General features: G+C 50.3%; 2 protein-coding genes across 9 annotated transcripts; one reads left to right on the top strand and one right to left on the bottom strand.

The window, feature by feature from the left end:
- The first annotated feature begins 9,477 nt into the window (after positions 1-9,477).
- Positions 9,478-17,905, top strand: CD74 (CD74 molecule). 2 transcript variants are annotated; one of them, XM_080673748.1, is made up of 9 exons: positions 9,513-9,808; positions 13,058-13,230; positions 13,433-13,512; positions 14,021-14,083; positions 14,803-14,898; positions 15,206-15,293; positions 16,269-16,460; positions 16,981-17,043; positions 17,321-17,905. In XM_080673748.1, exons 1-9 carry the CDS (start codon positions 9,732-9,734, stop codon positions 17,329-17,331), a joined length of 843 nt encoding a protein of 280 aa, XP_080529874.1. In that variant the 5' UTR covers positions 9,513-9,731; the 3' UTR covers positions 17,332-17,905. The 2 variants fall into 2 exon arrangements, with proteins under 2 accessions (XP_080529875.1, XP_080529874.1); XM_080673749.1 differs by lacking the exon at positions 16,269-16,460 and having other exon boundaries at positions 9,478-9,808.
- A 1,234-nt stretch (positions 17,906-19,139) lies between these two features.
- Positions 19,140-51,860, bottom strand: TCOF1 (treacle ribosome biogenesis factor 1). Of its 7 annotated transcripts, none has more exons than XM_080675091.1 (27): positions 51,634-51,860; positions 48,669-48,724; positions 45,466-45,605; positions 44,837-44,910; positions 44,265-44,337; positions 43,681-43,754; positions 42,905-43,114; positions 42,480-42,689; positions 41,802-42,011; positions 41,113-41,334; positions 40,737-40,940; positions 40,361-40,588; positions 40,096-40,272; positions 35,811-35,948; positions 35,443-35,616; positions 35,105-35,308; positions 33,826-33,936; positions 29,504-29,669; positions 28,125-28,246; positions 26,595-26,708; positions 26,047-26,290; positions 25,519-25,601; positions 24,793-24,973; positions 22,587-23,078; positions 21,117-21,205; positions 20,159-20,199; positions 19,140-19,466 (listed from the first exon to the last, which is right to left on the bottom strand). In XM_080675091.1, exons 1-26 carry the CDS (start codon positions 51,739-51,741, stop codon positions 20,176-20,178), a joined length of 4,128 nt encoding a protein of 1,375 aa, XP_080531217.1. In that variant the 5' UTR covers positions 51,742-51,860; the 3' UTR covers positions 19,140-19,466; positions 20,159-20,175. The 7 variants fall into 7 exon arrangements, 6 of the variants coding, with proteins under 6 accessions (XP_080531217.1, XP_080531219.1, XP_080531220.1 ...); XM_080675093.1 differs by having other exon boundaries at positions 33,826-33,933; positions 51,634-51,823; XM_080675094.1 differs by having other exon boundaries at positions 29,504-29,591; positions 51,634-51,823.
- Positions 51,861-69,851: the final 17,991 nt, after the last annotated feature.

The following is a 69,851-nucleotide window of genomic DNA, read 5'->3' on the forward strand; positions in this document are numbered from 1 at the left end:
TGGGGTCTGTTGTTATTTCATCTCTTTCATTTCTGATTTTGTTTATTTGGGTCCTCTCTCTTTGCTTCTTGGTGAGCCTGGCTAGAGGTTCATCAATCTTGTTTATCCATTCAAAGAACCAGCTCTTGGTTTTGTTGATCTTTTGTATTGTTTTTTTGGTCTCAATATCGTTTATCTCCACGCTGATCTTTATTATTTCCTTCCTTCTGCTTACACTGGGCTTTTCTTGTTTCTCTCGTTCTAACTCTTTGAGTTGTAGAGTTAGGTAATTTATTACCATTGTTTCTTGTTTTTTTGCAGTAGGCTTGTAGAGCTATGAACTTCCCTCTAAAGACTGCTTTCGCTGTGTCCCATAGATTTTGGATTGTTGTATTTTCATTGTAATTTGTTGCCATGATGTTTTTTTTATTTCTTCCTTGATTTCTCTGGTAACACAGTCATTGTTTAATAGCATGCTGTTTAGTCTCTATGTGTTTGATTTTTTTTGGATTGTTTTTATTGTAGTTGATTTCCAGTTTTATGCCACTGTGATCTGAGAAGATGCTTGATATGATTTCTATCTTCTTGAATTTAAAGAGACTTTGCCTATGACCCAACATATGGTCTATCTTTGAAGATGACCCATGTGCACTTGAGAAGAAAGTATATTCTGTGGCTTTGGGGTGAAATGGTCTGAATATGTCAATTAATTCCATCTGGTCTAGTGAGTCATTTGGGATTGATGTTTCTTTGCTTATTTTTTGTTTAGAGGATTTGTCCAATGGTGATAGTGGGGTATTAAAGTCTCCTACTATGATTGTATTGCTGTCAATCTCTCCTTTGATATCCTCTAGGAGTTTTTTTTTTTTTTTTAATGTATTTGGGTGCTCCTGTTTTGGGTGCATATATGTTTACCAGAGTTATTTCTTCTTGTTGGATTGCTCCCTTTAGTATTATGAAGTGGCCTTCCTTATCTCTTGTTATGTCCTTCACTTTGAGATCTAATTTGTCAGATATAAGTATTGCTACCCCAGCTTTTTTTTTTCATTTCCATTCTCCTGAAAAACCTTTTTCCATCCCTTCACCCTCAGTCTGTGTACGTCTTTTTTTCTGAGGTGGGTTTCTTGTAGACAGCAGATATATGGGTCGTGTTTTCTTATCCAATCCGTTACCCTATGTCTTTTGATTGGGGCATTTAATCCATTTACATTTAAAGTTATTATTGATAGGTACTTAATTGCCACCATTTTTATTCTTTACCCCTGTGTTCCCTCTTCGCTTCCTATTTGTTTTTTTTACAGCAGACCCTTTAGCATTTTTTGCATTGCTGGTTTGGTGGTAATAAATTCCCTTAGTCCTTTTTTGTCTGTGAAGCTCCTGATTTCACCTTCAATTTTGATTGATAGCCTTGCTGGGTACAGTATTTTTGGATTCAGACCCTTCCTTTGCATGACTTTATATATTTCATTCCATTCCCTTCTGGCCTGATGAGTTTCTATTGAGAAATCACTTGCTAGTCTGATGGGGGTTCCTTTGTAGGTAACTTTCTGTCTCTCTCTGGCCGCTTTTAAGATTTTTACTTTGTCGTTGGAGTTTGCCAGTTTAATGATAATGTGCCTTGGCATCGGTCTTTTGGAGTTCATTTTGCTTGGGACTCTGTTAGCTTCTTGGATTTGTGTGGGGTTTTTCTTCCCTATATCAGGGAAGTTTTCTGTCATTATTTCTTCAAACAGGTTTTCTATTCCTTGCTCAGTTTCCTCTCCTGGAACCCCTATTATGCGGATGTTGTTTTGTTTCGTGTTGTCCCAGAGTTTCCTTAGGCTCTCCTCCTGCTTTTAAAATTTTTTTTTTCTAGAAGCTGCTCTACTTGAGTATTTTTTCCTACCTTGTCTTCTAGCTCACTGATGCGGTCCTCTGCTTCTTCTAGTCTACTCTTGATGCTTTCTATTGAGTTCTTTACAGCAGCGATGTCATTTAACAGGGGGTAAAAAGAAAGAATGGGGAAAATCTAAAGCAGGAGAAGGGTAAGAGAAACAGGTTCTTCTTGGTTCTTCTTCATTTCCTCTTGGTTCTTACTCATATTGTCGAATTTGTCTTCCATTCTTTTCAGCCACCTTATGACCATTTCTCTGAATTCTTTCTCTGGCAGGTTTCTTGCCTCCATTTCGTTTACTTCCTTTTCTGGTGATTCCTGCTTTTCTTTCATATGCGGGCTGTTTCTTTGTCTCCCCATGGTCTCTCTTCTCCAGGTGTCTGGTTATGTAGTTCTCTCTCTCCTGCGTTGATTTAAAGGCACAAAATACAACACAACCAGGTACAACACACAAGGCACTGAACAGAAATGTATTCACGATATTAATAACCCCAAATAAAAGTGACCACCAGAGAAAGGCAAATTAGGGGATAGGAGAGAAAGAAGAAGAGAAAATAATAATAATAATAATAATAATAATAATAATAAAAAAAGAAAGGAGTGCTAAAATGAAATTGGGAAAAGGAAAAAAAGTAAGAGAGAAAAGAAAGAGAATAAGAAAGAAAAGGGGAACAAACTATATATGTGGGGAGAAAACTCCAATAGAACAGCCACTAATCCCAGCAAATGCCAGCAACAAGTACCTGGAGATGAATACAAACTACAGACAACAATTAATATCAAGCGAGGCGAGGGAAAACAGAAGCAAAAAACAAACAAAAACAAAGCAAACAAAAAAACAAAACAAAAAAAGAATAAGCAAAACAATCTCACAAACAAGCATAAAAAAATCGATATAATCAACATTCAAGCAAACAACAACAAAAGGACAGAGAGAAAAACAATTTTTTGGATAGTGAAGACAGAGAAGAGAGAGGTGTGTATGAACTCGGAGCAGGGGATTGGAAGTTAGATATATAAGTAGGGTGAAATTTTAACAGGGGGTAAAAGAAAGAATGGGGAAAATCTAAAGCAGGAGAAGGGTAAGAGAAACAGGACAACAAAAGGGCAAAAGTTAGGAAGAGAGTGATGGTATAAAGGTAGGGTTGAGATAGAGTAGAATGATGCTAAAGGAAAGATGAAAATAGAATGTAGAAAGAACACTAATCTCAAAGTCAAATAAAGAGAAAATAAAATGACACTTTTTTTTTAAAAAAAAAAAGGTAAAATAGTAGTAGTAATAATACTGATTGAAAATAGAAATGTAATAATTAAAAAGGTAAAATCAAGTGAGAAAAAAAGAAAAAAAATAATTTCTTAAGTAAAAGATTAAAAAAAATAAAAATAAATAAAAAAATAAAAATAAAATGTGCAATAGTGAAGGTCATTCACTTCCTCTATTGTTCTGTTTGGCACGCCTGTTTCCCAGTCAGGACAGTATTGCATTTCCCTGCATTCCACTGCTCCTCAGTGTTGTAAGCCAGTCCTGATTTTTAAGTAGGCAGTATGTCTTACTTTTTATATTCCTTTATTTGTGATTACATAAGAGTCAATTTGTGATTTAACCCCTGGGTGGCAGTGTTTCTGGATTGACCTCCAGGTCTATAGGTCCTCTCTAGCCTGTGCTTAGATCCTGCTTTCCCTGTGGCACTCAATACCGGTTGGTGGGAGTGGGCTGCCCCACAGCTGGTTCTCTGACGGTCACTCCCCGCTCTGATCCCCAGGTTCCAGAAAAACAACTTTCCCCTGCAGTCTCCTAGGGTGTCCCCAACTGGGTGATCCCATGCACTGGGCTCAGCAATCAGAAGCAAGGATTTAAAGAGGAGAAAGTACAAGTGTGCAAACTCCAGGGCTGCCTGCAAGTCTGCGCAGTCCTTCCTCACCCCCCACCCCCACCCCCCCTGTGTCCAAGCAGCTGGCACACTTTTAAAATTTTTAGGCTGTCCTTCTGCGTCAGATCAAAATGGGTTGCTTTTTAGAGATCCCCTCTGTTAGCAGCTCTGAGGACCCCCTTCCACATTCACGGATCACACCAGCCCCAACAGCCTTGGATTTTTCTAGGCGCAGACTTCCCCCAGTCCTCCAGCTCCCGCAGTGTGTGCGTGTTTCTCTGTCCTGCCAGGACCAGAGACCTCACCTTATTCCAGGCGAAATCTGACCTTTCCATGGTGGAGTGTAGAGCTCCTCTGAAACCCCGTGTTTGCACCAATTGGGGACCCGTGCTCTGGGGTTCGCAGCTATTCAGTTGGTGCCACAGTTGTAGATTTTCAGGCTTCCGATAACATCCACTTTCCCCTTCAAGATGGTGCAGTCTCCGCGTCCGTCCGAGCTGGTGGCTCCGGGAGGGAACCCAGCAGCAGTGGGGGCTGCCCGGTCAGGGGAGCCCTGTCCATCAGTCCCCCACCTTCTCCTGGAGTATAGCTGTCCTTTAACTCACCAACAGACATTCCCCGTGCGACCCTCAGCTGTTCTTTCTATCTGCTCCGGGACAAGGCTTGGGACACATCTGTCTATTCCGCCGCCATTTTTTTACTCAGTTGATAGCACTTTTACTCACAATTGCCAAAAATTCTATATCTATCTGTCTTTTTTATTAGAGCCATCACAGTGGGTGTGAGTGGTGCCTCATTTTGGTTTTGTTTTGCATTTCCTTGATGGTTAATGACTTCGAACATTGTTTCATATGCCTGTTGGATATCTGTATGTCTTCTTTGGAGAAATGTATCTTCATGACCTCTGTCCATATTTTGATCATGTTGTGTGTGTGTGTGTGTGTGTGTGTGTGTGTTTTTTTTTTTTTGAGTTGTATGAATTCCTTATATATTTTGGATATCAACCCCTTATCAGTTATATTATTTATGAATACATTATAACATTCAGTAGGTTGTCTTGTCATTTTGTTGATGATTTCCTTCATTGTGCAGAAGATTTTTAGCTTATTTTTGCCTGTTTCCCTTGCTTGAGGGGACATATCCAAAAAGATATTAAAAAACTAATGTCAAGTAGTTTGCTACCTATGTTTTCTTCTAAGAATTTTATGGTTTCGGGTCTTATATTTAAGTCTTTAATCCATTTTGAGTTTATTTTGTATATGGTGTAAGAGAGTGGTCCAATTTCCCCAAATTCACTTGTTGAAGAGAGACCATCATTTCTCCATTGTATATTCTTGTCTCCTTTGTTGTAGATTAATTGATCATATAAGCAAGGGTCTATTTCTGGACTCTCTATTCTGTTCCACTGATTTATATGTCTGTTTTTGCACCAGTACCATCCCATTTTTAAATTTTCATTCTCACCCTAAGAGTGAGGATATTTTTTCCATTGATTTTTAGAGAGAGTGGAAGGGAGGGGGAGAGGGAGTGAGGAAGGAAGGGAGGAAGGGAGGGAGGGAGGGAGTGAGGGAGAGAGAGAGAGAAAAGAAAGAGAGAGAGAGGAGAAACAGTAATATGAGAGAGACATATTGATTGGTGCCCGGACCCGGGCCAGGGATCAAATCTGCAACCCAGATATGTGTACCTGACTGGGAATCAAACCCATGACCCTCTGGGGCACAGGCCAGTGTTGGCCAGGGCCCATTATGTTTTTTTTTTTAAATAAATCTTTATTCAGATTATTACAATTGTTTCTCCTTTTTCAGCTGATTGATGATTCTCTCTCATCATTGATGTTTCTATCTCTCCCTCTTCCTTCCTCTCTGTGAAATAAATAAAAACATATATTTAAAAAAAAAGAATAAGCCAGACACAAAAGCTCATATATTATATGATTGCATCAGTGTGAAATGTCTAGAATAGGTAAATCCATAGAGACAGAATGCAGATTGGTAGTTGCTAAGGAAACTGGAAAGTTAGATACCGGGCGCAACTGCTTAATTGGTATGAGATTTCCTTTGGAGGCGATGAAAAGATTTAGAACTACATAGAGGTGGTGGTTGTACAACATTGACTTGAATTACTGATTTGCTTTTATTTTTATTTTTAAATTTTTTTATTTATTTTTATTTAATAAATCTTTATTGTTCAGATTATTACAATTGTTCCTCTTTTTTCCCCCCATAGCTCCCCTCCACCCGGTTCCCACTCCACCCTCTGCCCTTACATCCCCTGCACTGTCCTCATCCATATATGTATGATTTTTGTCCAGTCTCTTCCCGAACTCCCCACACCCTTTCCCCCCGAGAATTGTCAGTCCACTCTCTTTCTATGCCCCTGATTCTATTATATTCACCAGTTTATTCTGTTCATCAGATTTTTCATTCACTTGATTTTTAGATTCACTTGTTGATAGACATGTATTTGTTGTTCATAATTTTTATCTTTACCTTTTTCTTCTTCTTCCTCTTCTTAAAGAATATCTTTCAGCATTTCATATAATACTGGTTTGGCGGTGATGAACTCCTTTAGCTTTTTCTTATCTGTGAAGCTCTTTATCTGACCTTCAATTCTGAATGACAGCTTTGCTGGGTAGAGTAATCTTGGTTGTAGGTTCTTCCTATTCATCACTTTGAATATTTCTTGCCACTCCCGTCTGGACTGCATAGTTTCTGTTGAGAAATCAGCTGACAATCATATGGGTGCTCCCTTGTAGGTAATTAACTGTTTTTCTCTTGCTGCTTTTAATATTCTCTCTTTGTCTTTTGCTCTTGGCATTTTAATTATGATGTGTCTTGGTGTGGTCCTCTTTGGATTCCTTTTGTTTGGGGTTCTGTGTGCTTCCTGGACTTGTAAGTCTATTTCTTTCACCAGGTGGGGGAAGTTTTCGGTCATTATTTCTTCATATAGGTTTTCAGTATCTTGCTCTCTCTCTTCTTCTGGCACCCCCATAATTCGGATGTTGGTACGCTTGAAGTTGTCCCAGAGTCTTCTTACACTATCTTCAACTTTTTGGATTTTTTTTTTTTCTTTTTGCTTTTTCGGTTGAGTGTTTTTTGCTTCTTTGTATTTCAATTCTTTGACTTGATTCTTGTGTTCCTCTAGTCTGTTTTTGGGTCTCTGTATAATATTTTTTATTTCAGTCAGTGTATGTTTAATTTCTAGTTGGTCCTTTTTCATATCTTCGAGGGTCTCGTTATATTTATCGGCCTTTTCTAGGATATTCTTGAAAAGCCTTATAACCGTGGTTTTGAATTCTATATCCAGTCGTTTGTTTTCCTCCATTTCTTTCATTTGTGATCTGTTTCTTTGACGCCGCATTTTCACTGCTTCCCTGAGTTGGTAGGGTAAATTTGTGTGCTAGGTTTCCTATATGGCCCAGTGGGTCGGCCTCCCCAGTTAACCTGAGGTGGACACTCTTGGTGCACCCCTTTGTGGACTGTGTGTACAGCCTTGTTGTAGTTAAGTCTTGATTGTTGTTGGTATCACTGGGAGGAATTGACCTCCAGGCCAGTTGGCTGTAAGGATCAGCTGCGTCTACGCTGGGAGAAGTTCAGTGCTGGAGACAGCCTTATAGGATTAGACTTGCCAAATTGCAATAGCCTCTGTGCTCGGCTTGGATGGGGTGGAGTCTCAGGGCAGAACAGACAGTCTTGGCTTCCCGTCAGCCTTGCCCTTGCGTGCACTTGTAGACCTCTGCCTTCCCCAGCTCCCGAGTCTCCGCCCGAGAGTCCAGACTCCCCCCACAAGAGCGTGGGTCCCCAGGGGCTCGCCTGGAACCGGGGTTCAGTGCAGTCAGAACTGGGGCCCAGTGCAGTCAGGAGCCTCTGACTCCCTTCCACTAGGGAAGCCTGTGGCAACCTCCGCAGCCTTTGTGCGCACTGGCACGCGTGCTCCTTCAGACCTCTGCCTTCCCCGGCTCCCGAGTCTCCACCCGAGAGTCCAGACTCCCCCCGTAAGAGCGTGGGTCCCCAGAGGCTCGCCTGGAACTGGGGTTCAGTGCAGTCAGAACTGAGGTTCAGTGCGGTCGGGGGCTTCCTTCCCCCTTCCGCCAGAGAAAGTCAGCCAGGCTCTCAGCCGCCCTTCCTCTCTGCGCGCACAAAGACCCTTTGCCGTACCTCCAATTCTCTGTGAGCTTTTCTCTTTCCCTCTAGTTGTAGAATTTTCACTCAGCCAGCTTTCCTGTGGTTCTGAATGGTGTCCGTTCTGTCTTTTAGTTGTAGTTTTGAAATTGTTGTGCGAGGCAGCAGTTTAGGTGCTTACCTATGCCGCCATCTTGGTTTCTCCCCCATTATGTTTTGATAATTATAGATTCATAGTATAGTTTGAAATCAGGGCAGAAAATATCTTAGTAAATATTTGGATAATAACACTTCCGTTTCTTTTTTAAAAATATATATATTTTATTGATTTTTTTACAGAGAGGAAGGGAGAGGGATAGTTAGAAACATCGATGAGAGAGAAACATTGATCAGCTGCCTCCTCCATACCCCCCATTGGGGATGTGCCCGCAACAATGTACATGCCCTTGACTGGAATCGAACTCAGGACCCCTCAGTCCACAGGCCGACACTCTATCCTCTGAGCCAAACTGGTTAGGGCCACTTTCATTTCTTTAGCATTTCTTTTTGTACCAGGCTCTGGGCTAAATGCTTATTTAATCTGACAACTCTGGAAGTTTAGTATTATTGTTGTTACTTTACAAAGGAGAAACACAATACACAAAGACTGAGGAACTAGCTCAAGTCACACAGCTAGGATGTTTCTGATTTGGGATTAGAGCTCAGGTCTGGTTGCATCAAAGGCCATGCCTGTTCTCCCTCCCCCTCACCCCCTCCCAATCCAATACATATATACAGTCTCCCTTCACTCTTGAAATACAAGAGTCACCGAATCTTAGACCACAACGTTTTTAAATTTAAAAATTTTTATTAATGCTGTTAAAAACACACAAAAGATATAAGATTAATAAAACAAACATTGTATACAAGCCACAGATAAAAAATAAAACCTTGCCAACACAGTTAAATCTCCCTTGGGTACCTTTTACCAGTCCCTACTCCTTTCCCCTTCTCCTAAATTTGAACCACACAATTTGAGCCTTAGGAGGAGAAGGGAAGAGTGGTTAAAAACATGGGCTTCACCAATTCCTAGAGGCATGATCCTGGGCAAGCACATAGCCTTTCAAAGCCTCCATGTCTCTATTTGTAATGGAGATAATAAAATAAAACAGTCCTCAAAGGGTCACTATAAAGTTTAAATGGGAACAAAGCATGTAAACCAATTAGCACAGGGCCTGGCACAAAGGTGGGCTTAGTACAGGGTGGCAAGTATTAGTACCAGAGACTTAAACCATAGACTCAGGTTCATAAAATGCTTGAGTTAGAAGAGAGCAGAGGGAACACTAAATCCAACTTTCCTCCTCTATTTTGAGATAACATAACTGAGGCCAGAGATGGAGAGGGACTTGTCTAAGCTTACAGAGGATGAGCAGCTTCTTTCTGCATCCACATAGCTATGGGTGAGAAGGAGAGACAAACAAAGGTATTTTCTGCTTCAAAATGATTTCTTGTCTAGGGAGTGAGGTTTCTCAAAACATTCAAAGAGCCTTATGAATCTAAAGGTCTGCCCAGAAACAAGTGATGAGAGCACTGGACAACCAATAAAAGCATGCTGGCCTTTCTACCTGCCTTGGAAGCTCCCCCTCCCTATCCTGCTCCATCAAAGGCAGCTTTGCCCAAGTCAGGGTATTTCCAGCTTTGTGGCTTTCACTTCCACTTCTACCAGGTGGCCTCCTGTGGACGAATCAGATTTCTCCTCAGCCCCAACTTCAAGAGGTGAGCCAGGGGTTCAGGGTCTCAGACACACAGGCAGCAGCGGCAGCAGCAGCAGCAGCAGCAGCAGCAGCAGCAGCGGTGCCAGCAACAGCAGAGGCAGCAAGAGGCTTGGGTTAGACCAGAGGCACAACCATGGAAGACCAGCGCGACCTCATCTCCAACCATGAGCAGCTGCCCATGCTGGGCCAGCGTCCTGGAGCCCAGGAGAGGTATGTGTGAGCAGTAGGAGAGAGCACACAAGTCCTGGGCTGCACTGGGAAGGAGCACCAGACCGGAGTCCTAGGAGGCAGAGAGTTAGGCTCTAACTCAAACAATATATGGGTGGTTTTGAGCAAGTCTCTGGCCTGCCCTGGACTTCGGTTCTCCCTCTTGTAAAATGAGGGAGCTCCTGTAGTGCAGAGCTTTTAACTGAAAATCAGAAAAGAGCTCTGGACTTTCTCCCTAGAGTTTCACACATTATCAGGGGCTTGATGGAACACCCTGAAGCTGGGCCATGAACCCTAGGTTAGAAATCTTGGACCAGATTTTAAAAGTATTATAGATCATAGATGGAGGGACAAAGTTTCTAAAAGATTGTTAGAGCAGCTCACCATAGAGGAGTTCCCTCCTACTAACCATGCATGGGCATACGTGTTTGTATCAAGAGTAGACTGAGACATCGGCCATCACAGGAGGGATTGAGAGATGTTAGAAGGAGGTCAAAAAAGGGCAAGGGAAGCTCTGGCTAAATTTCTAGAAGGTGCTGAGGGTTGATGTGGATTGTGTTCTGCCTGTGCCCCTCTCCCTTGCATCAAGGGCACCCCCACGCCCCTCTGCCAGCCTCAAGATGGTCTCACCCATGTGTTTCCCTGAACAAAGGGGGGTGGCTAGAGTGCAATTACCGAATGTCCCCTGCTCTCCCCAATCTCCAAAAATTAATTTTTGAATTATTGGGGACTTACAGCTAGATCTGATGTCAGCTGTTGCCAGGCAGAAAGGGGTTTGAGAGAGACACTCAGAGAAGTCATGAGGATCTGCGTTCTGGGGCACAGGTAACCAGATACAGACCATTAGAGCAGTGGTCTGTGAAAAATCCTGGGGAATCCTATGGCTAGGAGGGCCAGCCAGCTGTCTCATGATGGCTGGATTCTGGTCTAGGTTCTGTACTGTCACATGTGACTTAGATAAATCACTGCTTCTTTCTGGGTCTCGGTAATAATAATGACAATAGTCATGATAATAGTTCCCATTCACTGTGTACTTGTTACCAGTTCTCAGTCACTGCTAGTAATTATGGACACATAACTAAATGCTAAACTCAATCCTAATTCTCACAGTAACCCTGAGTCATACTTTTATTCTCATTTTTACATGAGAAAATTAAAGCTCATTTTGGTAAGCAACTTACCTAAGTTATCTTAGCTAGTGAATATTGGAGTCAGAATTTGAACCCAGGACTAGTCTGGTTTCAGAGTTTGAGCTGACTACCATCTGCCCCCCTTCTATAAGTACAATTTGCAGAGCAGGGAGGTGGGACCTGTCTGGCTCAGGCCACCCAGTGAGTTGCAGACCTAGTGTGGGCTCCAGGGTGTCCCTCCTTCCCCCTTCTGAAATCCTTCTGTTTTTCCTTTTAGTTCAGTTACTGCTTCTAAAACTGGCTCAGCCCTGTGGGCTCAGGTCCAGACTTGAGCCAGTTTCAGACCCTTTTGTGAACACTTCTGCTTGGCAACATCTGAATCACCATTCCTGCTAGTTCTGGTTGGCTCCCGACTTTGACCAATTACTTTGTTATTGAAGGAGGCAGTGGAAAGGAGGAAATGAAGAGGGCTGATGAGTTGGCCCTGGTCCAGAACCCAGGGGACAGGCATTCAAGATGTATAAAGAGGAAGGAAGCCAGATGTTAAAGTTAACTATTAACTCCCTTGAGAATAGCAGTGTTACCAGTGGAGAGCTATGTGCTAGCAATGGAGGCGAGAGCTTTATCCTTAGGATCTTATTTAATACACCACCCTTTGAGTAGATGTTCGTACCTCAACTTACTTAGATTATGTGGTCTCATCCTCAATATATATAACTCTCTAGATTCTTAGGCCTTATAGGAAACTGAGGTTCAGAGAAGGGAAGGGGCTTTTCCTGAGTTCACATGGTCAGAGGCAGAGCTGGGACTGGACTGGGTGTGGGGTTGCGGGAGTGGGCATGTGGATAATGAGCTGGAGACCATGATCCCGGGCAAGCCTCAGGCTTGGGTGGGCTTTCCACCATCTTTAGAGGCTCGGAAAGGCCAAGAATGGGATTTGTTTCCCTCCTGTCTGGTCTCCTCCTTTCCCCACACAGGGTTTTTACTTTCTCCTTCTAAAATAACAATCCCTTGGGCTTGGCCTTGGCCCAGAAAGTGCAGAGGGCTGGCAAGCAGGAAGCCAGTGAGAATGAGCTGTGTCTGTGATGCCATGAGTTACTAGGTAAAAGGCTGTACTGGAGTCTCCTAAACTTCCTTGCTGGTTGCTGGAGTAAATAGGGTACAGTCTCATCCTGACAGAGTCCAATGGGGTCCTAGCAGTGCCACCCCTGGGGTGAGATTGGAAAAACAGGCCAGGGGCTCTCATGGTCCTGGGGCAGGATCCTTACACCCTCCACTCCCCCATACTGTAACTTATGCATGTGCATCCAAGGCAATAGCTGCTAGGGCTCCCTGAGGTCTGAGGTCTAGCCACCTCCCTGTACAGCTAGCCAGTCCCGAGAACATGAGAAATTCCTCAAGGTCACCCAGCTTAGGCACCATACTCCTGCAGAAATCCCTTCTGAGTGAATATTACCATTTGAAATACTTCTATGCCCTCACTCAGCTCTCCAAAAACTACCAAAGCCTAGAAATGCTGAAGTGAGAGGTACCCATGTGACAGGCCCAGAGAATAGCAGAGACTTGCTCAAAGACACACAGTCTGGACCAGTGGGGGTGGTGCCTGGCCCAGCTCCAGCCCGACACTGTCCAATGCCCCCAACCTACTCTTAAAATGGCAAGGCCTCACTTTTTCAGGTGGGCCTGCAAGCTCTGCTATCTACGTCCCACTTCCTTCCCTTTTCTGATTTTAATGCAGGGGCTGGGCGGGTAGGATGGTAACTCCTCTCCGCTCGAGGGCAGGCCTGATCCTCAGGAGACCCCCTGGCAGAGGGAACCTAGGGGACTGAGGCCGAGAGAGGACAAGGCACTTGTCCCTGGCTCTTTCCCACTCAGCCTACCCAAGGGCAGCTCCAGGATTTCAACTTGGAGGGCCAGCAATGGTTGGAAGTAGGGGCTGGGGAATGTCTTTAAGCTGCATGTCCATAGGCAATTGTTCATGTGTATGTATATGTGTGTTAGGGGTAGCTGGAGGTGGGTGGGCTGATGGAAATGGGGGGACACATTCCTCCATTCCCAGCCAGTCCTCAGGGCAGCCACCTGCATGGACTCTCCTGTGATGTATCCTCCCTCCCCCCAACAGCAAGTGCAGCCGCGGAGCCCTGTACACAGGCTTTTCTGTCCTGGTGGCTCTGCTCCTGGCCGGTCAGGCCACCACTGCCTACTTCCTGTACCAGCAACAGGGCCGGCTGGACAAGCTGACGGTCACCTCACAGAACCTGCAGCTGGAGAACCTGCGCATGAACCTTCCCAAGTGTGCGTGCCCCACCTCCATCCTGACACCCCACCCCCACCATTCCTCACCTCAGAGCCCCCATTCCTGCACTTGGCTGGGCCCACTGTCCTCTCTGAAGTCAAGCCCCTCCTCATCTGGGTCTGAGATCTTGGGCCCCGGATCTGAGTACCCTCTTCCCTGGGCACTGGGGCCACACTCATGCTGTACCTTCTGACCCCACAGCTGCCAAGCCTGTGGGCAAGATGCGGGTGGCCACCCCCATGATGATGCAGGCGCTGCCCATGGCAGACGTGTTCCAGGGGGTAAGGACAACTGCAGGGCAGTGCAAGGGGATAATGTTATCTAGCCTGGATGGAGGGCAGGGGCCAAGGGATGGGAGAAGAGCTGACCCAGGAAAAGCCCAGCTGAGGGAGGACAGGGCCACCTCAGGAAAAGGAGGAATCCCAGGGCTGGGGGCCATTCCTGACATGAGGGCCTGCTCTCTAGTTTACAAGGTGCTGCTCATGCTCCGTTGCATCTCACGGTCCCTTCCTATTCTCAAAGCCCTTATATATGGATAATGTTGCTATTCACAAAATGACCTGCTGTCCACAAAGCCCTGGGTGGGAAAGCGTATGCAGATTTGACCAACAAGGACACTGAGGCAGACAGGTAAAGTGACTTGCACAAGCTCTCGCATCTGGAGGTGGCAGAGATGGCCTGTGGAGCATCTGGGACTCTAGATTTTTACCCAGGCCCCAGCTGCTGTCTCCGTGCCAGGGCCTGTCCTCTGCGGGCCAGTGCTGATACCCCCCACTCCTCCTCCCTCAGCCCATGCGGAACGCCACCAAGTACGGCAACACCACACTGGACCATGTGATGCACCTGCTCCTGGTAAGTGGGACCCGGTTGGGTAGCCCTGCCTGCCCACACAAGCCCCTGGCAAGGCCACACTCCAAGACCTGCACCTTGCCTGGCTCATAGTAGACATTCAATATGGGCTCACCAAGTTAGGGAAGGAATGCAAGAGTGGCTCTTAAACTTTGTATGTATTCCAGTCCCGCCACTAACCCACCTTTTTTGAGTGTTTGAGATGGAGAAACCGAGGCACCCACTTTTTCTTTCTCAATTTTTACTGCATGTCTGTTCTGTGCCAAGCACTGTGCAAGGCTCTGGGCCCACAAGGGGGAGCAATCAGACCCAGGTCCCAGTCCCATGGGGATCCCAGGTTAGCATGGGAAACAGGCAAGTGACCAGGTGATGAGGGACATGCAGGGGGCTTTGTGAGGAAAGGTACAGAGGACCCAACCTAGTTGAGGGTGGGGTCCACAAAGTCTTCCTGGAGGAGGTAGACCTGAAAGGTGAGTAGGCATCTGCAGGAGTAGAAGGGTTACTGGTGTAACTGGTCCTGGAACCTGGGTCTCCCACCTTCCAGCCTTGGGGTCTTGTACCCGTGCAGCTAGACTGCCTTTACTGTCTCCCCTCCCCCCAGCTCCATCATGGCTGCGGTCCAGAGTCCAAGCTTGCTGCAGTTTGGGTCCACCCCTCAGAATGGAAGACCAGGGGAACATGGGTTGCACATTTAACCTTACTTCCTGCCTGCTACCTTGCAGAAGGCTGACCCCCTGAAGGTATACCCACAGATGAAAGGGAGTTTCCCAGAGAACCTGAAGCACCTTAAGAACACCATGGAGGGCCTGGACTGGAAGGTCAGCAGGCTTCCCTGCACTGGCGCCCTCTCTCCTAGGGCAGGGCTGGGAAGAGGTGAGGTGAAGGAGGGCTGGGAGGCCATTCTCAGGAAACTGGAGGGAGGCTTATCAGAACTTAGAAAGCCATCAACACGGAAAAGCACTTGGAGTTGAGTAATCAACTTGACCAAGTCCCCTGGCTCTCTAAGGGGGAACCAGGATGCAGCTGGACCATGGGGTGCAGGGGCCCTGCCTGGCCCTCCATGTCTCTGATGCAGGCAAGGTTGGAGGGCTACTGATCCTGACCTTCTACCTCTGTCCCCTTTAGATCTTTGAGAGCTGGATGCATCAGTGGCTCTTGTTTGAAATGAGCAAGAACTCGCTGGAGGAGAAGTTCACTGAAGGTTCACCAAAAGGTACAGGGAGTTGGGAGCCTTGGGGTGCTAGGGTTCAGACCTCTCTCAGGGCTCTCTCAGGGCTCTCCCAGAGCTACAGAAGTTAGAGCCTAGAGCACTCCCCGATGCGACTGGACTCTCCCAGCCTCTCAACTGTCACTCCTGTCTCTGCTGCCTGTTCCTCTGGGCTTGGCTGCCCCCCGCCCCCCTCCGGCCCCCATCCTGATCGGAGGGCCCACAGAGTACAGAGGTCTTGCTTGTGGAGGATGGCTCTGGGCAAGTGGGCCTGCAGCAGAAACCACCTGAAACATCCCAGGAGTCATTGCAATGACCTTCCCACCCCCCAGAGATCACAAGGACAGCGGATGCCAGACAAGAGAACCTTTTTTCCACCTATGGACAATGTACACCAGGATTTTCAGCTCTAAAGCCTTGAAAAATGTCATGTTTAATCCTGGTCATAATCTGTCATGCAGCATTGGGCATTTCTTCCCTCTGGGCTTCAGTTTAGGAAATAGAAAATCAGGGGTCCACCCCTGTGGGCCTCAGATTTTTTCATCACACTCATAGAAGGCACTAGGTGCTATCTCAGCCAACTCCCAGCTTATGTTTGAATCCTTTCTACAACATCCACAACAAACCCCCATCTCTACTTGGATACCCCCAGTAACAGAAACTCAGACTTACCAAGGTGTCCATTGCTTTTCCTTAGAAATCAGAATCATGGGTGAAATTCCAAGCTTTAATAGGCATGGAGTGTTGGAAGAAATCATCAAATTTTAAAACGGATTACCCACACAGCAATTCACTTCCTCTTTGATTTTGGACCTTGTTGGCCCAGTCCTCAGTTTTCCCATCTGTGCAATGGGTAGAGCGAGTACAGCCACTTGGGCAGAAGGCATTAGGTCCACAGCAGTGGTATGTGGATCTCTGTTCTACTGAGACCTGGGCTCAGAGTCTGCTCACTCACTGTCTTCACCATGCCTGTCGCTTCAGTGCTGACCAAATGCCTGGAAGAGGCCAGCCGCATCCCCGCCATCCACCCGGGCAGGTTCAAGCCCCAGTGCGACGAGAACGGCAACTATATGCCGCTCCAGTGCTTTGGGAGCATCGGCTACTGCTGGTGCGTCTTCCCCAACGGCACCGAGGTCCCCCACACCAGAAGCCGTGGGCGCCATAGCTGCAGTGGTAAGCAGTGGCCACTGTGCCAAGGAGTGTCAAAGGAGCAGGAAGGACTAGGAAGGCTGAGGGCCAAGAGGCCCCCCCTGGCACACATGTGGCCAGGACACTCAAGGTGTAAGCTCCCGGGGGGGCAGCCACTCAGCCATGCCTCCACCGCTTTGTCCATCTACATCCCTGTGCACTCCTCATCTGTTCGTCCATCTATCATTTCTCTCCTTACATACACACTCATCTACTTACTCATTCATCTGATCCTTTCACTGTGACTCTTACCTACCCGTGCACTATCCACTGTGCATCCAGAAGTCCTACAGACCCACCCATTTCATCTGATCACCCCCTTCCTGGTCTTTCTCTAAATTCCCCACTACACTTCACTGCAGCCATCCAGCACGCATCCTTCCAGGCAGCACCTGCTCTCCAGGATCGGCCTGTGCCCAGGTTGGGAAGAAATAACCCCAGATCCCTCACCAGTGGGTACAGTAGCTGGACTTACGTAACAAATGGCCTTGCTGCTCCTTTGCAGAACCACTGGACATGGAGGATCTGTCATCTGGGCTGGGCGTGACCAAGCAGGATCTGGTCCAAGGTAAGGGCCCCTCCAGAGGGGACCCAGTTGGGCCAACTCCCTCATGGGTGGATGCCCAGCACAGCATGATCCTGGCCCATTCTCCAGGACCCTCCCTGAGATGTCTACTTCAGAGATGAGGAACGGTGCTGTGGGTGTCTATATCATAGTCAGTACTTGTACCTGAGCAGGGGGCACTGAAGGGTGGAGAGTCCTTAATTGCTCTGAGGCCCCAGGATGCTGGGAAGGGGCAGGGACAACGGTGACTCCAAGCCTAACCTGCTGCTTATCTCTCTAGCCACCATGTGAGAACAGCAATCGAAGACACCAGCACCCAGTCAGCCTTGCATGGCCACAGCTTCCTTGCTCTCTTCTGTCCCCTAAACCTAGCCACATACTCCTCCCCTTACATGCCCTGCTCCCGCCGTCTCCCACCCTGCACCTCATTCTGTGAGACTCTGGCACCTGGTTCTCCATCATCCTTGGACAGAAATCACATCAGAACAGCACAGAGTAACGATACAGGAAGGCCCTGCTGCCCAAGCCCGCATCCACCAGCAGACACACAAGGCCCAAGAAGCTGGACCATGAGCTAGGCTGACTCCCATTTCTGACACCACAGCAGCCCCCAACATGGAGCTCCAAGACCTAGACCCATGGACAAGGAGAGAAGGTGCAGGAGAGGGGACAGCACGTCTCCCCTCTGGCTTTAGCCTTGGCTTTCCAGCCTATGTAATAGAGGCATAAGCTACCCTTTCCCTCTCCCCAGAGCCAGCCTCTCCACCACAGCCCCTCCTCACTGCCAAAGCCCAGTTCCCTCTGTGCAGCAAGCTTGCCATCAGCACTTAGCAACGTGGTTCCTAATAAAAGGTAGTAAGTAGAACACTTTCGGTTCCTGGCTGTTCTGTTGGGATCTGGTTCATTGGCTGAAGATCTTGAATCCAATGGTCTGGGTGGGAGGAAGCAACCTGGGGAGCCCAAACAGATGCCTGTGGGGCCAGGCAGGACACAGACACACTTGGTTTCCAAGTTTAACCAGAGGCATACTCTGCTTCAAAAGGAAGTAGGTTCTTGCCCAAAGTTCTTTAAGCACAGCTCCTCTTGGTCCAGCTTCCATCTCCTCACACCCCCTTATCATTGCTATACTGAGAAATCAAATGGCAACAACACAAGGACCCCAGCAGCCGCAGAAGCCCCTGTTGCCAGATTTCTTGACTTTCGAAAGGAGGCCAAAATCAAAACGTTCTGGGTAAAGTCTCCATTTCAACGAAGCCCACCAGGACTTCTAGACCAACACACTTATGGGGAGTGAGAAGCTTTGAGGGCCTGTCCAAGGGCCCCCCCAGATAAGGGTATAGCTGGATGCTAACCTCAGTCTCCAAGACCTCCCAGCTCAGTGCTGACTATTTCTGCCCGGCCCCTTGCTGTCTTTAGCAGGAGGCTAAAAACCTTGAAGGAAAATCTCCTGACTCCAGGTGCTCACTGCCCTGGGCCCCGGGAAGTGGGCCTTTGCACTGCTGGCCATCAAGTCCTGGAGACGTCACCCTGGCATGTCTTTCGAGTTCATCTACTCCTTGCCTTCCTTATTTCAGAACCTTTGTTACCTGGATACAAGGGCAACTCAGTCCTAACTGGTTTTCTGTTCCTACTGTGCCCGCCACAGCCATTCTCCACCAGGTACCTCCAAAGGGCCTACCCACAACTTCAGTCCTAACTGAACTTCAAAAGGTGGCTTAGAAAGCCCCCTTCCATTTCTTGCCTTCTGGGTATTTGTCTGGCCTACCCCAGCACCTGGCAACCAACCATGGCCATGCTTGCACTCCCTCTTAGCTATGCCACCTCCTCCAGGAAGCCTTCCCCACCAGTTTAGTACCAGGTACTTCACTGAGGCAAACTGCCCCACTCAGCACAGCATCCCAGAACCTCGACATGTAGTCAACAAATCCTGAGCAATGGTTTGTTCACCTCCAAGTGTCAGCCAGACTCCCAAGAATAAGTCAGTTGCAAAATGTTTGCCCCAGGTGCACTGGAACTTGCACCTTTCCTTCAAGTCTTTTATTTTCCGAGTTCTTACAAAAACACAAAACAGGAAAACACTGACAAAAGGAGGACAAACCCTCAGTATTAGCCAGGGACCAGGGCCGTGGAAGGAGCAGCAGGCTGGGCCTCGCTGGGTCTGCAGGGGAAAGGGGTGGAAGGTCCTGAGACCTCGGCATGTTGGGTCTGAGGAGGGAGGGGCATGTCACTTAAAAATATATATATATATACATATATATATATACTGTACACATTCATACGAAGTGTCCTGTGTCAGGATGGAAGTCAGGCGCGGGGTCAGCGAGTGGAGGTCTCGGAACTGGGCACACTCCCTCCTCCTCCTCGGACCAACTTCTGCAGGGCTTGTGGGCTGAGCCAGCACCGACACTGCGGCTGGCCATCTTCTTCTGGGGAGGAAGGGGAAATTAAAAATTCATTCCAACCCATGGGGAAGGAAATACATGAGACAAGATTTCCTGACTTTTTTCTGCATCAAGGAGAATCAAATCAAATCAAAACCTGGCATCTAGATGCAGGGGGCAGGCATTAACTAACTACAGTGGACACTAATACTGGCCACGCCCCGGGAAGTCAGCTGAGTGCTTGAGTGCCTAACTTCCCTTACGCCTGCCACCAGCCCAGGCAGGCACTTACAGCAGGCGTGGGACTGCTGGGCCAGCTCAGCGTGGAGCACGTTACCCCTTCCCCACCGCCCGGGAAGCACAGGCCCATCAAATGGCTCCTCTCGGGAAACCACCTTCTTTCCCATGAGCAAATGCCCTCAAGTTACTGATTACAAGGAAAAGGAACTGGACTGCAGGGAGGGAGAGAGGAACTCAAGCCTTACCCTCATCCACAAAGAAGCACCATCCCAGTGCCCATCTCCTAGGCCATGTGCAGTGTCTGCACCCAGGGAGCACTGGGTGCCGGCCACTGACCGTGAGTGACAACCTTTCTCCACCCCTTTCCTGTGGGGCCCACCTCCCAGGTCCTGCCTGGCTCCTGGGGACCACGGCAATGCTGGAGCGCCCCCTCCAGTCCCCCCTCCCCTCTCCAGGGGTCAGATGCTCAGCAAGGGTCCCTGGGCCAGGAAGTGTACCTGAGGTCTTGTGCTCCTCAGACAGTCTGCTGCTCTGTCTTCTGTGAGAAGAGAAGGTGAGAGACTCCTGTACCTGACGGTCTCCTCACCCATGCTGCCCCCACCAGGAGGGCATGAGGGCTGTCTCCTGAGGATCCGAGGCTTCCCCCTCTACCCCCCAGAACAGATGCTGGGTGCACAGGGATTCCTGAGAACAGGGACAGTGCCCCACACACTCTCAAGGAAGGAGCCCAGAACTGTGCGGCACAGATGTTCAGCTTCCCTGAACACAGCCAAGGCCTGGGGGCCAGTGAGGCATCTGTACAGGTGCCGAGTCCCCACACCCCCAGCCTTCAGGTGAGCAGCCTTGACCACCCATGAAGCAGACGTGTGAGTGTTTCTGTGGAGGGGTCTCTGCCAGCTGGGGCACATCCCAGGGAACGCTTCCTCTCCCACTTGGGACCTGTTACAGCCTCCTTGTGCCCTGGGGCTTCCTTCCTTCACCTGCCACAAGGACATCCTTCTATCTCAGACAGGGCAGAGGTCACTTCCACGACTTCTACACAGACATGTCCCTCCTCGGCGGGGGGGTTGGGGGGGGGCTTTACTCTAGACCAGCCGTGGGCAAACTACTGCCTGCGGGCCGGATCCGGCTGTTCTATCCGGTTCTCTTGCTCTCCCCTCCGCTCCTTTACTTTGAATTTATATTAGTTCACACAAACACTCCATCCATGCTTTTGTTCCGGCCCTCCGGTCCAGTTTAAGAACCCATTGTGGCCCTCGAGTCAAAAAGTTTGCCCACCCCTGCTCTAGAGTCACAACTCACCCCCACATACTCCCCGCCCATGGAAATGGGGCAGGACCCTCGTCTAGCTCCCACCCTGTCGCCTGCCATGCACAGAATGGGGCTCATCACATTCCCCCTGGGGACGAGGTCAGGTTCCTTCTCTGGCCTGAAACCCCCAGGAACTCACTTTACCTTTTTCTTCTTCTTCTTCTGTATTTGTGAGTCAGGGTCTTTGGTTGAGGCCTTTTTGGCTTTCTTCTTCTTTTCCTTGTCTTTTTTTTCTAAGGGAAGAAAGTAAACTTCCTAAATAACAGATGTTAAGTTTAAGTCTTGGGACCAATGTTGGGAGACATGCAAGGCAGGTCTCCAGGGATCCTAGGAGTCCCTCCTCCCAATGTTGGGTCCCCAGCTCTCCCCATACCCTGGGGAGCCATGAAAACAGGCCCTCAGGCCTGTGACCACCTGCCCTGGCCTCATAATTTCTGCCCCACCTATGGAACACCTGGAGTATTACTATTTTTCTTTAACTCACTTTTACACATTTATTTAAGACTAGGGGCCCGATGCATGAAATTCGTGCGAGAGTAGGCCTTCCTTCCCCCAGCTGCCGGCACTGGCTTCCCTCTGGCACCCGGGACCCAGGCTTTCCTTATAGCCCCAGCTTCGTCCAGAAGGACATCTGGTCTAATTAGTGTATTACGCTTTTATTATAGACTAGAGGTCCAGTACACGAAATTCATGCACGGGGAGGGGGGGAGGGGGAGTATCCCTCAGCCCGGCCTGCACCCTCTCCAATCTGGGACATCCCTCTCACAATCCAGGACTGCTGGCCCCTAACCACTCACCTGCCTGCCTGCCTGATTGCCCCTAACTGCTCTCCCCTGCTGGCCTGAAAACCCCTAACTGCCTCTGCCTCGGCCCCTGCCACCGCCACCATGGCTTTGTCTGGAAGAACGTCTGGTCCAGTGGTCAGCAAACTGCGGCTTGCGAGCCACATGCGGCTCGCGAGCCATGGTTTGCCGCTCTGTTGACTAATGAGTTTGCCGATCACTGTCATATACTACCCTTTACCTCTTTGCACACAATATGCCACAACTGCCTAATCCTCACAGCTTCCAACTACACGGTAACATTTAGTCTAGTCCAGTGGTCGGCCAACTCATTAGTCAACAGAGTGGCAAACTGCGGCGGCTCACGAGCTGCGGTTTGCAGACCACTGTTCTGGTCTATCCAGTCTAATTAGCATATCACTCTTTTATTAATATAGACACTCTCTATGGAAAGTGGGAATGCAGTATCATCTATTACACAGGGTTAAATGAGGTCCCGCCACATGCAGTCTGGCACAGAGCTCACAGGGGCAGCTGTACCTCTGCGGGGAGCTGCGGTCTAGGGGCGCGGACTGAGAAGCCTGAAGGTGAAGGTGCACTGAGCACTGTGGGGAGCAGGCTCCATCTTGGAGCGCTGGGTCTCTCTGCCAGTGGACCCAGGTGCTCCGGGGTCATTCTGGCTTTGTCAATAGCTGTCCCCCATGACCCTGGACAAACCATCTTCATCCTCCCCCTTCTGTGCTGGCTGAGGGCCCGTCCCACCCGTGTGGTGATAGACAGCCCTCAGCACAGGGCTGGGGAAGCGCGCTCCAGGCTGTGGACGGCCACTTACTCTTGCCAGATTTTTTTTTCTCCTTGTTCTTTGGGTTGGCTTGGCCTCCACCCTCAACCATCACCATCTCTGGCTCCCCTTCTGGCTTGTCCTTCTCTTTGCTGCCACCACTTGCTGTGTCTCTCTTAGATTTCCCCTGGGTAGTACCGGGGGCCTTTTCTGAGGAAACAGTACCCTCCCTGCCTCCCCCGGCTGCCAGCTTCTTCTTCTTCTTGCTCTTGGGGGCCCTGGCCGCTGCCTGCTCTCCCGACAGCTTCCTCTTGTGGCTCTTCTTGCTGCCCTCCTTGGCGGTGCCCGCAGCCTTCTTCCTCTCCTGCTCCAGCAGCTCCGCCAGGACCTTCACCACCGAGGCCTGGACCTGGGCCTCGCTCAGAGGCCAGGGCTCACTCAGGAGCCGCCGGGCGATGTCGCTGTGCAGGGCCAGCGTCGAGGCTTCGGTGCTCCCGGCCCCCTTCCCAGGCTTCTGAGGTGTGGTGCTGGCCCCTCCTCTGCCTGCGGGGAGAGGACGTGTGACATGGACCTGTGGGACCGGGAAACAGACCTCTCACGGTACAAGAGCCAGGGGGGTCAGAGGTCTTTCTGCCCACACTAGTAGATAGCTCACATCTTCCTCCCACCTTCAGCCTTAGAGCTCTTTTCTGTCTGTCTCCTCACACTGAAATCTCAAGTTCAGGCTGGGAACTGACCAGAACTCCAGAATGTTAGTGAAAGGCCTGGGATCTATCAACACAATGAAGGTCAGACAAGGAGTCCAGAGCCCGGAGGCAGGAGACTGGGCTCTGGGTCTGTCTCTCACTGACTGGCTGGGTGGCCCTGCTCCTCCCACAGTCTGTTTCCATGTTTGTAAAATGAGGGGTCGGGTGAACAGTGAGGTCCCCGTATTCTGAACCGTAGATTCACATAAATTTGACGGCTGTGCACCCGTTCATCTCACGCCCCTGTTCACACAGAGGGCCCACCCTTTCCTGTCCAGGACCCGGGGCTCGGGAGTGATGGGTGTGGTGTGCACACGTGGCAGTTGATGAGCAGGTTAACCGCCTGCCAGTGACTTCTAGAGCAGCCTTTGTTTAGAATTTTCCACGCCTCTGCTCTCCTTTGATAACTGCTGATATGTGTGAAAATGAAAACCTCCACAGCCCCTCTAAAATGTCGGCCTGTCGGCCTGTTCCCAGAGAGATCGCTGAGGAAGAAAGTGAGCAACAGCTGCTCTGCGCCCCGGTCTGTGGGACATCAGCACTGCCTCTGCATCTCTCCCCGCCACCCCCAACTTCCCAGGTGACTGGCAGGTCTGGACCCGGTTCCGGGCCTCATAGGCACAGCCTCCTACATGCTGGGCTCAGATGTGTTCAGTGGCTGGGCTGCTCGCTGTGGCGTGCAGTGGGCCCCAGGGTGGGGTCTGAAGCGGCTCTGGGTCCAGAGCAGTGCACCAGCGAAGTGTCCCAGGACAGACAGAGGCCCAATTCAGTCCTCTGGTGCTCAGCAAGGGCACGAGTTGAGTGGAGGGGAAACTGAGAAGGGCTCAGTTGGCCATGACAGCCTCTTCCCCTGCAGCCCACTTCCCGGTTCTCTGTTTACAAACCCTCAGAACACCGAGGCTGGGGACTCCTTTAGCTGTCCCAGGTGCACCCATCTGAGATCCCTGTCCCTCAGCTCTGGCAGAGTCGGGGGTGGCACGTGACTACTTTCTATGTGTGCCACACCTTGACATTGACTGGATGCATCGACCCTGCCCCGTGTGGTTAGGACAGAGGCCCAGCAGGGCCAGGGGCCCATCTGCGGCTTTAGAGAGTCAGCCCACAGCCTGGGGTCTTCGCCATGTACTAGAGACTTCCCCCAAATGCGGCTCCTGCCTTTCATTTGGGCTCCCAGACTCCCTAACCCCACACCATGAGCCATTTGTTAGGAAGAAAAGTCAACTGGGTCGGCCACAGAGAGCCCAGTCCTATACTCCACAAGCCAAGGTGCACTTCCTCTACGACAGGAGGCCTGCCAGGTGCACCAGCAGCCACAGGGTTGATGACCCGATGTCCAGGCCGCCTTGGACCAGAGGAGCCAGGCCCCTGGGCATGACCCCTACACTTTGCTGAGCACCAGGCCTGGAGAGACAGGACTACGCTGTTGAGACTGTTTCTGAGGGAAGGAAAGAAGGAGGCTACTGCCTGCCCCTCCCTGTCCTGCTGTGTCCCTCCTGCTGCCCTGGACTCACCTGTTTTAGGGGACGTGGTGCCTAGTGCTTGTTTGGGCTCCACTTTCTGCTTGCCATCCGGGGCATCTTTGGTGGCCGAAGCAGAGGAAACCAAGGGGTTGGGGTCTGGCTTGGGAGTGACCTTTGCAGCCTGGGAATTGGCTGGAGTCAGCCCAGGGGGCACATTACCTGAGAGGAGAGACTGAAGAAGCCCAGTGTGAAAGGGGTTGGGACCCCATCCCAGCCCCGGGAGCATGGCCTGCTGGAAAGGAACCAGCCCAGGGACCCCATCCCAGCCCCGGGAGCATGGCCTGCTGGGAAGGAAGCAGCCCAGGGAACCCCAAGATTGGGTCAGCCCTACTGGGCTGGTGGTGGGAACGTCAGCCCTTTGTGTGTACTTCCTGTGCTATTTTAATTAATACATATCTTACGCAGGCACATTTAAAAAGGAAACTTATTACTAATGCAAATGGAAAATCACTAGTGTCTGCCATGTGCAGATGATAACCTTAAAATAATCCCATCGGTTAAAGAACGTTTTTATCTGGGAATCACCTAACATCAAGGTGAGCCCTTTCTGTACACTCCAAGTCAGCTCCTCAGCTTCATGCTGACATGGGCTTTGGGGGAAACATCCTGGCTCCACGGCAGTGCCCTGCCCAGGGTCCCTGGGAAGAGGAGGGCCCAGCCCTCTGATCTGGGGCTCCTGGCCTAGGACCCCGATGTTGCCAGCCCCCCTGCTGTTACCTGGGAAGGCTCTACCACCTCATCCTCGCTGGACTCTGCTGGGGTTTCCTCCACCAAGGTCTCACTCCCAGCGGGCGCTGGGCCTATAGAGAAGTATAGGTATCCTGTTGGGAGCCTCAGGTACGCCGCCTGCCAGCTGGGCAGGGCAGAGCCTTTCACGGGGGCGCCTGGGATGGCTGGGTCCGCCTCACCCTCCCATCCGTGCTCACGGCATTTCAGGCGAGACACCTGAATGCTAAGCATTTCTATTCTAGTCGCTGGCCTTGGGACTGTGGTAGGGTCAGTTATGGGAGCCTGATTCCAAAAAGTCGGAAGTGGTCAAACAGCAGCATCAGAGGGTCTTTGACAGAGTTTGGACCAACTTCCTCAAGGGGCTGTACAGAAGGGGAAACTGAGGCCCAGCATGGGACGACTAGGCCAAGGTGGCAGAACCAGTGGAGATACAGAGCCACGGCCTGAGCCTTGCGCTCTACCAAGCTACCGCTCCCCTCCTCCAGGCCCAGCCAGCCTTTCCCTTCCAATCCTCACCCAGCCTGTGGGCCAACGGGGCCGCCTGGGGCCTCTTCGCATCCTCCTCGCTCCCTGAAGAGCTGCTGCTGCTGTCGCTATCATCAGAGGTCCCAGAGGCCTTGGCTTTGGGGCGTCCCAAGGGAGGGACTGTGGCCCGCTGGATTGCAGGAACCTTGGGCTTTCTGACCTGGTTGGTCACTCCTGCTTTCACGGGGGTGCTCTGGGGACTCGCCACAGGGAGTGAGCCTAGGGCACCGTCAATCTAATTTGGTGAAAGGAGAAAGTAGGAAAGTTAGGGGAAATGAAATCTGATCTTACCGAGCACCTCAGCTAAGGGCCAGGCACCGTGCTGCTTGCTTTGTACAGGCCTCATTCAATCTTCCCACAGCTCTCAGTCAGGCAGCCCTGGCCTGGGAGGCAAGCGAGTGTGTGCCCAGGACACAGGGCAGGTAGGTGATGATGCTGGGACTTGAGTCCCTGCCTGGGCCTCCCTTCTACCCTCTGTGGTCTTTGATTACTGTCCACTCCAGGGTAGGGCCCGGACCCCTGGGGGTTCCCCAGCTCACCCCACTTGAAGACAGGGTTCTGGCAACAGGAGGCTGGGCCTCACTGGCTTTCTGGGCAAGGACCTTCAGGGCAGCCTGGGTCAGCGGGAGGTTAGCCAGGTTCCTCTTTGTCACCTGTGGACAGCCAAAGGCAGCCCTGAGACTCCTGGGTTCTCAGGTGTCATCTCTGCCAAGCCCTGAGCTGACCCCATCTTGCTAGGGTGGGAGGGGACCCGTATCTACAAGGAGCCATGGGACTAGAGTAGGGACTGAGGGGTGGTCCAAGGGGCCATGCCACGGCCTGGGCAGGAAATAGTGCCAGGCTTTGGGTTACGAGCTAATCACATCATTCTCAGAGGGTCCAAGAACACTCCCAGCCCCCACCAGTCAATCTGAGCTCCACTGGGGACAAGTCTCTAGTCTGGTGGCTGGAATAGCCTCCCCAACAGTCTCCTTCATGCCACTCCTGCTTTCCACACCCACCAGCAACTAGGGAGAGGGAACTAAGAGAACTGGGGGTGACTCCTCCGGCAGCCATGCAACCCTCACCTCACAAGACTTCCTCAGCTCCGACCTCCATGCACTTTCCCAGAGGGTCCCTGCAGCTGGGTTTCCCTGCCTGGAGTGGACCCCAGCTCGCTGGCCTGGCTGCTCCTCCTGCTTCCACATCACCTCCTCAGGAGGCCATCCCTGCCCATCCTTTCTAAAGCAGCTCACCCCATCATTCTCATCACTATTGTTTCCTGCGAAGCACCCACCAGTTCGTGAGTGCTCTATTTTTGGTTTCCTTTGTTAGTGGCTGCCACCCCACTCACTTGGGATCTCCCCAGGGCAGGCACCTCTTGTTCCTGCTGCATCCCCCCGTGCCTGGCAGACAGATACCCAGCACCATCTTCTGGTCAAATGGCCAAACGGATGCAGTGATCACAGCCCTGACACCCGCCCAGCTGTGATGAGCCCTCTGAGCTGGGGGTGCCCAACTCCTGCTCCGGCCTCCCCCACCTCTCTCCTGTTCTCTCAGAAAGGAAGAGTGAGGAAACGGAAAAACCAACGGGTGTGGCCCACAGAGCAATGCCTGGGAGCCAGGAGACCTGTGCCCTGGCCCTGCCCCATCACCAGAACAGTGAGCATTAGCTCCACCTGCCCAGCACTTAGATCCAGGCAAGAACCAAACAAAAACGCACGGAAAACGGAGGCTGGGAAGTTACTAAGTCACTAGCATGCCCACTAAAAGAGGGCAACTTTTGTTCACGGCATCTCAACACTGGGAGCTAAAACAGAACAAAGCTGACAGGGCCTCTCAGGGCAGCAGTGCGCTGCCCAGGGCCACATTCCCAGATACTCCTCCTGACCACCCACAGGTGCCCAGGAGCTCGGATGGGTGTAGCCAGAGGCCAGGAGAACGCTGGCTGCGAGGAGCAGCTACTCCTGGTGGTGGTGGTGGGTGAGAGCAACTGCGGCCCTGCTAGCAGCACGTGTGGGTATGTGGGGGGAGGGCAGGGAGCCCCCCACCCTGCTGGTCTGCACAGGCCTCCCTTGTCTGCCACATACCTGAGTGGAAGGTGCCTCCTGCTTCTTGCCTTTTGTCACCCGACTGGACACCTCACTGCTGCTGGCCCCAAGGGCTGTCCTGGGGTGGGCTGTGGGCATAGTCACTGCGTTGGTTCTAATGGCTGAAATGGAGGGGGATGGAGTGCACGTTAGGTCACAGAAGCCCCATGGCCTCCCCAGCTGTGGCAATACCCAATTTATTAGCCCTTCCCGGGGACCAGGTGTGGTACCCAGGGCTTCTGCAGCAGAAGCCTGTGTCATACCTTCCCCAAGACCTCTAGGCAAGAACTGTCACGCTGTCCATGCTCCAAGGCTCAGGAGGTCACATGGCTGCTAGGACAGTGACCCTGGCCCTCCCCAGCCCCGCCCCACACTTCAGTTCCCGTGATGTCCCCCCAGCCAGACCGGCTGCCAAACGAGACTCTTCATGTATTTAACACAGTCTATGAAAACCACCGTGGTCACCTGCAAAGGCTCAGGTACACGACGCTCACTGTAGTACTGCGTATAAACACCTCCACGGCCCAAACAAAAGCCCCCACTTCCTCCAACGTGGCGCTGGCTAAATAAACTATGGCATGCCCACCCAAAGGACTGCTCTGTAGCCAGAGGGAATCACGCTGTAAATGTGGTATGCTACCATATCATCAACTAAAGATTACCGAGCACAGGTACAGCATGGTCTCACTAAAAAAAAACAGTGATAGCTTAGGTTTTTGTCAATTTAACAGCTGTAAAATGTTAACAGTAATTATTCCAGGCAGTAGGATTATAGGTAATGTTTTCCCTTTGGTGCTAGTCTGTATTTCTTAATTAGCTTCCCCAAATTAGGCATTTATATCCTCATTAAAAAATGTCATAAAAACATTAACCATTTTTCCTGCTATCACTGGTAGAGTCACAGGTTGCAAACATCAAAGAAATCCCAGATATGGTCCTGTCTCCCACTGACAGATGGACTCTTCCCTGCAATGTCTGTTTAGGGATCACCTAACCCCCTTTACATGCCACCAGGAACGGGAGGCTCACTACCACCTCACAGCCCTCTCGAGGTTCAGGCAGTCAGCTGTTACAAAGCTCTTCCGCAGACTCTGGAGAAACCTGGTCCCTGCTGCCCACAGCCTCTGGCCTGGGTTCTAGCCTTTGAGCTGGTACAGCGAAGCCCTGGCAAATCTTCCTCCTGAGCCAGTCCCTCTTCGAAGTGAACCCAGGCAGTGCTCACAGACCTAGCTTGCCCGGAGGCCCTCCTGACCAACAACGTGCTGTGACCCTGCCAGCTTCCTCTCCCCTCTGGGCATGTGCGGGCAGCCGCTGGCTGCTGAGCCCGGCCCGGCTGTTGCAGTAGGGGATTAGGCCCTTGGTGGTGGGGCCATGCTCACCGGGAGTCAAGCACTGTGTAGCAGGGATCACATTCTCATCCTCGCTCTCGGACGAGGAGCTCCTGGCCTTCTTCGGGGCACTTGCAGCCTGGGTGGGCACAGGGGTAGCAGCCTGACCAGCTGGACTACGATTAGGGTCGACAAAAATCAGAGGGGTTTTAATCACCTTAAAAAACAAAAACAAAAACATCCCCCCAGTGATTAAAGGCTGGGCCAGGGGGAGGGAAAGATGGGGTAGGGAAGGGTTTGACAAGGAAAGGGGGTCCTGAGAGCTCAGGGCAGCCAGACAGAGGCTGTTCCCCCGGGCACTCGCAGCTCCCCCCGCCCCTGCACCTGCTAAGACCCAGCACAGCACCTCACAGCTCACAGGAGCCCCTCCAACCCTCACAACGAACCCCTGAGGTCAGTAAGGTTAGCTCCGCAAGTCCTGAGAGGGGAAGGGAGTTGCCTAAGGTCACACAGCGGACTTCAGAGGCGGATGCCTGCTGAGCAGACACAATATACATCCACCTGGGGAGTGGCTCAGTCTGTTGGCCCCACCCACCTGTGGATGCAGCCACTGGGATGGGACCAGCAGTTTCAACGAATACACTGCACAGGGGAAAACCAACAGGTAACACTGAAAGGACCACAGCAGGGTGTGTCCTTATCTGGATACACGACATGAAAAATATCAGTCATGAGACAATGTGGATGAAATGGGGACGCCCACGGGCAGGTCACTTTTTCAGGTGTGACATTATATGGTGGTTGTGCCTTAAAGTGATCAACTAAGTGGAGGATTTGGATGAAATGGGTTGGGAGGGTATGTGCAGGTTCTTTATGTTGGTCTATCTGTGGGTGTGTTTTACATTTTCCAGTTAAGACATTTAAAGAAAAAGCAGCAGCAGCTGCGCCCTGGTACTCTGTGGATTAGCCTGGGACCGCAGCGCTGGCGACTGTAACCACCACAGGCGCTGCACCGGCAGCCCCGAGCCAGGGTGTGGGGAGCCTGCTTCCCATTCCCCAGAGATCAGGTCTGGCCTGAGTTCTGCTTTCTCTCTGGCCAGTGAGGAGACCAGGAGGGACCTTCCGAGGTCACAGTCGGGGACCCAGGTCTCCTCCAGGAACCACCCTGCTCACCTCCCGGAGCCTGACTCCACGCCTCAGCCCAGGGTGCTGTGGGAGAGGAAAAGTGAAAAGAAAGCAGAAAGGCACCGCCCGAGGGTGGGAGCTCTGCTGGGCTCGGGCCCTTCCTACCCCTGCCAACAGCCTCCCCCGCGGCTGCTCTGATCTGCCACTTCCAAAGCCTGCCTGCCCACGTGATGGAAGGGCGAGGATGGAAAGTGGGAGAAGGCTTACAGTTGAGGGAGGGAATCTATATATATGCGAGAAGACAGAGGAACAGATTGTTGGGGATGCAGAGAGGCAACGAACCCACCGAGGCAAACAATAGCGTCTGGGATGTTAAAAGCAGCTCAGCAGCAAAAACCGCCTCCTCCTTGTTCCACTTGCCCACACCACCGGCGCCCCCCAACACTGGGTTCAGGGGGGTGATCCTACTGCTGCCATGACCTCACTGTGTGGCCAAGCCCTGAGCTTTGTGCCTGTTGCCCACGTGTTGGAAGGGCTGTTAGGCAAGTCAGCCTGCGTCCACTCACCAGAGGGCCTCTGATGTGGTTTGGAAACTGCAAAGTACAGTGCACACGGGGCGATGAGGGCCTTTCTTGGGTGGTTGGAAAAGGCTCATGGGAAGATGAAGCAGCCTGAACATTTGGCTGTGCCTCCACGTAGATGCCGGGAGGTAAGGACCCAGCGGGAACACAGGGACCCCCGTCCTACCGCAGGGTCTACCGGCTGCAGAACCAAACCTGTGGGCAGTGCTCACCACCTCGTGTAGGAGCTGGGCCCTTCACAACCATGCCCTCATCCTAGGTTGGGCAGAGCGGGGGTGGGGGAGCCGAGTAGTACATGAAGGCACCCATGGTGGCAAAGCTCGAGGGAAGCTCTTCTCCACAGCCTCTCAGAACGGTCTGGGTGGTTAACCGACCCTGGGCAGCCCCATCCCAGGGACCGAGAAACCCCACTTGCTGGGAATGTGGCCTGGAGCCTCCATGGTGCATGAGCCCCAGGGACTCCCTCCCAGGGGTTAAGAGCCGGGACAGGTAGTTCTTCAGGGGCCTGAGCTCCTTCCCAGACCAACCAGCTAAGCCTGGGCTTTAACACCCTAATTTGGTTTCTTTCAGGTCTTTTTTTTCTCTCTGCTCAATCTGAAACGGGCAGGGCCTATGTCTCTTTATTTGGGTAGCTAGGCCAAGCCCTGACACAGACCGTGGCTGGCTTATTGCCAGCACAACGGGCTAAGCCACAGACCACCCCCTGAAGTCTCTCTCTAAGCTAGAGCGGGGGTAGGGGGGGCCCACCCCCTATAGGTGGGGACACTGAAGCAGTGAGGGGGAATGGAGCCACAATCTTCTCTCCACCTCCCAGCCTGGGGCTCTGCCCACCACTCTGGCATCAATCCCTTTCCCCTATTGATGGGCTAATAATAAAAACAGAGCAAAACTTGTCCATAGAGAAGTACTCGGTAAAAGCATAATAACGATAATAATCATAATTAGTGAGCTGGGGATTAGGAGCAAAAATCCCCGTTTGGAGGAGGCAGCCGTGTCTCCAGGCTGTGCCTTTTCCCCCCGAATCCTCCTGGGGGAATGCACAGACTGCTGACTATTCTTCCTTCTTTTTTAATAGGGACTCCGGAATCTTCAGGACCAACGTACCAATTAAATGTTTCAGTTTAAGCACGATGTTCATTTTAATTGTGTTAGTCTGCCCCCGCAGAAGGGTGAAGCGGCTCCTTCCCTCCCTCCTAGCTGTTTAGATCCACAGAGCAGAGGGCAGCCCCAGCCCCCTCTCCTCCTTCCCTGGAGGGCAATGTCGAGGGAGGGCCGGGAGTGGGCCAGAGTGGGATTGTCCTGGTTCCAACACCAGGTCTGTCCACTTGTTATCGGCCATGTCATGCTGGGGCGGTTCAATTGCCTTCTCTGAGCCTCATTCTTTTCTCCTTAAAATGGGAATAATGGAAGGACCTATCCTCCTCACAGGCTGGTTGTAGGGATTAAACAGAATATGCAAGTCTGTGGCTTAGGACAGAGCATGATGCACAGGAGGTGACCGACAATGTTAGCTGTAGTTCAGAGTTATATTTTGTAATTAGGTATTGAGTGGGCCCATCACTGGGTGCAGGCAGCATCTGACCTTACTGATGGACTGATTAACATGTGGTCTGACATGTAAGGGGAGAAGGGCAGAGACCCTACTGGTCTGGGCGGTGCAGAACTCTAGCACTGAGGGGCCTGACAGGGGCTCCCAGGAGCTTGGGGCTGGAGGAGGACGAAAGGCGGTGTTATCGACCAAAGGCCTGGGCTTCACACACAAGCTTGGCCACCAGCCCAGCAGGCTTGGGCCTGAGTTGGGGAGACAAGTGGGCTTGGTCCCGCCCTCGGGGCACAATCTGGGGAGGATGACCGCAGCAGCAGAGCACGTGAAGATGGGCCTCAGGTGCCTGAGCGGCTCTTGGGCCAGTCTCTAGGATTCCAACGAGCCCCGCAGAGACTTCCAGTCCCAACAGGAAGCAGGGATACTTGGGGAACTGAGGACTGGTGTTTGCCCTTCCTCAGATTTTCTTTTTTTAAAAAAATTGATTTCAGAGAAGGGAGAGGGAGAGAGAGAAAAACATCAAGGATGAGAATCAGTGATTGGCTGCCTTCTGGGGAACGAGCTCACAACCCAGGCATGTGCCATAACCGGGAATCAAACCGTAACCTCCTGGTTCATAGGTCGACACTCAACCACTGAGCCACACTGCACGGGCCTTTCCTCAGCTTCTTATGGGCCATGAGGATTTCAGGAAATCAACTCGTAGGGCCTTGATTCCTGACATCAAATGGGCAATATCACCTGCCCTGCTGCAGGAACAGGTGTTTGCTCTCAGGCAGGGTGCTGTGGACCTGCGCCAGCGCACAGACGCAGGAGGGAGGACGCCACCCTGCCTGTTTACAGCTGAGCCCTCCAAGCCTCAGAACAGCCAGTGCGCCCAGCATCACTGGACTGGTGGTGCGAGAGCCGGCTCTGACCCTTGACTATCTGGCCAAGGCCTGGATGTTCAGACACTCTGTGGCCTACCTCATGGGGTTATTGTGAAGACAAATATGTCAAAATAGAGGCAAGAGCTCTGGAAACTGTGAAGTGCTGTTTAAAGGGGAAAGATCTGCCCTCAACCCCACAGCCCCTCCAGCCCAGCTCTGAGCCTGCCATGTCCTCAGAGAGAAGGGGCAGCCTACCTGGCCTGATGGCAGCTCCTCGTCACTGCTCTCCGAGGACCCCTCGGCATTCTTCTTTGGGGGTGCTGGGGCCAGTGTGTTACTTTTGGCAGCTTTGGAGTTACTCTCCTTCTGATGGGACAAGCACATGGTGGGGGAAGCAGGACTGAGGGACTGGGAAGCCATGGCCAGCTGCAGCGACCAGGGAAGGCAGCGTGCCCCTCCCTATAGGCACATGGCGGGGAGGGGGAAAGATGGCACAGATGAACGGACACAAGGGCTGCTAGCCCAGTATGGCCCACAGGCACTGGAAACACCGGCTTCACTCTGCTTACCCTCCTGCCAGAGCTGACTCTGAACTTGAAAGGGATGTATGAATAAGACACTGCTAAAACCCGAGGACTAAGTGCTGTTGGCCGGGCACGTGCATGAGAGGTGACAGCAGCCTGGATGAGGTTATAGGGGTGAGTCAGTGGCCCCAGCACAGTTCACACTTGGCTGCAACACCCCAGCTAAAAGCCTGGCACAGGGACTTGCAGCTTTCCTTAAGAAAAGGAAGATCATGCCACAGGGAGGACACATTCCACAAGGTCACAATTGGCTGGAGCTGACAGGGACTATCTCTCGGATGGGGCAAGGGCTCTCTACTTTGCCCTGGTAGCCACCACTCTCTCCTGATACCAAGGCTCAAAATCAATCATTTCCATTACACGCCTGAGGCCTGTAAGTCCTAGAGTTTGTTACCATGAACTTTGGCAGGACACAGCAACCCCGCTGCCTTCTACAGGCAGACAGAGGGAAAGTGACCCAGGTAAGTCAGTTCTTCATTCCCTCTCCCCACACCCAGGCTTCACACTAAGCTGGACGAGCTCTCCCCAGGAAGATGCACGTGTTGGTGTGAGGCCCAGGAAGGGGACATGACTTCCTCCAGCTCCCCAGGGCCTGGTGGCACCTGCACTACCACCCAAGCCTCCCATGACTCTGACAACTTTGCATGCTTGGCCTCATGTATCTTGGCAAAGAATGGGAGTTTCTGGCCTAGCCTTCCATGGGGCTGGTGTGTCCATCAAACTGTGGAGGTCTTGGTCGGTATGGGAGTGCTTAGGACACCTTGCATCAGGGAGGCCTGGTTTGGGGAAGTTTTACAGCAGGGTTCACCGAAGCAGACATGGAAGACATTCTGCAGACAGAGCCTTAATCTATCTAGTCTTCCTTCCCCACCTGGCCCTGAGCCCGAATTCTGACCCAGGAATGGGTGACGGTGGCTTGGCACTGTGGCTGCTTCCTCATTAGGTCTCACCTGAGCTGGGGTTACAGTTGCTGGTGCCTCCCCGTCGCTGTCCGACTCCTCCTCGCTGCTGCTCTCCGAGTCCTCTTTTTTCCTAGCCTGAGCGACTGTGGGTCCTGTCTTCCCAGGGGGTGGCGGGGCAGCCCCTTTCCTGGAAGACCCCTTGGAAGGGGCCGAGGCAGTTCTGACCTGGGTGGTCTTCCCTGAGGGCTTTGCCTGGAGTGACAGAAACAGAATCAGGGCAGGGAACGCACAGGGACACAGGAGATGGATGGGCATACGGAGTTGTGCTGTGGGGGACTCCTGACAGGGGAAGCACAGGGCTGCTCTCTGCCCTCCCGGGGCCTCACCGGAGTGGGTGCCTCCCCCTCGATGTCCGTCTCTTCCTCACTGCTCTCTGAGTCGTCCTCAACTGGCCCTGGGGCCTGGGCTGCTGGGGCCGCTGCCTTCCCCACAGCTGGCACAGACACCTGGCCCCTCACCGAGACGGCACTGCTCTGGGGGGTTCTCACTGGCAGCTTTGCCTGAATTGCAAGGAGGTAACGGTATTGAGGAGAGAAGTAAACAGCACAGTTCTTTTTAGGTTAAACCCCATCCACAGTGTGATGGTGGCAACGTTGCTCCCGCCCATGCAGGGCCCTTGTCCGGGCGGGGGCCACTGCTTGGTCCTCCTCTCCGCTCCACCCCCAGCACCTCCTGGGATGCTGGTCCCACTTGCCTTGGCCGGGGACCCCTGTTTGGCTTGAGCAGCTGCAGTGACCACTTTCCTGGGAGCTGATGCTGCCCCTTTGGCTGAAGCCACTCTGGTGGGAGCGGGGTGGGCTTTGCTCTGAGGGGTTTTCACTGAGGCCTTCACCTGGAAGGAAAAAGGCAACCATGGAAGGGAGAAGGTGAGATGCAGTAGAGCAGTCATCCAAGAACACCGATTCTGGAGTCAGAAGTCTGAGTTTGGATTCTGGCGCCTCCATGTAATAGCTGTGCAAACCTGGGTAAACCATTTGACCCTGCTGGGCCTCAGTGTCCTCCTCTGTAAAACAGGGGTAATAATAAGGCCCGCCCATGGGGTTGCCATGAGGATTAAGTGAGAGATTTGCAGTGTTTACCAGTTCCTGGTACGTAGTAAGCACTGAAACCCATTGTTGAGAGCACTTTTCTTAGTGTTAGCTAATCACAAGACTACCTAGAGCCGAGGTGCTTTCAAGGCTCCCTTTCAGCGAGGTGGCCATATGATTAAGTTCTAGCTAACGGAATATAAGTTGAGCACACGCTCGACTCTCTTACACATATAGGAAACATGTGTCTTCTTCCTTCTGGCTGAGGTAGTAGCTGGAACTTAAGCAGCCAATTTGGTCTATGAGATGGGGGCCAGCTATCGAGGAGGGCGGAACAAGGCAGAAAACCATAGTTTGAGGTTTTTCTTCAGCTTAACTTAATGTTAATTGATTCTAGGGAATCCCCCAAATGCCTATCAGGATCGCCAACAGAGAGCAATACAGAGCAAAATCTTTGACAGTGTAGTGCAAGCATGTCAAACTCATGGCCCTCGGGCCTCACGTGACCCACAACAAATATTTTTGCAGCCCAGCCAATAAAACGGTATGTAAGATACATTTTAAAAAATATTTTGTAACTTAATTTTTACAATATTCTGTTATAACATAATTATTAATAATGAACTACAATGTTCGCTAATGACTATTATAATCATGTTGCATTTGTTTCCCTTACGTGCCTTATGTGAAGGCGCACCATTTCTCTCCACTAATACTAGCAGTGAATATTTTAGCAGCCAACTGCCAAGTCATTAGTCTTGTGTTAACTTATTTGGCGTGTGCAACAGGAAATATTTCGCTTTCAGAGAACAAGAAAAATAGGTTTATTTGCGTTATGTTTATTAATTTGTGCAGTTATTCAGTGTCTGATAAGTTAATGTTCAAGAAAAAAATATTAATTTTTATTAAAATGTGCTATTATTTTATGTTAACGATTACTCATTTATTTCAGCCCTTTGTATTCAGCATGTCTCTATCAAAATAAACCTACGTTTCTATGAAAATTGAAGCTTTTGTTTTTTTGCGACCCACAAAAACTTAAACCTTGTTTATTAGGCCCATGCTAGCCCTTGAGTTTGACATGCTTGGTGTAGTGTATGAATGCAAGCCCTGCTAATATGAAATAGAATGAGCAATTTGGCAGCACCTTAAGGCCCCTGCCTCTGTCAGAGATGTCACTGGAGCAGTGCCAGAAGAAATCCTCCATACCCCAGATTCCTCATCCACCTGAGAACTAATGAAATTAAGAGTCAATCCCCTAAAGCACAGCCTATGTATGACTTAAGGTGCTCAGTACAGCACTCAAGTCATCCACAGGGGAATAATGACTCTTACATAGACAAAACAAAGGCACAAAGACTAACCTGGCCTTACAGGTGTTAATAAATTTAAAAGGACTGAAATCATACAAAACATGTTCTCCAGCTACAACAGGATTTAATTGGAAATTGGTAACAGAAAGAAATTTGCATAATCCCAGATATTTGGAAATTAACCTACTTCTAAAACCACAAAGAATAAAAATAAAAACTGTATCACTTCAAAATCCATGGGATGAAGCTAATGTAGTCCTTAGAGGAAAATTTAGAAAAAAATGGTATCAATCTAACAAACTCAGAAAGCAGGAGAGAATATGACCCAACTGTTTTTATGAGGCCAGTATCACCCTGATGCTAAAGGCAGGCAAACACATCAAAAGAAAACTACAGACCAATGTTCCTCATGAATATAGATTAAAAAATCTTTAACAAATGATTAGCAAAGGAAGTCAACAAAAAGGAGTATATACCACAACCAGTGGGATTCAAGAATGAAAGTTTGATTTAATACCTGAAAATTAAGTAATGCAATATATGAATAAAACAAAACAAAAATGTGACAAAAATCCAACTCCAACTCATGATAAGAATACTCAATAAATTAGGACTAGAAGAATACCTTCTCAACTTGATAAAGGGTATCTATGAAAAAACTACAGCTAACATTGTACCTAACAGTGAAAGACTAAATGTTTTACTCCTAAGAGTAGAAATAAGGTAAGGATGGCTGCTCTCACCACTACTATTCAACATGGCACTGGAGGTGCTAGTCAATGCAATAAGGCAAGAAAAAGAAATAAAAAGACATCTAGATCAGAAAGGGAAAAAGTAAAACTGTCCTTATTTGCAGACAACATGATCTGTGTATGGAATCTACAAAAACCACTAAAACTGATAAGCAAGTGTGTAAAAATGTCAACATACAACAAAAGGTCAGGGCCAGAAGACACCTTACTGCTCATTCAGCCATTCTCACACAAGGGCATTTAAATCCTGAATCATCTTCTTGAGTCTCTGGCAAATTTAGTTTTCTAGAACCAATCCTCTATCTTTGCTACACTGTTTTGGACCTTCATTCCCAAATGGATGGTTTAATTTGAGCTGGGTTGGTGTCTCTGAGCAGATCAGAGACTATCGGATTCATTTCTCACCCCATAAGAGCTGAACAGTGTGAAACCCAGTTAGCATGCATAGCATTTTGAGGGTGAAGCAATGTAAGTATTACCTCACTTAATCCTCATAATCCCACAACAGAGGCATAGTTACTATCCTCATCCTTCAGGTGAAGGCACGGAAAAAGTGAACAAGACTCCTCTTATCAGCCCTGTCTGATTTAGCAGAAGCTCTTCAGACTTCCTGAAGCAATGATAGGCACCATCTCTGACAAGGGCATGGGGCTATATAGCTATCCCCTAGAGAGGGATTAGCATCTCTATTTTTCACCCTGAGAGAAAGTAAGACCCCAAATCCATAATCATTACTGGGGCTGGAAAAGTTTTGGCCAAGATGTGGCAGAAGAAAGTGAGAAAGACAAAAGGCTTTTGGGGTAGCCACTCTGGGGCAGAGGCCCAGCTCTGACCCTCACTGGGTGGCTGAGCTGGAGCACATTATCAAACAATGCCTTTAAACTCCAATTTCCTTCTGCAGAAATCAACACAGATGAACACCTATCTCATGGTACAGGTGAGAGGCTCAGATGGGAAGACAAATATTTAAGGCAGTGGTCGGCAAACCGTGGCTCGCGAGCCACATGCAGCTCTTTGGCCCCTTGAGTGTGGCTCTTCCACAAAATACCATGGCCTGGGTGAGTCTATTTTGAAGAAGTGGCGTTAGAAGAAGTTTAAGTTTAAAAAATTTGGCTCTCAAAAGAAATTTCAATCGTTGTACTGTTGATATTTGGCTCTGTTGACTAATGAGTTTGCTGACCACTGATTTAAGGGATCAGCATATTGAAACTTGTTTTGGAATGTGTCCGCAGCTTGGAAAAAGTGGATGGGAGCCTGTTGGGCCAAGACTTAGGGAGGGCACTTGTGTAGTTTAAAAGTCCCATAAGGTAATAATAGTGAGAGGGGAACCAAAAAAATCCATAGAAATGTGTGCTCTGGTAGAGGGAAAAAGAAATGACTAATTTCTAAGTGGTTATTAAAAGAAAAGCAACAATTAAAAATAATAAACGGTGGGTGGGTGAGTGCAGGGAGTGAGCTATCTTCACCTCTCCCAGTTCTTCCAGGCTGGGAGATGACTCGATTCTGTTGCACAACAGCCTGGCCGCCCTCAGGGAGATGAGAGCTGGCTGTGTGCAGGCCCCTTATTGGGTGTGGCAGGTGATATCTTGTTAAATTCTCAACCCTGTAAGGGTTGATTTTCAATTTACAGGAGAGTAAACAGAGGCCCTGATGGATTATATCACTTTTTAGGGACTTGAACCCAGGTCCCTAAACAAAAGGTCAGGGCCAGAAGACACCCTACTGCTCATTCAGCTCAGTCCCCCATGTTTGCTTGGGGCTGAGCTGAGGCTGCCCCTGAGACTTCTGCACACCTGAGGACAACAGCAGAGCCCAGACAAGCCCACCCTCAGCCCTGTCCCAGACACTGACGTGGGTGGGATGGGCTGTCTTCTCCTAGGCCTCACCTGTGCTGGAGCCGAGGGAGCCTCGTCACTGTCTGATTCTTCCTCACTGCTCTCTGAGTCTTCGTGTGTCTTAGCTTTGACCTGAGCCAACATGGGCCCTGCCTTCCCAGGGAGTCCCAGGGCAGTCCCTTGTCCTGAGGCAGCTTTCACTGGGAGGTTTTTCCCCATAGACTTAGCCTAGAAGGACATGGAAGAGAACTATGTCACAGGAACCCAAAGGACCACAAGGGGCTGGTCCTCAGTCAGCCAAGCACACTGGCCTTACCTGTGGCCCTGCTGTGGCAGGAGCTGCCTCCTCCTCACTCTCTGATTCCTCGCTGCTTGAAGAATCCTCCCCCGGCCTCTGGGTGCCCTTGGCCACAGCTGGGGAGGATGTGCAGGCTGGCGAAGTCGCTGTGCCCACTCGCACTGGGGAGACCTTGGCAGATGCAGGGGTAATGGGAGTGCCCTTCCTTGGGGAGGCCTTGGTCTGAGTTTTCATAGCTGGTTTTGCCTGAGGGGACACAGAAGTTAGAGGCTGGAGAAGGACCCTGGATTCCAAGCCTCCATCTACCCTGGGGTGAAGCTCATGCAGTCCCCATAGCTCCCTGTGGAGCTGACCAGTAGGGGCCGCTCAGGGTCAGGCTATGCTATGGCCTCACCTGGGCTGGAGTTGTGGCCGCAGATGCCTCCTCCTCACTGTCTGACTCCTCGCTGCTGCTCTCCGAGTCCTCCTCCCGCTTCTGGGCCTGAGCCATAGTGGCTGCAGACCCTGCCTTCCCAGGGGGTGCTGGGATAGCACCTTTCCCAGAGGGTCCCGTGGCTGAGGTGGCTCTGCCCTGGGAGTTTTTCCCCAAGGGCTTTGCCTGGGAGTGACAAAGGACAGATTAGGGCAGGGGGCCCACAGAGGGAATGTGTGTGAGGTAAGGTAGGTGAGGAAGGCAAATGGGGGACCAGCACTCTAGGTGCAGGGGGAGGACAAGCCCATGGGTGGCTCTGCAGGCAGGGCACAGGCCATGTAGTGTCCTCCAGCCTCACCTGAGCCAGGTTTGAGGTTACAGGTACCACTGCTGGCGCCTCCTCCTCACTGTCCGATTCCTCACTGCTGCTCTCCGAGTCCTCCTCTGGCCTCCCTGCCTTGGCCTGGGCAGTTGCAGGCCCTGCCTTCCCAGGGGGTGCTGAGACAGCCCCTTTCCTGGGGGACGCCTTGGCGGGGGCTGAGGCAGCTTTGACCTGCGGCGTTTTCCCCGAGGCCTTCACCTGGAGCGAGAGAAGCAGAATCAGGGGAGGCAGCCCAGAGGTGGATGTGAGGAGACCCAGGAAACCAGACACAGCAATGACGCCACACACACCACACTGTGAGAAGGGGTGGGGCAGGCTCGGAGCATGCCTGGGAATGGGAGAATAAGTCTTTGTTTTGTTACTCCTCACCCGAAGATATTTTCCTTTGATTTTTAGAAAGAGTGGAAGGGAGGGGGAGAGACAGAGAGAGAAAGAGAAACATGGATGTGAGAGAGACACATCAGTTGGTTGCCTCCTGCACAAGCCCTGACTACGGCCAAGGATTAAGCCTACAACCAAGGTACATGCCTTTGACCGGAATCGAACCCAGGACCCTTCAGTCTGCAGGCCGACGCTATCCCCTGAGCCAAACCGGCCAGAGTGGGAGAACAAGTCTTCAGAAGGCCTTTTGGCACAGGCATGGGCACAGGCTCTCCGGGCCTCACCTGAAGTGCAATCTTGGCAGCTGGCGCCTCCTCCTCACTGTCCGATTCCTCACTGCTGCTCTCCGAGTCCTCCTCTGGCCTCCCTGCCTTGGCCTGGGCAGTTGCAGGCCCTGCCTTCCCAGGGGGTGCTGAGACAGCCCCTTTCCTGGGGGACGCCTTGGCGGGGGCTGAGGCAGCTTTGACCTGCGGGGTTTTCCCTGAGGCCTTCACCTGGAGCAAGAGAAGCAGAATCAGGGGAGGCAGCCCAGAGATGGATGTGAGGAGACCCAGGAAACCAGAGCAATGACGCCACACACACCACACTGTGAGAAGGGGTGGGACAGGCTCGGAGCATGCCTGGGAATGGGAGAATAAGTCTTTGTTTTGTTACTCCTCACCCGAAGATATTTTCCTTTGATTTTTAGAAAGAGTGGAAGGGAGGGGGAGAGACAGAGAGAGAAAGAGAAACATGGATGTGAGAGAGACACATCGATTGGTTGCCTCCTGCACAAGCCCTGACTACGGCCAAGGATTAAGCCTACAACCAAGGTACATGCCTTTGACCGGAATCGAACCCAGGACCCTTCAGTCTGCAGGCCGACGCTATCCCCTGAGCCAAACCGGCCAGAGTGGAAGAACAAGTCTTCAGAAGGCTTTTCGGCACAGGCACGGGCACAGGTTCTACTTTCCGGGCCTCACCTGAAGTGCAATCTTGGCAGCTGGCTCCTCCTCCTCACTGTCCGATTCCTCACTGCTGCTCTCCGAGTCCTCCTCTGGCCTCCCTGCCTTGGCCTGGGCAGTTGCAGGCCCTGCCTTCCCAGGGGGTGCTGGGACAGACCCTTTCCTGGGGGACACCTTGGCAGGGGCCGAGGCAGCTTTCACCTGCGGCGTTTTCCCCGAGGCCTTCACCTGGAGCGAGAGAAGCAGAATCAGGGGAGGCAGCCCAGAGGTGGATGTGAGAAGACCTGGGAGACCACACAGGGCAATGACGCTGCACACATCACACTGAGAAGGGGTGGGGCAGGCTCGGAGCATAGCTGGAGCTCTTTGGCAGCGGGAGACCCAGTCTTCAGAAAGCCTTTGTGGGGGGGTATAGGCTGCGGACTCTCCTTCCCAGGCCTCACCTGAAGTGAGGTCTTGGCAGCTGGCGCCGCCTCCTCACTGTCCGATTCCTCGCTGCTGCTCTCCGAGTCCTCCGCTGGCTTCCCTGCCTTGGCCTGGGCAGCTGAAGGTCCTGCCTTCCCAGGGGGTGCTGGGACCGCTGCTTTCCTAGGAAACCCCTTGGCAGGGGCTGAGGCAGCTTTGACCTGGGGGGTTTTCCCCGAGGCCTTCACCTAGTGAAAGAGAAAGGGCAATTTGTTCCCTTCTTCCTGAAAACTCTCTGGTGACACCTTCAGGATAAAGCAGAGGTCTTAGTGGGGCTCTCGGGACCCCCTGCTTCTCTCCTCACTCCCTGCCTTGACTGATGCTCTGACCTGGCCTATCAGCTCCATTCCTGAATCCTTCACACCCCCTGCCCATTTCACCTGGCCTCCTCCTCCGGGTCCCAGACAGACACCAGTTCCTTATGACAGCTTCCCCCTTGGTGAGGCCCTGTGCATCAAAGCCCTGCTCCAGTGCCAACTCTCCCAGGAAGTCTTCTTTTGTCACATAGGCAAATGGTGCCTCTCCCCCACAACCCTAGACCCTTCTCAGGCCCAGAGTGCAATGAGCAGCACCTGGTCCTCCCCCGCCATGGCCCGCTAGACCCGCCCCCACCCCCCGCCCCCCCGCCGCCATACACAGTCACCCTGAAACACTTGCTGAACTGATCTGGTCCCACTTGTCTGTGAAGTCAAGCTCCTGGGAGGGAAGAGTTCAAGGTATGCAGGAGCAGCTCCTGAGGATGGGGTGTAATTACCTCCACATCAGTCTCATTGCTCGAGCTGGAGGTCTCCTCGCTGGAGCTGTCGACCTGGCCTGCTGATGCCAATCCTGCGGGATGCATAGGGAGGGCACTGAGGACCACCCCTCCCAGCCCCACCCGCACTCCACCACACCAGCTCATCGGAGCCAGGTGCTGAGCGCACAAGCCTCATTCAGCTCCAATGTCTACTGAGCCCCACAGATGAGGTGCATTCTACTCTCGTGCTGTTTCTGAGGCCCTAACACTTGTGCCAGCTTAGAAAAATCTCCCTCCTGCGTACACGGAGGCAGGCAGGACAAACACCCAAACCCAGGCCTCTCAGTTTAGTCTCTAAGTCTCCGAGATGGGCCTTATACCCCCCTGAGATCAATAAGCCAGAAAATACTCCACCACCCAGGCTACTCAACTCCCTCAGCAAAGCCTGATGCATCCCTGTGGTTGATTCTCCCTCATCAAGGGAGGGGAAAATGGTCTGAGGTGGGGCCTCGTTGTCATGGAGATGTCTCTGAATTCCAGAATGTCCCAGAGCTGGAAGCAGCACCCAGGCCTGCCTCCCGCCCACTCAGGGGGCTTCTCACCAGGCTTGGCCGTGGTTCCGAGGGCAGGTTGTGGTGTGGAGTTCACTGTCTTGTTGCCTTTCTTGGTCTCTGCCTACAGAGAACAGGTAACAGACACACTTGGGTATGGCCTGGTGAACTAAGGACATGGACCACATCTGAACCCAGCTCTACCACTTCCTAGCCCTGTGAGTTTGGACAAACCACCTCCCTACCTCTCTGTTTCTTCACCTTTATTTTATTTTATTTTTGTTTGTTTCTTCACCTTTAAAGTGGAGCTAAAAATGGTGCCTCCCCTCAAGGAGGTGTGGAGAGAACCAGGTGACCTTCCTGGGGACACAGCTGTTACTTGCTAAGTGGTTGGGTGCAGTTTGTTTTGGTTATTATCATTATTTTATAATTATTTTTACAGAAAAGGAAACGGAGGCCCCGAATGGTGAAGGGACTCGCAAGATCCCATAGCTGGTAAGCTGGGCTGAGATTCGAATCCAGGATGGGCAATTACCCACAAACCTACCCTTCTCTCATGGAGACTGTCCCTTACAGGACACTTCAACTCTAAGGGTAACAGCTTGGGACACGGTCCCACTCACCATGGCTTTTTCTTTCATGCTTGATGGCAAAACCGCCCCCACGACTGAGGAGTTGGTGGACGCTAGTCTTGGGGCTGCAAAACACAAACACCGCTGGATGAGCCAGGTGAGCCTTTCCTCATCTAGGAGCAGCAAACAGGTTTCCGCTCATGCAGGAATCGGTGTAGCTGCCTGGTGCTGTGTACAGATCTGAGGCTGAGCCCAGATTTGTGGGAAAGAGGTCTGTGGTACATTAGCCATGTCCACCAGGAGCCAGAGAGAGGCAAAATGAAAGCTACATGTCTGCATCCTCGATGGAGTCCCAACTCCCTGGTGACGAGACAGAGGCCCCCAGAGGAAAAGGACTGGCTCACAGTCCTGCTACGTGCTACCAAGAAGGCACTGGGGACACAATGTTTGGTGCAGAGGAAGGGCTCAAATAAATACTGAAACAGACAGGTAGGCCTTTCTGAAATACCCCCTAAAAGCTCCTGGTCTTCCCACAGCTCACTGAAGAAGCTGGAGGCGGTCCCCCTGGAACAATTCAATACCCAACAGCTTGTACCTAAAAGGTGCCGGGCCCTGGGCTAAGCCCCCACAAGCACCAATCATGGGAGCCCCCAGCAGTGCCCAGCATGCAGGGCCTTTACCAGCTTTGGCAGTTTCAGCTGCCGCCTCCTCCTCCTCTTCTGAGCTCTCCGAGGTGCTAATGGGGTCTGACACCCGGGCCTTCTTGGCCTGCAGCGCTGCATCTTCCTCGGCCTTCCGCTTCTGGCCAACCTCCGAGGTTCTGCAGGACAAGGGTGACTGGCTACACCAACTGGTGACAGGGACAACTCCAGGAGGTTTGGAAAGAAAGACCTTCCCACATCCTGCCCCACCTCCAAAGGAAATATGCATAGAGTTTTGATGAAGACATAGTGTAGATGAAATTCTGTGTTTTCAGTCATTTCATGAAGCAGGGGTGGGGAACCATTTTTCTGCCAAGGGCCATTGGGATATTTATAACTTCATTCTCGGACCATACACAATTATCAACTTAAAAATTAGCCCGCTTAAAAAAAAAAAAGGCATAAAAATTAGCCTACTATATTTGGTCAAACATTTAATTAACTTAGCCCTAATGCCTTGGCAGGGCCAGACCAAATGATTTCTCGGGCTTTATACGGCCTGCGGGCCAGATGTTCCCCACCGCTGTCATAAAGTGCTTTTTATAACTGTCTAGTGGTCTTCAAGATAATCCGGAATGGTCAATAACATACTAACAGTAGCTAACCGGCGTTGAGTGACAGGTGCTAGCATCTGCAGGCCACCCAGGCTCCTCCCTCCTCCAGAACTTTCGGCACCTGCAGTGCCCTCTTCCTAGAAGACTCTGCCCAGGTCCTCCTTGTCTTCAGGCTTCAGCTCCAACACAGCCTCCTCAGAGAGGCCCTCCCCGATCACCCTCCTCCCCCAAGATATTCTCAGCCTGTCATCCTGTTTCATTTTCTTCAGAGCACTTTCTCCTGTTATTTTACTTACTTCCTGCCTGACACCCCCACTACACAGTAAGATCCGGGGAGGGGGAGGGACCTTTTCCAGCTCACTAAGGTACCCTTCACACAGAGCACACGTCTCAAAAAATGAATGACTAAGTGATCTGCCCAGAGTCAAAGAGCAAGTCTGAGGCTGGGGCATTGGCAGGATAAGCACTCAGATGGCTGAGTCCTTGGAACTTTCAAGGATCATCTCTTCGACTCCATCCTCCCACCCCGAGGGAGTCACTGTCTATGCCCACGCTCTCCAGCTATGAGACATTGCTCTCCACAGTTTGGGGTGTGCTGCTCAGGTCCCTGGTTCCCTGCTCAGGTCTCCTTGTTGAGACTATCCTGTTAAAAACAGGTTTCATTTTTTACATGTATCCATTGTTCTGCCTCTCTCTTCCTAACAGTGTTTTACAAGGTAAGGGGTTGTTCTCTAGTTAGTTCCCAGTTATATCAGGAACAGTCCTGGCTCATAGTAGGTGCTATATAAACTGGGGGCATGGGGGTGGGGGGAGAAGATGCCTCCAATGGCCAGGTTTTAGCACTTTACTTACTATTGTTATCATCATTTTACAGAAGACGACATAGGCTCAGGGAAACCGTTTGTCCATGGTCATACAGCTAGTTGCTGGGTTTGAATTTGCCAGGAAGCACTAGGCTCGGCTTCCTCTGGTGGGTATGAGGTTCTGTCTCACTCAGTACCCCTCACCCACAGGGGCCAGGGGCAGGAAAGGGCTTGTGGTACAGCTCACTGGAGCGGGTCTCTGGGGAAGGAAGTGCTGTGACTGATACCCAAGACACCCGGGCAAGTTGGAGAGGGTGAGGGAGAGGAAGTGCGGGGTGTGCCCTGTGCTTGCTTTAGCAGCAGAGAAGAGTAAAAAATTAAGGCCTGGCTGGGCTTTTAAAGACCTTGGAAGCTGGGACCCCACCCATGCCGTTCCTGCCTTTGCTTACATACCTCTGATAACAGGGAGCTCACCACTCCCACTGTAGCCTATCTAATTTTTGGATAGCTCTGATGACCAGGCACTTGTGTTCAGAAGCTGAAACTTCTTCCTAAAGCAGGCACATAGGGATCCCACCTCAGTCATCCAGGGCCCCAGAGAACATGCCACTGTCTTTGTCCTTACAGATGTGCAAACAATGGTCCCCTCATCTGCCCCTTTGCCATCTCTTTTCCATCCTGGGCAATTCAGTATTCTCTATGGGACATGGCTCCAGGTCCTTCACTCACCTGGTCTGCTGTGGTCAGGCCAGGGCATGGAGAGAATACAACTGTCCCCTCCTTCATTCTCAAACCATTTTTCTGTTTATGCACCCTTGGATTATTTTTCAGTCCTTGAAAAGTACTTAAGTTTTTACATGCTTCACAGGCATTTCACACTCAACGTGTCCTTGAAATTTCCCCCTCCAAATCAGGCTCCCTTGCAAATCCATGCACAAGCCAGATACCTGGGATTGGACTGGATTGCCTCCCCAACCCATCCACAGATCCTGGGTTCATCCCTGAATATTCCTGGAACCTACTTCCTACCTTCTACTATTCCTGTCTCAAGCCCCATCAGCTCTTGCCTGGATGATGATGTCCAAGCTACAGAGCGATCTCATCACTGCTTCACCCTTCCATGGCTCCACTGCTCTTGGGATAAAGACACAACTTCTCACTATGGATGATCAGGCCTTGCATGGGGTGAGCCCTGCCGACTGCCTGGCCTTATCTGCACTGTGCTCACGGCTACAGGCCTCAGCATCAGCAATTCCTTCTGCTAGGTACACTCCACCTGCTTCTCCATACCTATTGCCTAGGTCACTCCTCCACTCCCTGCAGCTTTCAAATCAAAGGTCACTGCAGGGAAACTTCCCCTAGAACCCCACATGAGGTTTATGTGGTTTTGGCACCGGGTACCTCTTTTTCGTAATCCTTATAAGCATTGTAATTTCACATTCATTCGTTTCATTCTTTGATGTATGCCTACCTCCCTGACTCGAAAGTCAACTCCAGGAAAGAAGGAGGCATGTCTGTCTCATCTCATAACACATCCATGCTTTGAACAGGGCTTGGCATTTAATAAGTGCTCAATAAATGTTTGCTGATTGAATGAATAACATTACTGAGAAGCTTCTGTCATTATTATTCAATATTGATTATAGCGCTCAATTTCCTCTTCTACTACCAGACACCCATCCGTGTGACCTGCCTTCCTGGGGGCGATAATGGTGTCTACAGTGGGCTTTGGGGACAGATCTTAGGCCAGATTAGTATCCTAGCTTATTCCAAGCTGATAGCTTGAGGTGTCCCTACTCCACACTTTCAACACCGTCAGACTTACTGTTGCCAGTGCGTATAGATGTCCAGAAGGGTTACAGGCTGAGCTGGGAAACTTTTCTGCAGAGAAGAAAAGAGAGAGCAGCAATTAACCCCCCAGCACAGCAAGGGTCCTCCTTGGCTCACATTCTCCACAATCTCACGACTCGCACAGACAGGTGGTTGAGAAGGGGTCTTTCTGCTCTGGGAAATATGTCTGCTTGCCCTGCCATTACCACCCAAAACCTTGTAGAGACAAGCAGGGCAAGTATTTCCAGTTAAAACCTTTTAAGACAACATGTTGGTGAGAGGTGCCTTTGAGAGACTGGGCTGGAATGCTCCAGGCTAGCATTTATCCAGTCCCCAGCCTCCCTGGCACGTTCCATGCGTAGAGGCCACAAGACAGGGCTTTTCCCACCCCTGACCTTTTAAAAGGCTTTTAAAGGCCAGGCTGGTCAAGCTCCCCAGGGCAGTAGGAACCACAGCCCAGACACCGAGGAATCCAGGTGGCATGACTACAGCCCACTTATCCACTGGGAAAGTACTGGAACCAAATGGTGCCAGTCCCTTGACAGAAGCAGAGAGAACCAGGTGAAATCCAGGCCTTTGGAGCCAAGGCCAGAGGGCCCACTGTCTCTGCAAGTATCAGGAACCTGGGATGCCAAGTGCCCAGGGAGGCTGAGTGAGCAATGTGCGGTGACGGCAGAGGGCGTCAGGGCTCTGGGCAGAGTGACCAAGAGGGTACATCTGGAGTCATGCAGAACTCCTGTTAAATTACATAGCTGGGCTCATCTCTTCACCTCTTCACACTTCAGGATCCTTCTTATGACATGGGATGACAGCAGTACCCACCTAGCTGTCAGGTCTGAATGGGATCATCTAGTCCAGCCGTGGGCAAACTACGGCCCACGGGCCGGATCTGGCCCGTTTGGCTGTTCTATCTGGCCCGCGGAGCCGAAAGAGCGGAGGGTTCTCTTGCTCTCCCCTCCGCTCCTTTACTTTGAATTTATATTAATTCACACAAACACTCCATCCATGCTTTTGTTCTGGCCCTCCGGTCCAGTTTAAGAACCCATTGTGGCCCTCCAGTCAAAAAGTTTGCCCACCCCTGATAGTCAGTGCCCAGCACAGTGAGCCAGTAACACTGAGACATCAAGGGTCAGTCTCACGCTACTCCTCCCTCGGCACACTGTCCTCCTCACTGCCCCTCAATGTGTCAGGCCACCCTGCACCCATCAAGACTTGCTATTCTTTTTGTCTGGAATGCTCTCTCCTGCTAACTCCACAGCTCCCTCCCTCCCTTCCTTCAGGCCTCTGGCCAAATGTCACCTCTCAGTGGGGCCTCCTGACCACCCTAGTTATAACTGGGCATTCCTATCCCCCTTTCCTGTCTTATGTTTATAGCTAGCACATACCATCACCAGACACATTATATCGTTAACTTTTAAAATATTTGTCACCTGTCTGTCCCTGCTAGAATGTACCCTCTATGAGCAAGAGCCTACCTTTACTTAGGCCAGTGGTCGGCAAACTGCGGCTTGCGAGCTGCAATTTGCCAACCACTGACTTAGGCAAATGCCCCAATGAAGACAGGTACTGTCTTTTGCCCTCCTTAAGTGATATAAATGGAGTAAGAAGAGCAACTGAAGTCTAGAGAGGGTTGGAAAAAGCATAGATAATGTCTTAGGACCCATCACCCTTTAGTCTCTCCAGGAGATCCTGAGAGCAAGCATCCACTGGAGCCAAAAGGATATTGATTAATCACTTTATCAGCTTAAAACCCTCCAGGGGCTTACTGTTGCTTTTCATATTAAGGCCAAACTGCCTACAACAGGGCTCCAACCAGCACCACCACACCCCCTCCCACCCCAAAAAGACCTCTTTCACCCGGGTACTCCACATTTCAGCCACAGTGGACTTTCCCAAGGCCAACAGTCAGCAACAAGTTCCATCCCACCACAGGGCATTTGCACCTCTGCCTGGAATATACACCTCCCTTCTATCAGATCTCAGATCAACACCACTTCCTCAGGTAAACAGTCCTGCATACCTCTGACAAGGGCAACCTGCCATCCCTGATTAGCACTCGATGCCTCTCATTCTTGGCACTTAACGTAGTGTAGAGTGTACACTTTTATGATTTATATCTACCTTCCCTACTACATTTTTAAAAAATATATTCTTATTGATTTCAGAGAGGAAGGGAGAGGGAGAGACAGAAACATCAATGATGAGAATCACTGATCTGCTGCCTCCTGCGTGCCCCACACTGGGGATTGAGCCCCAAACCTAGGCATGTGCCCTTGTCCAGAATCGAACTTGGGACCCTTCAGTCCGCAGGCCGACGCTCTATCCACTGAGCCAAACCAGCCAGGGCTTCCCTACCACATTAGATTTTAAGCTCTAGGAAGACTGGGGCCGTGCTCATCATTTTGTCATCAGCACCCAGAGCGCCAGATTAACAGTTGCTGAATGAATGAAGAAATGACTACTACACCAGAAGTTGAAATCCCAAAGCTGTTTGACTCAGTACAGAAGGAGTGTTAAGGGCCCGAGCTCCAGTTCAGATAAGGGGTCACAGGCCCCTTTTCTGGACGCTCTCTTTCCGGGCTGGTGGCAATCCACCCCTCAAACTTGCAGCTACCTTCTCCACCCTAGGGGGCCGGACCGAGCCACGTGGCCCGGCACGTAGGAAACTTTAAAACGCCGCTACCAGGAAGGAAGAGAGGGTGGAAGTACGGGACGCGGGAATTACAGAGCCCTGAGTGTGGATCACACGTCCGGGCCCGCCCACTGCATGCGATCGGGAAACTGAGGCCCAGAGGGACTGGGAACCGCAGGGAGGCCAGAGGCGGCGGATCCTTCGTACCCCTGGTCGCGTCCTTGAGCACCGAGGGGCCTGGCTGTGGGCGCCCTCCAGGGGAAGGGGCGTGGGGAGCCGCTCTCCAGATCTCACACGCGGCCCTCACACACGGTCCGCAGTCGCTTACCTGGCAGCTCTGCTCCTTCACTTCCCGCGCCGCGCGCACAAAGCCTGCCTGCAACAGATGCTGGTAGATCAGGGGAAGCAGCTCCCGCCGCTTCCTGGCCTCGGCCATGCCCGCGACCTGCCACCGGTTGGCTCACCTGCACGCCCCCCTCAATCCCCGCCCGCCACTTCCCTCGTGCCCTTAGACCTCCCGCGCCCCACTTCCGGCTCCTTGTTAGCCTGGGCCGCGCTGCACGCCGGGAATTGTAGTCTTATCTCCCGGAGTGGCCCGCCTGGTCCCAGCAGGGAGAAGGGGTGGAGGATCGGAAGGATATAAGACCTCCCATTGGCTGGGAGGGGGCGTGATTATACTTGAACCCGCCCCCTGGGCGAGGCAGGGTAAGTATGACTTTCTCTTACATCTTTCAGTCTTGACCCTTGAAGAAGTTCGTCTTCCACCTTGGCTCCCTGAGTGATGCGATTGGATTTATTCATCTCTGAACATCCCAATCTGAATGTTTTCTAGACTTGAATTTCCAGTTACAAACTCAGTTATTCACATCGCACTTTTTCAGACCCGTGAACTAGAAACCTGTGGATGAAAAGGGGGCCAATATTAAACCTGAGAGGCTCAGGAGAGATCTACATGGTGGGCCTTGCAAACTCAGAGACAGAAAGTGGCCTGAAATTAAAACTTCCTAACTAAAATCGAGTCATGGTTGGTAGTCATGTCCTAGACCTTCCTTGACAAAGGTCAATCTTTACCTTAATTATGCTGTCTGTTGTCTTTTTCTGCACCTATGATAATATACCTTTGGAACATCAAAGTAATTTTCTTTTTTCTGAACCCCTCAAAGTACAACCACCGTCCCAGAGCAGAGACCACAAATCCCCTCATTGTTATTATCATGATTTATGTTAACTGTTAGCTATCCTATACCCACCAAAGGAAAAGAAGTATGTGTCTATTCATTTTTATTTTATTTTTTTCCATTTATTTTTTATTTTTTATTTTTATTTATTTATTTTTTTATTTTTTAAATAAATCTTTATTCAGATTATTACAATTATTTCTCCTTTTTCCCCCCATAGCTCCCCTCCACCCATTTCCCACCCCACCTTCTGCCCTTACCTCCCCCCCACTGTCCTCATCCATAGGTGTATGATTTTTGTCCATTCTCTTCATGAACCCCCCATGCCCCTTTCCCCCTGAGAATTATCAGTCCACTCCCTTTCTATGCCCCTGATTCTATTATATTCACCAGATTATTCTGTTCCTCAGGTTTTTAATTCACTTGATTTTTAGGTTCGCTTGTTGATAGATATGTATTTGTTGTTCATAATTTTTATCTTTACTTTTTTCTTCTTCCTCTTCTTTAAGAACACCTTTCAGCATTTCATATAATACTGGTTTGGTGGTGATGAACTCCTTCAACTTTTTCTTATCTGTGAAGCTCTTTATCTGCCCTTCAATTCTGAATGATAGCTTTGCTGGGTAGAGTAATCTTGGTTGTAGATTCTTGCTATTCATCACATTGAAAATTTCTTGCCACTCCCGTCTGGCCTGCATAGTTTCTGTTGAGAAGTCAGCTGACAGTCATATGGGTGCTCCCTTGTAGGTAATTAACTGTTTTTCTCTTGCTGCTTTTAATATTCTCTCTTTGTCTTTTGCTCTTGGCATTTTAATTATGATGTGTCTTGGTGTAGTCCTCTTTGGATTCCTTTTGTTTGGGGTTCTGTGGGCTTCCTGGGCTTGTAAGTCTATTTCTTTCACCAGGTGGGGGAAGTTTTCGGTCATTATTTCTTCAAATAGGTTTTCAGTATCTTGCTCTCTCTCTTCTTCTGGCACCCCCATAATTCTGATGTTGGTACGCTTGAAGTTGTCCCAGAGTCTTCTTACATTATCTTCAACTTTTTGGATTTTTTTTTTGCTTTTTGCTTTTTCGGTTGAGTGTTTTTTGCTTCTTTGTATTTCAATTCTTTGACTTGATTCTTGTGTTCCTCTATTCTGTTGCTGGGTCTCTGTATAATATTTTTTATTTCAGTCAGTGTATGTTTAATTTCTAGTTGGTCCTTTTTCATATCTTCGAGAGTCTCGTTATATTTATCGGCCTTTTCTTGGATATTCTTAAAAAGTCTTATAACCGTGGTTTTGAATTCTATATCCAGTCGTCTGTTTTCCTCCATTTCTTTCGTTTGTGATCTGATTCTTTGACCCCGCATTTTCACTGATTCCCTGAGTTGGTAAGGTAGATATTTGTGCTAGGTTTCCTATATGGCCCAGTGGGTCTGCTTCCCCAGTTAACCTGAGGTGGACACTCTTGGTGCACCCCTTTGTGGACTGTGTGTACAGCCTTGTTGTAATTAAGTCTTTATTGTTGTTGGTATCACTGGGAAGAATTGACCTCCGGGCCAGTTGGCTGTAAGGATCAGCTGTGTCTATGCTGGGAGAAGTTCGGTGCTGGAGACAGCCTTATAGGATTAGACTTGCCAAATTGCAATAGCCTCTGTGCTCAGCTTGGATGGGGTGGAGTCTCAGTTTTGGCTTCCTGTCAGCCTTGCCCTTGCGCGCATGTGCGCTTTCAGTCCTCCGCCTTCCCCAGCTCGAGTCTCCGCCTGAGAGTCCAGACTCCTTCCACAAGAGCGTGGGTCCCCAGGGGCTCGCCTGGAACTGGGGTTCACTGCAGTCAGAACTGGGGCTGAGTGCCGTCAGGAGCCTCTGACTCCCTTTCACTAGGGAAAGCCTGTGGCAACCTCCACAGCCTTTGTGCGCACTGGCCCGGGTGCGCCTTCAGACTTCAGCCTTTCCCAGCTCGAGTCTCCGCCCGAGAGTCCAGACTCCCCCCCGTAAGAGCGTGGGTCCCCAGGGGTTCGCCCGGAACTGGGGTTCAGTGCAGTCAGAACTGGGGTTCAGTGCGGTCGGAGGCTTCCTTCCCCCTTCCGCCAGAGAAAGTCAGCCAGGCTCTCAGCCGCCCTTCCTCTCTGCGCGCACAAAGCCCCTTTGCCATACCTCCAATTCTCTGTGAGCTTTCCTCTTTCCTTCTAGTTGTAGAATTTTCACTCAGCCAGCTTTCCTGTGGTTCTGGATGGTGTCCGTTCTGTCTTTTAGTTGTAGTTTTGAAATTGTTGTGCGAGGCAGCAGTTTAGGTGTTTACCTATGCCGCCATCTTGGTTTCTCAATCTCCATTCTGTCTATTCATTTTTAAAATATGCTTTTATTGATTTTTAGAGAGAGTGGAAAGGAGAGGAAGAGATAGAAACATCCACGAGAGAGAAACATCAACAATGATTGACTGCCTCCTGCATGCCCCCTGCTGGGGATGGAGCACACAACCTGGGCATGTGTCCTGGCCAGAATCGGTGTATGCTCAATCACCGAGCAACACCAGCAGGTAATTCATGTTACTTTTTATACAATTTCATAGATTCCCCCTGCCCCTGCTTTGCTTTCTCCTGCCTCCCTAACCTATCACCAATGGATTTTATGTAACCCCTTTACACCTCCTCCTTTTATTGTAATTTATAAAATAAGATGCAAAACTGCCATTCTCTGGCACATTTTCTCAATCCATTGAGATTTTGCTTCCCAACAATCATCAGTTAGGCTCAAATAAATTCATAAAATTTTTTACAGGTTTGGATATTTCTTATATTGGCAAACTATTTGTCCTTATCATTCATTCACTGAGCAAATAGTTATTGAGCACCACATCTTGAGTAGCATGGGCTAGTGAAATGAGGGGGTGGATAAAAAGACCAATAAGGCATGGCGGCTGCCCACAAAACTCACAGGGACGAGAGACATGGTAACCAAGCAACTATGATTCAATTCCTTATGTGCATTGTTGGGGACAGGCAGAGCCTGTGGGAACAGGGATGAGGGGCACCCAAGGAGATATCTGAACTGAAGCTTAAAGATGGAGTAGGAAATTTTAGATGCAGAGGAAAGGCCTGGCATCCCAGGCAGAGGCACCACCTGAGTAAAGACAGAAAAAGCCATAGACTGGTATAGGTTGGTAAACCCAAACTTAGAACCCAGTCCGTGCTGCTGGGCTGTAGGGTTGGGGGTGGGGATAGGAAGAGGGAACACGTGAGGACACATGAGAATGAAGTAGACAGTGCCTATAGCACCCCCTCACCCACCAGCAGAGTTTGCCCTTCAAAAACAATAGGTAGTCTCTCACTGGTGTTATTCAGGAGGGTGGCCTGCATTTGTGTTTTTAAAAGATTGCTATGACCCAAGTGTGGAGGATGGATTTGCAGAGAAAAAAAAACTAGAGGCTGTGGGGTTGTTGAGAGGAAGTTAAGAGGAAGTTGGCGGGGACAGGATGAGCTAGGCTGGGGACTATTTTAATGAGCTGTTTTATAACTTCATGGACCTGTTAAGAATCTGAAGACAGCACGAACCACCTCGTCTTTGCTCTAGAAAACGTTGAATGTGTAGAGACACTTAACATTTCCCATCAAATATCAGGACATACAGTAGATAAGCACATACTGAACCTCCTAGGAATGCACCAGGAAGAAACAAGGAGGGGAGGGACAGGACCATGTGACTGATTGAGTGCAGTGAAGGAAGAAGAGGGAAGAGACTAATCTACATAGAGCTAGTTAGCAAATGTTTACACACTATTGAGGATGAAATGGTCTCTATCCCAATAGAGCTTACAACCTAATGGGGGAGACACGCGCTAAACAAACAGTTATGCCAATTCGTTGTTAGAGTAAGTACAGAAAGGAAAAGGACAGTGTTTTCTACCCTGGAGTCACACTGCCCTGGCTCAAATTCTGGCTTTGCCTCTTATTAATGATGTGACCTTGGTAAGTTACATAACTTCTCTGTGCCTCAATTTCTTCATCCATAAAATAATTATACTAGTAATTTCTACCTCATAAGGTCATCATGAGGAGTAAATGAGTTCTAAGTGGAAATGCTCAGAAGAGCTCCTAACGTAGTGCTGTGTGTATATGTATGTTAGCCATTACCATGAAAACATCCAATAGGAAGGAGGGATCTATCTTTCCTTGGGCGTTAGGGATGGATTCTCGGAGGAAGTGGTGTTTGTGAGGAAAGCTTAACTATGTGTAGAGGAGGATGGGGGAAGAGTCCTGGGGGAAGAAGCTGTGCAAAGGGCCTGAGGCAGAAGATACAGCTGAGAGCAGAGGTAGTAAAGTCATTTGTAGCAGGGCCCCGAGGGAAAGCAGAGGGACTGGGGAGTAAAGAAGGTGGGTGGAGGACAGATTCCACATTAAGGATTTTCTTTTCATCCTGCGAGTGATTGGAAGCCACTGACAGAATAGCCTGAGAGTGACAGGATGACATTGGAATGTTAACGTGACCTGTGTGGATGCCCAGTGGAGAATGGAGTAGTGTATGTATGAGTAAATGCAGGAAGACAAGTTAGGGTTAGGAGTGCAGGCAGGCATCCATAGAGAATGGAGGTGGTGCTGGTGACAGCGGAGTTGGGGAGCTGTGGAAGCTTCCAGAGTTATTGGGTGGTAAAATCATCAGAGATGTGTTGAAAAGGAAGGTAAGAGACAGGGAGTACTAGAATGGACTCAGAGGTCTCCATGCAAACAGGCAGACAGTGACTTTCACAGAGACAGGGGAAACCAGAGAGCGCTGGGATGGGGAAGGCGTGAGGAGGGGGGAGGGTGGGGAGGGGACATGAAAGTGAAAGCTCCACGTTAGACATGTTGAGATCGAAATGCAGATGTTGAGTAAGCACTTGGAAGCCTGGGTTTGACTCACATGGAGATGGGAAGTGGTCGTGGAGAGATGATCATGGAGACTGTGGATGAGGGCAGGGTTGCCCAGGGAGAGAGAGCATGGAGAGAGAAGAGGAGTGGCCCAGGATGGAACTCCAAGGCACACCCACAGCTTAGGGCGGAGTAAAGACAGACGTGTCTGCACAGGATGAGGAGGGAGGAGAAAACCCAGGGGAGTGGCTGTAGGGAAGGACGACAAGGGAGAGTTTCAGGAAGGTGGGGAGAGTCCAAGGGGAATGCTCTGAGAGGTGGGACAGGACGAGAGTGGAACTACTGGTTTTGGTTTAATGACAGGCAGGGGATTTTGGTGGCTTTAGGAAGAGTGCTACTTCTGTGGAATGATAGAGAAGGTCAGATGGCAGTGGTCACTGAGTGAAGTAGGACTGAGGGAGGCTGTGGGCCCTTTGAGAGGTTTTTGTGTGAAGGGGAGGAGAGAGCTTCTGTGAGTCAGGGCCCATGTGCGTTCTGAGGTGAAAGAAACTTGAATGTGTTTAAAGGCTGATAGGAGATCAAAGGGAGAGAGATCAATGAGGGGTGCAGGAAACAGGGGAGACAATCAGCAAGGATGTTCACAAGCACGTGTGAGGGGTGGGATCAGGCAAGTAGGTGGGGGGTTGGTCTGGGAGAGGAGGAGGAATGGCTTCTCCAGAACCCAAAGAAGGAACAAAGAGAGGACGGGTGCAGATGTAGATGTAGGTTTGCAGTGGGATGTTAAGGGAGATTTCATCTCGAACTTCTATTTTTTTCTGCCAAGTGGGAGGCAAGGTCTGCTGTGAGCGAGGAAGAGGTGGGGAGGAGTTGGAAGGAAGGAGGACAATGAGCATTCAGAGAGTTGAAGAGCAAATTTGCCTACAGAATCCCTAATTGCTGGATAGTGTTGCCAAGCTAGTTGAGGGCGGTGGTCATTCATTTATGTGTGTCCTGTCCTGTTCTGCTGGGTGATTTGCCTTCATAGTTCACCTACCTGGATATAGGCAGGGGGAAAGCACTTAGTGGGATTTATCCAGGCCTAGGGCTTTGCCAGATTAGGGGGCGGGGGAGGGGGAAGGGCACAGGAGTCCAAGTGTTGGCCAAAGAGATGTCCAGGCTCTGGGCCCTGGGATCTGGGCAGGGAGGACAGTGGAGACAGACAGGGTTAATTTTCAGGGAGACAGGAAGCCTTCGTGGGCTGGGCTGCTGTGAGGCTGGTATTCAGGAGCCTGAGCTTGGAGAGGGTTGGCAACTTGAATTGATGGTGATGCCCAGGTTACTGACTGGATGGCTAGATGGGCTACTCACTGAGACAGTGAACAGGTGATGAGCATACAAAGCAGTGCATTAAATTAGAAGGTCAAAGATATTTTCACCCTTCCAAGAACCAATTTCACCCCCTTGGGGCATTATTGCCCCAGGAGAATGCATACCTTAATGTAAATTCTTTAGAGGCTGCATCCCAATCAATAAGTATTGGCAAATGCAAGGGTGGCTACAGTCCGTCTCCTGCAGAGGAGAGGAGGCAGAGGCTGGCGTACCCTGAGTATAGGCCTGGAAGCAGAAATGTGGAGGCTTCTGGAAGGCAATGGAGAAGGAACCAGGGGCTGAGTCCTTGGCTGACCTTGGAAAAAATGGAGGACTGGTATTAAATTTAAAAACACACACAAAACAAAACCAACCAGGATGCTCTAATTCCTTCTGTCTGGCAACAGGTTGTTTGTTTTTGTTTTGTTCCTAATAAAATTCATTTGAGGCACTTAGGCCTTGTCCTTGGCTCCTGGGAGGCTGGCTCTTTTGTGGACAATTTCTTTATTTCCTTGATTTTCCAAATCATACCCTTCACTGAATTGCCTCAGGGCCCAAGCACAAAATTAAAACATTAAACTGGTAGAATATAACATGGCAACAATTAAGACAGCAGCAAACAAAACAGTGCATTAAAAAAAAAAAATTAGCTTCAGAGCATTTGCCTACCCGTTAGAAAAAGATGTCTTTGTTAGTAGTGGAAGCCAGAAGCTTCCAAACCACTCAACTGGGAGCGCCTCTCCGGTAAGCAGCATGCCTTGGTCATCTTGAATGCTCCAGCAGGACACAGAGAGGGCACTCAGAAAATGAGTGAAGAAAGGACTGTCGGCAGAAAGGGAAGCTAAGCAGTGGGGCATTATCCCCTTCCTTTCCCAGCAGGAGTGCCTCCTGCACAGAGGTGGGAGGTAGGTACCATGTTACGGGGAGGGTGCTGGACCAGGAGTGAGGAAATTACCCTTTGGGCCTGGCTCTGCTGCGTGACCTTGGCCATTCTCTTGGCCTCTCTGATCCTCAACATTTCTTTCGGTTGGAGAGGTTGGAAAAGGATCCTTCCAATACTGGAACTGTCAAGTGAGGGGCTCATCTGGGGAGGTTGCCCTTGACCCCAGGACCCAGAGATAGTCTCTTCATCCACTGTAACAACGGGTTCTTCCTAGACCAAGTCACTTGGGCCAGTAAGATTCCCATGGCCTCCTTTTCTCTCATGGGATGGCAATATCTCTATTACTGAAGTAACAATTCACAGGTGTACAAAGACAAAGTTAATCTTTCCTCTCATCCATTCCCAGCCCACTACCCATATTCCAGGCCTTCCCCTCCACAACCAAGCTGGGAGCGGGGGAGGGGGGGGCTGGAGCTGGTGTCAGATTCCTTCACATCCTTCCTCTGCAGGGACAAATACACACCTCCTTCATAAGGCTTTAATCCTCCTTTTCTTTTTCTTTTCTTTTTTTTGACAAAAGGGGGTCATACTAAACCCACAACTCTGCAACCAGCTTTTTCCACTTAATAACATATCAGAGCCATTTCTCCAGGCATTTGGATCTGAAATAGCCTTTTGAGTAACAGTGAGTGACAGCGGGTACTCTGAGCCAGCGCTGTGCTGTGAGGTGTACGAGCACGAACCAGTTTAATCCTGAGCATCCTAGGAGGCATGTAAATGGGTCCCAGCCCGGTTTATAGATGAGGAAACTGAAGCGCAGAGAGGCCAAGGCGTGGGCCATGCATCCTGTGAGTGGCAGGGTTTGGACATGCTCCAGCTGCTGAGTGCTCAGTCCCCGGGCAAGATGAATGACAGACAGAGGTGGGAGACAGCATGACATAGATTACTCACTTCTAGTTTTCTGGCTGATACAATGGTGCTGCTCTAAATAAATCCTTATAGCCCTGAGCTTTCATTATGGCAGGATAGAATCAAATGTAGGCCAAAGGGGATGCCGGTCTTACTTTAATAGCTAAAAGCCAGATTAACTATCAAAAGGAATGTAACAATTCACAGTCCCTTCAGCATAATGTCTTATTTATGTGGTTTTATCTCCCAGAGCTGGTAGGGTCCTTGGAGGGCATCAAGCCCAGCTCTCTCCTCTTACTGATAAGGAAGCAGGCCCAGAGGTAGGAATGAACGTGGCGAGGTCCCCAGTAGGGCAGGGGGAGAGACAGGCCCTGTCCCTCTTCACCTGGACCTTCTCCTTCATGCTGCCTCTGCCACTGCTCTCTTCTCTCCTGTCTGTTCTCCACGCCAACATTTCGGACCTCACGGACCACCAGTGGTCCGCAGACCACTGGTTGGCGACCGCTGCTCCACACTGTACTTGGCATCGCATCACTGCCCTGCTTATCAAACCTCCCAGGGATGAACCACTGACCACGGGATCAAGCTTCTTAACAGGCATTCAAGCCCATCCAAATCTGTTCCTCCTTCAAAGCCAAGTCCAAATGCCATCTCCTCAACGATGTCTTCTTCCCTGACTGTCCTGACTTCTCACCTCAGGCAGGGTCATCTCTGTTCCATAACGAGGCCCCTCTTCTGGCTGCTCTTTCTAGGAAGAGCCATATTACAGAAGGACCTGCCAGGAGGGGGCAGTACACAACCAAAGAAAGGTCTCCCAAAGGTCAAGGTCACTAGGGTGCCTGCAGCCCATCATAGGCCTGTAGGTGTGCACCCCTTCAGTGTGGCTGTCTGTGGGAATACGGGTTTCCACCTTGGCAAGCCCCCCTCCCTGTGCCTCCTTTGCATCACTGTAAAATCAGAGGGTTGGACCAATTCAGTGTTTCTGGAAGTGTGGTGACGCACAAAGTAACATCAGGAGATAAATAGATGGACCCTAAAAATGGAAGTCATTATGTGTTTATCTTAATGTGTATTAACAAAAAAATAACTAGCACATGAAACCTGTTATTTCACAAATATTGTTGCTTAGAATGAGGCGAAAGTAGGCATTCAAGTAAAAAAAGACAGTGAGTCAATATAAAAGAAAGTGCCAATTAAGTAACAGTGTAAGTGGTAAGACGGTGGTGAATGGCTGTGATGGAGAAAACCTTGTCTGCCTTTGATTTTCCAGGATTCTGTGATTTGTGGTGACTCCTACCCTTGCTAGGGGTGGAGCAGAGAGGAAGGGAGCCCTGGGCCTTGGGGCAAAGGGGCAGGAATTCAGCAGATGGGCCTGTCCCTACCACCTGGCCCTCCTCCACCTGTGGAAGGGTGAGTGCTTGCCCCCTTCCCTCTTTCTCGGCTTCCCTGCGGTTACTAAGGAGTGGGAGGCTGAGAGGGGCTGCATTCTGGAAGCTCATCTGCTCCCTCTTTCTCACCCAGCACCCCGCTTGGCATAAACTATTCAGGGTGATGATTAACAAGGACTCAGGAAGGCACTGGGGGTGGCGAGAGAAAATAAGGTCGTGTGGACCGAGTTTTCTCACACACGTCCAACTTGGAATGACCGTCACATGGTGCCCAAACTTGGCCATGCATTGGAATCGCCTAGGGATTCAATAGAAACACAATTCCAGGGCCCACCCCAGGCAATTCTAATTAAGGGGCCCCTGCGATTTATGTTTTTAAAAGCTCCCTCCCCCGCCCCCAACCCGCCACACACACCCTTGACTCTGATGCTTCTGGGCTTGGAACCACCACATTAGACCGTATATCCTCTCTGTGTTCCTGTGGAGACACCGAGGCTCAGAGAGGTTGTGTCACTGATCCAGAGTCAGTCAGCAAATGATCAGATGTCTTGACTCCCAGCTCACTTCTCCCCACTGAGCATCCCTTGTTGAGCCTAGTTTGTGGTTAGCAGAGAACTCCACTGACAAATGGGTGGGGTTTCTTTGAACCTCCTTTGTCTCTGGGCTTATCAAGGATTTCCCACAGAAGGCAACCTGCTGAGTGAGCAGCCAGCCATCTGCTGAGAAGCCAGAAAAGGTGGTGAGGGGTGGGAGTAGATGGCCAGGGAGGGCGTGGCTGGGACACGCAGCCTCCTCCCAGCAGTTGCCAGCCTGCACATTAGCTTGCTGAGGGCAGGGGCCAATTCAGAATGCAGACCACCAGTAGCTGTGTTTTCAAGTGGGATCCTTAGGGAAGAGAATTAGGAGGAAGGACTAGGAGGAAACTTCCAGATGGCATTTTCTAACAGTGATCAGTGACCTGGGACACAATTGACTTTGGAGCAGTTGTCTGGCTCCCTGCTGTTTTTAAATTATAAAATATTTAACACATGAAAAATATGGGGACAGCCCTAGTCGGTTTGGCTCAGTGGATAGAGCGTCGGCCTGCAGACTGAAGGGTTCCTGGTTCGATTCCGGCCAAGGGCACATGCCTGGGTTGTGGGCTCGATCCCCAGTAGGGGGCGTGCAGGAGGCAGCCGATCAATGATTCTCATCATTGACGTTTCTATCTCTCTCTCCCTCTCCCTTCCTCTCTGAAATCAATAAAGAAATATATTTTTTTTTAAAAAAAGAAAAATATGGGGACAAATACATACAGCTCCCATGGTCCCAGAACCTGGCCTGTGAAACAAATAAATAGATGCTTGTTGGCCCACACCCCTCCCTCCAGCCCAGAGAGTCAAATACCTCAGTTCCTGAGGTTGGTGTGATTCATTCCTGTACATGTTTTCATATTTATGCTCCATATGTAAAACACATACTAAAGCAATGCTTTGCAGATTTTTAAAGCTTTTGTAAATGATCTAATATTGTACATAGCCTCCTATACAAGCAATTTGCTTGTTTTTGTTCAACAATTTTTTGAAATTTATCTGTGTTGAAGGGCAGAGCTCTGCATATACAGTATGTTGCCACTATCCTAATTATTTCATTAAGTACTACCGTAGATGTACCACAATTTATGAATCCACTTCCTGTGGATGGGCATTTGAGTTATTTCCAGTTTTCCACCATACAAATGACCCTGCCGTGAACATCCTTGCACGTGTCACCGTGTGTGCCTAGGGAGGGGGTCCCTGTGGCGGGGGATGGTTCACCTTGCCCACCATCGCCACCATCGCCACCAACACCAGACCACACCTGAGGGGCTGGCCAGTTTCTGTAGTTTCGAATCCAGAGTCTCGCTGGCAGTTGTCAGACTTTGGGATTTATGCCACTCTGATGGGGGCCACCAAGTGTCTCTCATTTGAGTTTTTAATTTGTGTGTCTCTGATCAGTGGGGCTGAAACATTTCTTCATTTGATTGGTCGTTTGGATTTCTTCTCCTGCTGTATTTCCTTGTTTTTGTTTTGTTTTTGGCATGGTTCTTATCAATTCATGGGAATTCTGATCCTGGGTCTGTCGCTACTATCTTCTGCCAGTTGATGGCCTGTCTTTTCACCTTATTCAGGGAGTCTTTTGAGGCACAAGGGTTTGACATTTTAGTGTGACCAACAGCGGCCTTCTCTTCCTCTACAGTCAGGTCTGCAGTAAGCTGAGGCCACTGTGCTGGCGTAGGACCCTTCGCAGGAGGCCCGTGGCAGGCAGAGTGAGAGGGGAGTGGGCTCTCAGCCCAGCCAGGATTGACAGGCGAGGTGAACTTAAGAGTAAGTTATTTCACTCTGGGCTCCAGCTTCCTCACTTATAAAATAGAGTCAAGCTCAGTCTTTAGCTCTCAGGGATGCTGGAAGGAGTGAGGCAATGGCAGAAGTCCTGAGACACCAATGTGGGGGGGGGGGGTGCGGGAAGACCCCCCCCATTGGGAAAAGTTTCGGGAGAAGCTGTCACCTGAGATGTCCCCATCTTGCTGGGCCCAAAGGGATCAGCATGGTCTCTCAGATCTAACTATGTCTCAGAGTGGGTTGGGTCTCTGGAGGAACTGGGATGCGTGAAACCCAGCTCTATGACCCCCTCCCTTCCACCATGGCCCAGGGTCCTGAGCCAGTGTCTGGGGACTCCGGAGTCAGGGACACATGTGGAATGGCACTCCTGATCTTGCCGAGAAGAGAGGGTATACAGCCTGGCCGTTGAAAGCTGCACCATTCACCTGTGGCAGCAGGCTGGGGAGAGCATTTGACGGCTCCAAGGAAAATATTTGGGGAAAGAAAAGACGCACATGCCCGGTCACTTTCACTTGTCTGTGGCCACATATCGCTACTACCTTCTGCTAGTTGATGGCCTGTCTTTCACTTAGGGCCACACACAGGTCTCCTAAGGCCACAGCAGGAGGGCTACCCCTATTACCCTCAAGCAATTCGTCCCAGGCACAGCACCCTGTTGGGGCACAGTGGGGTGGGGTGGGCAGCCTTTTGGACAAGGCCACAGAGCCCATGATCAGCAGGGCCAAAAGCTGCCTCCTTATTCACACCATTTACTGACCCCCAAATCCCTCTACCATCACTACCACAGAAGGGTCAGGCTGCTCAAGTGGCCCAAGCACTGGATGGCAGTCAGGGATACTGTTTACAATGGAAACTTATTTCTGGAGTAGGCGATATATATTCAAGATGTAAATCATAGAGGTACAAAGAGGATACAGAGAAAAGTGAGCCCCCCATCTTCCCAGGAGGAGGCCGTGTTATCGGAGAGTATGTACTTATATGTATGTATAGAACCGTGATATAGCACATTAGACCAACTATGGTAAACCTTGCTTATTATTTTTGTAACCCCATCTTCTCTCTCCCAAATTTAGGACCTCGAATATAACAGGCAGAAGCAAATGTTGACGGATGGACAGATTAGCAAACGGGGCGGTGGGTGAATGAACGATGTTCATGCAGGCTTAGGCTTTTTCCACTCTGTATTTCGAGACTCATCCCTGACCTCAGGAGGGTCCCTCTTCCGTTGGCATGTCGCTGCAGGTGGGCACATTCGGGCCTTCCTGACCCTGGCACAGAGCCATATGGGAGAACTAAGTGAACCAGGCAGCTGAACAACTTAATTGTCATTTCCACCAGCAGATGGTTACCAGGGAAACCCAAAGAATGTTAGAACTGGGAGGGGTTTTCAGGCAATGTGGAGGCAGCCTGACAGAATCTCAGATAGAGGAGCGGGTGAGTGGTGCTGATCTACAAGTTCTTTAAGACTTTAATTTTTAAAAAAAATATATTTTATTAATGTGTTTGTTTTTTACAGAGAGGAAGGGAGAGGAATAGAGAGTTAGAAACATTGATGAGAGAGAAACATTGATCAGCTGCCTCCTGCACACCCCCTACTGGGGATGTGCCTGCAACCAAGGTACATGCCCTTCACTGGAATTGAACCTGGGACCCTTCAGTCTGCAGGCCGACGCTCTATCCACTGAGCCAAACCAGTCAGGGCAAGACTTTAATTTTTTAACATTCATTTCAATGATAATGTAAAGCTGTGTTTTGGGATCATCTGGATGTCTGCCTGATAGCACGGAGTAGCCATGTGACCACACCCGTGTTGGAGTGTGTATTTGTGATCCCATTGGTCCTGGGATAATCAATACTCCACAGTCCCCTGAAATCACCAAGATTTTCATATGTCAGGCTCTGGGCTGGATGCTGGGGATCCTGAGTGGAGAAAGTCCCGTACCCCAGGAGCCTCCCTTCTATGGTCATGAGCTCACAGTGGTGAAGAAGAGTTTGGTCTTTGGAGTCAGACAGATGTGAGCTCAAACCAAACTGGGAAGCTTCTTATATTTTGTGTCTGCAGGCCCCTAAGATCCCTGGATGCATTCTTAGGATCAGTGAGAATATTTTAAAGGCATCTGTATGTTATTCAAGTATGAGAAGCCCCAGCGAGGACAAAAGGGTACCAGGTCAGAATTGGGAACCTGGATTTAGGTCTCATCTCTGCCTCTTACTGGCTTGGTCACCTGGACTCTTCTGTCTCTTTGGCTTTAATTTCCTCATCAATAAAATAGGGATCAAAGTGCCTTCCTCGCAGGATATTGTGAAGGCAACATGAGATAGTGAATGTGGAAGCTCTGTCCATAAGCGGTGTTCTACCCTCTCATTTTGCAAGGTAGGGAAACAAGGCCTTGGAGAGGTGATACGGCTTTTCCACATTGGTTATTGGCAGAGCTGGGCTGGAACTCAAGCTCCGAACCCCCCCTGACACTTCCTCCACTGGCGGGGTCACCTAGGCCACGAGCAGGAGTGGTGTGATTCTAATTCTGGAAAGCATAATAATAACATCTTAGGCGGGGCCTGTCACTGTTTGGGCAAACATACTACCTTTATTTTTATTTGTTAAAGAGATTAAATTAAGGAAACCAAACAAACAAACGAACATACTGAACTGCCCACAGCTATACCTCTCTTCCTGGAGCAAAAATAAATTCTTCCTCAGGCAATAGGTCAGAGAGGAGGCATGTGGGGACAGGACACCCGACCAAGGACTGCAGTGCTCGACACTTTGACTTACCACTTTGCCTGGCCCCTGGGCTTCATTTCAGCAGCTGCTGCTCTGGGGGGACATGGTTTCAGGGTTGGGGTCACCAGAGAGCAGGGACCAAATGTGGTCACTGCTGCTGGTCCTAAGCTCAGCTCAAGGTCTTGCACATAGCAGATGCTCAATCAACATTTAGAGAGAATGAAGAAATGAGTGACGAGAGTCATGTTGTTGTGTGTTTAAAGATTTGGAGGGGCCTCTCAGAGAAGACGTCTCACAAATCTGGGTTCAAAATCAGGAGACCAGAAAGCAAAGGACCTCAGGGCAGAAATAGCTTTCTGGCCAGGACTTCAGGGACCAGGCAGCAGATAAGCAGGGAGTGATGCCTGGTCCAGAGGCTGAGGTCAGACACAACCGCTTGATCGATCGCTTGTATCCAGTCTCTGGGCCAAGCAGCTTTCATATGTCAGGCTCTGGGCTGGATGCTGGGGATCCTGAGTGGAGAAAGTCCCGTACCCCAGGAGCCTCCCGTCTATGGTCATGAGCTCACAGTGGTGAAGAAGAGTTTGGTCTTTGGAGTCAGACAGATGTGAGCTCAAACCCCAGCAGCACAATATGTGACCTTGGGTAAGCCATTGACTTCTCTACCTTTCTGTTTCCTTTCCTGGAAAATGGGATGAAGAGTAATGACTGCCTCTCTGGCTGGCAAATCAGATGCAATACTAAGGCATCCAGCGCCTGGCCCAACGTGAGTGCTTAGGACCTGCTATCCAGCATGACCATCTGCCTGGGCCTGGGCCCTGCTAGAAGATAGGCCCGCCTCCTCCATCTGCCCTGAGCCCTGATTACCTTCTCTGACCCAAGAGGATGGGCATCTACCTTTCACACACATCCAGTTATTTATAGTTTATTTGTTATTGTGGTTGTTGGTGTGGTTGTTGTTTTCACGGAGAACATTGATGCTATGAATAAACTTGTATACTTCCCTCCAGTGCACGAGAGCAACAGTCTCTCTAGGGTATACATAATCACGACAAACTGGAAAGGTAAGGACACTGAGCAATCAGAACGAATGCTATGGAGCTGGAGCCGGGTGCTCGAGGTATTCTGAAAGGCCCTGGATCTTGGGGAATGTTGGGAGGGTCCCCAGGGGAGCAGTGGGGGCAGCCAGAGCACAGGAGGTCACGTGGCAAAGGGATAGTGGGGAGAAACGCAGAGTAGTAGCTATTTGCCAACTGTTGTGGAATTATTTCAAAATTTTAACCGTCCGTGTGGTCAAAATGGTAAGCACAGGTGTACATGTGCCCGGGAGTATATATTTCCAGAAGTGGAATTGCTAGGTTGTAGGGAAAGTGAACGATCAACTTTATAAAACAATGCCAGCTTGTTCTCCAAATCACTTATCCCCATAGATATTCCCTCTAGCAGTAAGCATCCAGTTAATCCACATCCTTGTCAACACTTGGTAGTGCAGGTTCCTTATTTTTTGCCAATCTAGTAGATAAAAAATGATATCTCATAATGGTCTTAATTTGCATTTCTCTGAATCCTAATGAGGATGAACATCTTTTCATGCTTATGGGCCGAGAGCTATTTGCTTAAGAGATGTGGCCTGACACTATAGAGAACATTGTACTACCTGCCTCAAACAAAAGCCAGGTTCAGTGGTAAGGGAGCTAGGAGACCTGGGATCCAGCATCAGCTGGTCACACCCCCACTCTGTGACCTTAGGCAAGTCATCTGCCTTTTCTGTACCTCAGTTTGACCAGAAGTCAAGTTGGGGAGAGCCTTACTTGGCTTACAGGAGAGAAGCTAAGAGATCAAATGAGATCATGAAAGTAAATGTGCTTTGTGGACTGAAAAGACCTGTACCAGCAGGGATGAGTAGTCCCTCCTTGGAGACAATTGTTTTTATTTTTATTTTTATACTACTTTATTTAGGGGGGGTTCCATTTTTCACTCCTCAATAGATTTTATGTATTTCTCATATGCTTCTTCATGCATTAGTTCATCTGGTTCTGAAGGGTTACTCAGTGTCATCTTGATCAGTCAACCATCTTCATAAGATTTGTTGACAAGTCCTGGATTTTCTACAAGAGCTGTATTAATTTCAGTTACTTCTCCTGACAGAGGAGAATAGAGTTCACTAGCAGCTTTCACACTTTCCAAAGCACCAAACTCATCTTGCTTGTTCATTTTTGTCCCAATTTCAGGCAGACTACAGTAAACAATATCTCCCAAAGCTTCCTGTGCAAAATTGCTGATTCCCACGGTTCCAATACCATTTTCTGTTGTTATCCATTCATGTTTCTCAGTGACTTTACCCACCAACACCAGACTGGGGCCGGTGTGCAGGGTCTGGACGGCGCCTGTCCTCAGGGCCGCGGCCAGCAGGGCGGAACAGGCAGCCCTTGCTGCCTTGGAGCGCCATGTTCGCTGGAGGGGTTTCGGTACAGCTCCAAGGCCGCCCTGGCAAGTTGAGCGGAGTAGGGGCAGACTTGGAGCTCTAAAAAAATGTTTTTAAATTGATTTTAGAGAGAGAGGAAGGGAGAAGGAGAGAATGATAGAAACATGGATGGGAGAGAAACATCAACATTGATTGACTGCCTCCTGTACACCCCCTGCTGGGGATCAAGCCTGAAATCCGGACGTTGGCCCTGACTGGGAATCAAACGAGTGACCTCTTAGTGCATGGGTCAACGCTCAACCACTGAGCCACACCAGCCAGGCTTGAAGACAGTCTTAAAAGGTTTGAAGCCAGAGGGAACAAGAGCAGCCAGCCAACCTCCTGAATGCAGAGAGCACCAGCTCTAAGGCTTGAATGGAAGTCTCCTTCCTTCCTCCTACCCTTACCTCCTACCCTAACCTTAACTCCTGGCCTTAGGTCCCCTGAGGGCTTTGGGAACCAAA

The sequence above is a fragment of the Plecotus auritus genome (genome assembly GCF_963455305.1).
Source record: "Plecotus auritus genome assembly, chromosome: 6".
Classification (NCBI taxonomy): Eukaryota; Metazoa; Chordata; class Mammalia; order Chiroptera; family Vespertilionidae; genus Plecotus; species Plecotus auritus.

Bases quoted from the DNA above. Each gene is read 5' to 3' on its own strand.
- CD74 (XM_080673748.1), top strand. From the start codon at position 9,732: ATGGAAGACCAGCGCGACCTCATCTCCAACCATGAGCAGCTGCCCATG. The intron at 13,231-13,432 runs GTGCGTGCCCCA...CTGACCCCACAG, and splicing joins GCGCATGAACCTTCCCAAGT to CTGCCAAGCCTGTGGGCAAG. The intron at 14,084-14,802 runs GTAAGTGGGACC...GCTACCTTGCAG, and splicing joins ATGTGATGCACCTGCTCCTG to AAGGCTGACCCCCTGAAGGT.
- TCOF1 (XM_080675091.1), bottom strand. From the start codon at position 51,741: ATGGCCGAGGCCAGGAAGCGGCGGGAGCTGCTTCCCCTGATCTACCAG. The intron at 33,937-35,104 runs GTGAGACCTAAT...TTGTCCCATCAG, and splicing joins CAACTGTAACCCCAGCTCAG to AAGGAGAGTAACTCCAAAGC. The intron at 24,974-25,518 runs GTAACAGCAGGG...GGGCTTCTTCAG, and splicing joins AGGTGGTAGAGCCTTCCCAG to TCTCTCCTCTCAGGTAATGT.